This window comes from Carya illinoinensis, chromosome 9 (genome assembly GCF_018687715.1).
Source record: "Carya illinoinensis cultivar Pawnee chromosome 9, C.illinoinensisPawnee_v1, whole genome shotgun sequence".
In the NCBI taxonomy this organism is placed as follows: Eukaryota; Viridiplantae; Streptophyta; class Magnoliopsida; order Fagales; family Juglandaceae; genus Carya; species Carya illinoinensis.
This window is the reverse complement of record NC_056760.1, coordinates 912459-980748: the sequence shown is the minus strand read 5'-3', so window position 1 is coordinate 980748 and position 68290 is coordinate 912459. Positions and strand designations below refer to the sequence as shown.

The 68290-nt window shown below is 35.6% G+C and overlaps 9 protein-coding genes, 2 long non-coding RNA genes and 1 other non-coding gene across 26 annotated transcripts in view; 7 read left to right on the top strand and 5 right to left on the bottom strand.

Moving 5' to 3' along the window:
• LOC122277272 overlaps nucleotides 1-277 on the top strand; it is a 2085-nt gene extending 1808 nt beyond the window's left edge. For 2 of the 3 annotated variants that reach the window (XR_006228962.1, XR_006228961.1), the window contains 2 exons: nucleotides 1-18; nucleotides 147-240. The exon at nucleotides 1-18 is cut by the window's left edge and continues 175 nt beyond it. This is a non-coding gene — a long non-coding RNA (uncharacterized LOC122277272). Of the gene's footprint in view, nucleotides 19-146 lie in introns of all 3 variants that reach the window. The other variant, XR_006228963.1, reaches the window with a different exon arrangement.
• Nucleotides 98-10550, bottom strand: LOC122277271 (transcriptional activator DEMETER-like). 4 transcript variants are annotated; one of them, XM_043087211.1, is made up of 19 exons: nucleotides 10055-10550; nucleotides 7551-9230; nucleotides 7036-7434; nucleotides 6066-6156; nucleotides 4719-5973; nucleotides 4545-4624; nucleotides 4241-4325; nucleotides 4030-4121; nucleotides 3848-3916; nucleotides 3682-3718; nucleotides 3494-3576; nucleotides 2632-3063; nucleotides 2243-2279; nucleotides 2095-2152; nucleotides 1787-1926; nucleotides 1583-1648; nucleotides 1364-1478; nucleotides 1243-1281; nucleotides 98-568 (listed from the first exon to the last, which is right to left on the bottom strand). In XM_043087211.1, exons 1-19 carry the CDS (start codon nucleotides 10548-10550, stop codon nucleotides 426-428), a joined length of 5397 nt encoding a protein of 1798 aa, XP_042943145.1. In that variant the 3' UTR covers nucleotides 98-425. The 4 variants fall into 4 exon arrangements, with proteins under 4 accessions (XP_042943145.1, XP_042943147.1, XP_042943146.1 ...); XM_043087213.1 differs by having other exon boundaries at nucleotides 7551-9065; XM_043087212.1 differs by lacking the exon at nucleotides 1583-1648.
• LOC122277273 lies at nucleotides 2996-10701 on the top strand. 5 transcript variants are annotated; one of them, XR_006228966.1, is made up of 5 exons: nucleotides 2996-3134; nucleotides 3632-3912; nucleotides 4014-4153; nucleotides 4558-9305; nucleotides 10003-10701. It is a non-coding gene; the product is annotated as an uncharacterized LOC122277273 (long non-coding RNA). The 5 variants fall into 5 exon arrangements; XR_006228967.1 differs by having other exon boundaries at nucleotides 3063-3219; XR_006228965.1 differs by having other exon boundaries at nucleotides 3063-3912; nucleotides 10003-10243; nucleotides 10333-10701.
• Nucleotides 10702-24351: 13650 nt separating this feature from the next.
• LOC122277310 (delta(14)-sterol reductase) lies at nucleotides 24352-30977 on the bottom strand. 2 transcript variants are annotated; one of them, XM_043087266.1, is made up of 13 exons: nucleotides 30670-30977; nucleotides 30476-30593; nucleotides 30280-30350; nucleotides 29643-29699; nucleotides 28886-28977; nucleotides 28073-28120; nucleotides 27578-27698; nucleotides 27431-27477; nucleotides 26577-26658; nucleotides 25253-25329; nucleotides 25036-25155; nucleotides 24840-24914; nucleotides 24352-24727 (listed from the first exon to the last, which is right to left on the bottom strand). In XM_043087266.1, exons 1-13 carry the CDS (start codon nucleotides 30715-30717, stop codon nucleotides 24574-24576), a joined length of 1110 nt encoding a protein of 369 aa, XP_042943200.1. In that variant the 5' UTR covers nucleotides 30718-30977; the 3' UTR covers nucleotides 24352-24573. The 2 variants fall into 2 exon arrangements, with proteins under 2 accessions (XP_042943200.1, XP_042943201.1); XM_043087267.1 differs by lacking the exon at nucleotides 30670-30977 and having other exon boundaries at nucleotides 30280-30300.
• A 474-nt stretch (nucleotides 30978-31451) lies between these two features.
• On the top strand, nucleotides 31452-36473 carry LOC122276601 (histone deacetylase HDT1-like). 3 transcript variants are annotated; one of them, XM_043086445.1, is made up of 10 exons: nucleotides 31452-31591; nucleotides 32508-32578; nucleotides 32683-32897; nucleotides 33033-33046; nucleotides 33132-33200; nucleotides 33286-33446; nucleotides 35484-35603; nucleotides 35676-35769; nucleotides 35949-36060; nucleotides 36130-36473. In XM_043086445.1, exons 1-10 carry the CDS (start codon nucleotides 31570-31572, stop codon nucleotides 36194-36196), a joined length of 945 nt encoding a protein of 314 aa, XP_042942379.1. In that variant the 5' UTR covers nucleotides 31452-31569; the 3' UTR covers nucleotides 36197-36473. The 3 variants fall into 3 exon arrangements, with proteins under 3 accessions (XP_042942379.1, XP_042942380.1, XP_042942381.1); XM_043086446.1 differs by having other exon boundaries at nucleotides 31453-31591; nucleotides 36133-36473; XM_043086447.1 differs by having other exon boundaries at nucleotides 31454-31591; nucleotides 35511-35603.
• Nucleotides 36474-38807: 2334 nt separating this feature from the next.
• LOC122277339 (splicing factor U2af small subunit B-like) lies at nucleotides 38808-41603 on the bottom strand. 3 transcript variants are annotated; one of them, XM_043087301.1, is made up of 6 exons: nucleotides 41163-41603; nucleotides 40972-41053; nucleotides 40448-40574; nucleotides 39870-40338; nucleotides 39730-39740; nucleotides 38808-39002 (listed from the first exon to the last, which is right to left on the bottom strand). In XM_043087301.1, the coding sequence occupies exons 1-4, from the start codon at nucleotides 41490-41492 to the stop codon at nucleotides 39900-39902; spliced, it is 978 nt and encodes a 325-aa protein (XP_042943235.1). In that variant the 5' UTR covers nucleotides 41493-41603; the 3' UTR covers nucleotides 38808-39002; nucleotides 39730-39740; nucleotides 39870-39899. The 3 variants fall into 3 exon arrangements, with proteins under 3 accessions (XP_042943235.1, XP_042943234.1, XP_042943233.1); XM_043087300.1 differs by lacking the exon at nucleotides 39730-39740 and having other exon boundaries at nucleotides 38808-39074; nucleotides 41163-41602; XM_043087299.1 differs by lacking the exon at nucleotides 39730-39740 and having other exon boundaries at nucleotides 41163-41602.
• A 65-nt stretch (nucleotides 41604-41668) lies between these two features.
• Nucleotides 41669-41751, top strand: TRNAL-UAA. The gene has a single exon. It is a non-coding gene; the product is annotated as a tRNA-Leu (tRNA).
• An 8928-nt stretch (nucleotides 41752-50679) lies between these two features.
• Nucleotides 50680-53199, top strand: LOC122275879. The gene is made up of 3 exons (XM_043085186.1): nucleotides 50680-51056; nucleotides 51615-51703; nucleotides 52289-53199. The coding sequence occupies exons 1-3, from the start codon at nucleotides 50680-50682 to the stop codon at nucleotides 53197-53199; spliced, it is 1377 nt and encodes a 458-aa protein (XP_042941120.1).
• A 2420-nt stretch (nucleotides 53200-55619) lies between these two features.
• Nucleotides 55620-57048, top strand: LOC122275878 (replication protein A 70 kDa DNA-binding subunit B-like). The gene is made up of 6 exons (XM_043085185.1): nucleotides 55620-55722; nucleotides 55803-55881; nucleotides 55990-56122; nucleotides 56441-56598; nucleotides 56701-56821; nucleotides 56896-57048. The coding sequence occupies exons 1-6, from the start codon at nucleotides 55620-55622 to the stop codon at nucleotides 57046-57048; spliced, it is 747 nt and encodes a 248-aa protein (XP_042941119.1).
• A 385-nt stretch (nucleotides 57049-57433) lies between these two features.
• On the top strand, nucleotides 57434-58334 carry LOC122276237 (peroxiredoxin-2E-2, chloroplastic). The gene has a single exon (XM_043085809.1). The coding sequence runs from the start codon at nucleotides 57504-57506 to the stop codon at nucleotides 58188-58190; it is 687 nt and encodes a 228-aa protein (XP_042941743.1). The 5' UTR covers nucleotides 57434-57503; the 3' UTR covers nucleotides 58191-58334.
• A 227-nt stretch (nucleotides 58335-58561) lies between these two features.
• On the bottom strand, nucleotides 58562-61591 carry LOC122276236 (pentatricopeptide repeat-containing protein At5g12100, mitochondrial). The gene has a single exon (XM_043085808.1). It carries the CDS (start codon nucleotides 61526-61528, stop codon nucleotides 59060-59062), a length of 2469 nt encoding a protein of 822 aa, XP_042941742.1. The 5' UTR covers nucleotides 61529-61591; the 3' UTR covers nucleotides 58562-59059.
• A 1203-nt stretch (nucleotides 61592-62794) lies between these two features.
• Nucleotides 62795-68053, bottom strand: LOC122277421 (glucomannan 4-beta-mannosyltransferase 9). Its single transcript, XM_043087390.1, has 9 exons — nucleotides 67158-68053; nucleotides 66918-67016; nucleotides 66537-66789; nucleotides 65165-65275; nucleotides 64777-64913; nucleotides 64279-64392; nucleotides 63980-64179; nucleotides 63457-63651; nucleotides 62795-63327 (listed from the first exon to the last, which is right to left on the bottom strand). The coding sequence occupies exons 1-9, from the start codon at nucleotides 67485-67487 to the stop codon at nucleotides 63165-63167; spliced, it is 1602 nt and encodes a 533-aa protein (XP_042943324.1). The 5' UTR covers nucleotides 67488-68053; the 3' UTR covers nucleotides 62795-63164.
• Nucleotides 68054-68290: the final 237 nt, after the last annotated feature.

The window sequence follows — 68290 nt, the reverse complement described above, 5'->3', positions numbered from 1 at the left end:
TCTAGCATTTCTTTCCGGGTACGAGTCAGATATACACGCATTTATGTATATATATAGTCGTTCTACTGTCATGTTCTTCTCCTATGCCCTTGCACCCTTTTCCAACTTGCATTAGTAGTCCTACTCACATTCAGTGTGTTTTGCAGGAGAAAAAAAGTTCCTGTTTAGTACACAATATGACACGTTTCGGTCACGTTTGCTGATTCTAGAAGAATGGCTCAAGATTGAGCAAGACATTAGGTAATTACAAGCTCGTTAATCACTAATTGATACGTGGCCCACCTCATCATGAGATCATACAAACTTTTCTGGATATTCACTGTTTTCCATAAACCAAGTCAAAATTGTTCGATCCTGAGCCACTAAATTCTCTCGTGTTGCTTTCTAGAGGTGCTCGATTTCTGGAACTGATATCAGTCATGCATCTACTTATCATCTGTCTTACCTTTTGTCTTATCATCTGTCTTACCTTTTGTCGTGGTCAACTTGCTAGCCGGAAGGTGCAACCTGGCCATTAGAGGACGGGGTGCCCGTGTTTTTTGGTCAAATCCTCTCACACAAACATATCCTGCAACCATTTTCAGCAACTTTTGAGCAAACTGTGTAGTGCTTTGCTGGGGAGAAGTTATCATGTCAACATAATAAGACGAACTTGTCCCTTGGAACTAAGTTCAATTGGAACCTTAGGCAGTGGGAAACACTAAATGCCATCATAGGCTGAGACTCCGGTGTGTGATGTGATGGTGCTTGTTATCGAGCTTACGCTTTACTCATTAGGAGAGCATAGTTCTATATTAGATGTCTAGCATTTTCTAAAGCTGGGAGGATGAGAATGGCTATGTACCTACATCTTTTCCGTTTGACAGAATGACTGGAGTTCCTTTTATCCTTCGCTAAATTCTGAAGTGCTTGAGATCTTACCTTAGACATACGTACACACATACTTATTGGGGGTGGGGATGTCCAGCGAACCTATGCTTTTTGAATTGTACTAGTGCAGGCTCTTTGATATATAGTCATCGATCAGATGCACACTTTTGTATTATGTACAAGTAAGTTTACCATCATATTCATTCTCATATATTTGCTCAATCTGGTGTGAGTACCATCCGAGCCAAAGATTTCAGTTCTATTGGTAGCATGTAGAGAGGATATGAAGGCCTTGGGTTTTTCTCTTTAAAAGGTTCTGACTTATTTACAATAATTAAAGCTTATTAAATGAGGTTGAATTAAATTGCATACCTCTCCAAAAGCAGTGTTGAATACCTTCTGTTGACAAACCTGGTAGACGAGGAACAAATCTCGAGTTCCATTAGTTGATCAATCATATTTAATTAAAACCCATCTCTTTTGTAATCTTTACCTTTAAATATGGTTGGTATGGAGGTTCCAAAGTACACAGTTCTCCTTCGCAGGTTCCATATCCAATCTCTAGGAACATCAATTGGGTTAAGGCTTGAACTATGGTCCGCAAATACCTGCATAAAAATAGTATTAAACAATGGTACCACCTGAAATGGATATACATTCCCCTTAAAAATGCAGAGAGGAAGAGCATGATCCAAGTTGGGACGCATTTGACCTCATTAACTTGAAAGTAGGTGCCATTGAGTGGAAAGCTCCCCCTCATTGCTGTTCGACATGGTATCTGTTCATGATTTGTTTTAATTATCAGTTAGCTTATGATTTTCTTTGTTTCTACCACTTTTATAATTCATATTATAATTGCACTTTTATAGAATCTACAGATGTATTTGGGTTTTCATAGTAATAGTCATATTCTCACCAAAAGTGTCCCTCGGACTGTCTGGGAATTTGCTTCCCGTATACTGTTGCATGAGAAGCATTCTTTGTCGTCACACAATCTGCCATATTCTTGGGAGCTGCACCTTTTTTCAGGTGCTTGGATGGAATTTGCTGTCTCACCTGAGGTAAATTCCATGCATTTGGTGGAAATGGTGAGAAAGTGGGGCAAACATGCATACAGGTTATTGCCTATTGGCTATGCTTATCCTACCATATAGTGTAGATGTCGCATAGCCTTAAGGCATGGAAAAAAGTTTATTATGGCAGGTCTACTTGTTGTCTGCCTACCTGGTGTCCATATAGCAAGAAGGTATGAGCACGGGTCATCGGGTTCTCGTTTATCTAACTGTAATAGAAGCGAAAGCAATTAATCAGAAAATAACTCGCACATACAATGTGAATACTATTCATTTTAATAGATGTTGGAATAACTAACCCCTTCCAGAAGAGGGTGTGAATCTGGAAGTTCGTAGCTGCATCAGGGAGAAAACCATTCAGTATCAATTGCAAGGGTTTCAAAACACTCCATACCATTAGATAGACAAGCTTAGACATTCTCAGGCATTGGCTCCACTTATCTTAGGTATTTTCATGTAATATTTGTATAAAGGAGGAAACATTGGTACCTACAATTTACAAGGTAACCGATCACAGAACTTCGTTTGTATTTTTCATGAATATGTTTTTTTGGTAGGGTAAGCAATTATCTTTCCTCTCGCTTGCTTATACCATTTGCCATCCATTCCAATATTCTTATATAAAATCTTTAATGAATGAGTTTGAAAGATCTCTTGGTTAGTTTGAGATGAGGGAGTGCCAACTTACACTTGGTGCTCTGTTCGCAATCGACTCACATTCTTAAGTTTGGGCATTGGAATTGATGCTGCTTCTGGAGTTAGAGCAACTAATGCATTGGACATGTTAATTTCTTGTAGTTCCATGCTATTTTGCATATAATTCTGCAAGTTCTGAGTGAACTCTTCAATGTTCAGTTTGATTGTAGGAATTCCATTGGGATCCTCGTAGAAAGAGTCCTCAATGTCGTTTTCTGCTTGTGTGCATTCTGGCTCTGGTGTTGCTGGCTCTTCAATAATAGGTTCACAATTAGTGACTCCAGATTTTCCTTCTGATTGGTTGGTCGCTTGAGGTAAAGGTAGAGCCAGCTGATCAATGATCACATCAGGGTTTTCAGCTGGTCTGTATACAGCTGCCGTCACTATACTTTTCTCCTCTGGCCCTGGCAGGGCAAGCCTTGCACTGCATCCAACATGTTTAATAATTGATCAAGACTTGCTGAGTGTGCAGGTCATGTGATGGGGATGATATAGGTAAGCAGAATCGGATTTCTGGTGTTCTCTAGTGCATACACTTCAAAAGACTGCCAAGAGAGATGATGATTACCTGTACGATGGGGTACATTGTCTATTATATATACCTAATCCCTGAACTCATTCTTGTACCAACCACCTTTCATTTCTCTTTTGATATCTACAATTATTTGTAGCTCTTGAATGATTGTTTGGGCATCAATTTTTTTTTATTCTTATGAGATTTTGTTAGGCTGAGCATGTGAAGAGGGTTCTAGACTGTGGTGGATACATGAAGGTGGATTCACTCTTTATTGTAACTATAAATGTAAATAGTATCAAAGTATGGATGCAAGATAAAGGAACCAATTAAAGCAGACCTTGCAAATGCACTTGCAAAGTGTCTACACTCTCCCCTCATTGGGCATGAATTGCAATTTGGTTTGCTTTTTGTACAGAAGACCTGCATGATTTCAAAGCATATTGTCCAGTTCACCCTTATCCTTATCTTTTGATAGGTCATCGAAGGGAGCAAATTTACTTCAAGTATAAAATTCATACAACAGACCTTTCCAAATGTAATCATCTGGTAATGAAGCTCATACCTGTTTGCAGAAATTGTAAAGAATCAGTCAATCAGTGGTAACTTTAATCAATATATGAAATTGTTACTGTCCCAGCTAGAAATACAAAGACATGCATTTGAAAAGTACTGAAGTGGAAGAAATCTTTACAATGTTCTTTGGTCGAGCTTGCATAATCGGGGCCAGAGATATTTTTGAATGGATTCTAACACCGGGTACCTATACAATAAATTGAACTTTTCTTTTACTGATAAAAAAATAAATAAATTAATTGAGCTTTTCTCTAAGTGGATATGTTTTTATCACTATTATGTAGGCTGAATTTTACTCACAGTTCTAGGAGATGCAACTGAAGTGACTCAGGCAGTGGCTGAAGCGGCACCCATCCAAGTCTTACAGCAATACGTCCGACATTTGTGTCCACCTGTAAAAGTTAAGGATATTGAGATCCATCCTGTGAGTTCTGGAGATCCACTCTGTTTTTCTCCTCTTTTTTGCTAGTTGGAAATCTATACCGTCATTTTGCTTTCATTTTGAACTTACTGGGAAAGCAAGATGGTGAAGTGTCAAAAGCCGCACACACTCCACACTTTTCAACCCCAATCCCCTTATGCTTAGTAGATATTCTCTGCATGAATGAGTGAATATTGACTTCTATATATTGCGTATTTATTTTTCCCAAAAAAAAAATAAAAAGGCTGGAGGAGTAGTAAATTATTCGTATTCAGTACATAGCATATGGCAGCAACGCAAGAACACCATACTGATAATAGTATTTGCTTGCGTTGTTCAGTAGGATTAGTGTTTTTCCTGTTAATGAATTGAAGTGGATTATTTGTGGGCTTACTTTACTTGGTCAGGTGGAACATCTCTCAACCATTCAAGATCAATGCTCCCATGTTCCCTAACCAGACGGTTAAGGAAATCCTGCACAAATTTCTCAATCAAAGTGATTTGATCTGAATTCTTATCTGTTGTGAGTACATTGACGCGTAAAAACACTATTTCGTGGAACTCTTACCTGGATACGCCCTGCAAGCACATTGTTCATCCCTCGTTCTTTGATGGCGTCGGCAATCTCATGAACGCCTGCAGATCTTAAAGCTTCCCAGTCCACTGAGTCCATTGTATTTGCTGTTCTCTCTCTTTTCTTTCCATTCGCTTCCACCTGTTTTCTAAGACTGTCCCAGTTAAACTCGTCTTTTTTCTCCTTTCGCACTTTTTTACTCTTTGCTTTTACAGTAGCAGCTTCCATCTCACCCATCTCATTACTGAATAGATTACCACAAGCATTCAGATCCGAAACAGATGTCTTCTGTGTACCATCCAAGGTTTCTTCAGAAAGATTTGGCAAGTCTTGCTGTATTTCAGTGTTTTGCCCCTGAGCTAGTGGTCCAACAATTTTAGGGTCCCCAAGAGCCAGGCTTTGAGATGAAATGATCACATTTTCATCTCGTTCAACATTGTTGCATGATTCACTCGGAGATCTTGGGGCCTTTTCAACATTCATGACCAGCTCAGTTTGAAAAGCAGCTTGAGTTGAAGATTCTATTGTTTGTGCACTGTTTGCTTTGATACTGTTTTCATCTTTATTATTGGAAACACCAGAAAATTGTGTTTCTTCTCTGAAGATCTCAGAGTACTGAACTTCCAGTATTCTTGAGGTGGGGGTTGGATGAAAATGATAACTACTGGAAGGGTCCATGGATGCTCCTAAGAAGCTTTGAGGATCATTTAATTTGACCGCACTTTGTCTATGGTTTTCATGATTCATGCCTTTGAATTGGTATTCATACTTCGAGTTCTCATCGGATGTTGCATTTCTACTTCCATTTATTTCATTTAGCATTGTAGATCCAGCCATCAGTCCAAGATCCGCAATAGTGGCAGAGCCATCTGAACTGTTGGGCTCAGACCTATTTAACATATGGTCTGCTTCCGAGTTGCTCTCTAGGCATGATCCAATTTTTTCAGCAGTTTGAACAAGTGAAGAGTTTTCAGATGAAAAGACAGAATTTTGAGACGAAACTGGATCCCCTATACTGCCTCCAGGAGAGTCATTGCTGTTGACAACTTCTTTTTCTTCACAACTTTCAGGGTCATAGAGCATCATGGAACTCTGGTCACAAACTGTTTTCCATTGTATGCTGTCTTCTGTATCCAGTAAGCACACTTCTGGTTCGCTGACTATGAAGCTCACCCCCTCTTCGTAGCATGCTTCATGGTTGCTCTTTGACTTGAGTGGGAAGCGTGCAGCGAGTGACATGAATGCAGAACTGCAAGAGATTGAAGCAATTGGGTAAATGGATTTGTGATTTGTGCTTTCTCTAATTACCATTTACTTATTTATATTGGGACAATAGTTTACCTAGAAAGATGGTCAGAGACATTCTGAGTAAGAAAAACTCCAATAACCGAGTCCACAACTGAGCCTTTCCATTGTGAGAAACGTCTATCTCCTGTAGTTACATTTGTAACTTAATGTTATGTTCATGCAATAAAATAACAATCTGGCAAAGTTATATAAAGTTGAGACTTTCAATGGGTAAAAAGAGAGGAAAGCTTTATATGAGGAGATTGTTATCAAAGTTTCTTAGGCATTGCAACAATCATTTTTTTGGTAAGTACTTGAGACCATTATTCTTGAGTAGGTTCCCTTGGATTTTCTTATGGGTGAAGCAGTGTTTCAGTTTTTAGGGATATAGTTCGTGTCAGTATTGTTATATCTTTCAAAGTGTAATGAAAAGTATATGGAGGGCCATTCCTTTTCATTGAGGCTTCTATGCACTAAAGATTAATTTGTATAACATCTAGGTTTGGAACAAAAATTAGTTGTCCTAAATTTAATATCATCATCTGTTTCTTCCCTTGTTCACAGTTACTATGTTATATTGGCTGAAGAAAAACTCATCACATATATTGAAGTTGATTTAATACCTAAATAAAAAAAGAAGAAGTTGATTTATCAAGATTTGAGACTAAAGATGCTCTACTTCTTTTTTCTGTTGATTGTTTTCCTCTCAAAAAAGCTTAGACGCTGATTTTTGGGGGGGTTCAGTTTACAGTTAACTGCTTTGTAGTAAATCAAAGGTTTTGGGGCACTCTTGAATTCTTAGAAAAGGACATTTGTTTAGGAAAAAGGATTCTGGTTGTGGTGTTGCACAACTGTTGCATGAGGTGTGGTGGGTGGACCGGCTGCTTAAGGACCGTGTCATAGTAGGACGATTCTAAAAGATGATAATTATCATGCAACAGAACTAAGAACATGCAACTTGTACATTCTTAAATAGAGATAAGTCCTTAGAAATAATTTGTGATTAATGTTGGAATATTGGTACCTTGTACAAGATGCATGCGAGCTATAAAAGAGTCTGCACGTCCACGGAATACTCTCCTTTCTTCTTCCCACCATTTTGCCTTTCCTTCATCCGTACCATCAATCCCTTCACTGTTTATGTTCCTCATCAAAAGCGTCCACACTCTAGTAGTCTCTTCATCAAGGTCAACTTTAGGCCGTGGACGCCGTTTCTTTATAGGATCAAACCAACCTTCATAGGGTACAACTGTACCATCTCTTTTGTAGAGGACGAGTGCACTGTGATCTTGGTATTGCATATTGACTACATTATTCTGTTGTACAAGTTTTCTGCTTTCCCCGTTGATGCTCAGATTTTTAAATTGCTCGACCCTTGCATCAATAGAAATATTCTGCTTCCATGTTACTTCTTGAGAAGCACCTGCATCAAGTGGCCTGTATAAATTAGATAGAATTGCTTGGCAGACTTTGTGGGTTCCTTAATAAAGTATAAGTTATTGTGTAATCCGAAGTGAAATGAATTTATAGTTGAAGTACCTAATGGATCTGAAGAGGATGGGTGGCAATTATACAAGACAAGCTTGTTGTCCAGTTGCATTTCATTCATACTGGAAGTTGCTGAAATAACCAGAGAGTTTCTCTTCTTGCTTCGCTTCCTTCTTGCCGGTGTTGCACTCATCTTTTCAACCAGGTCGTCAATGAATGTATGAGGTTTGTGTGGATTCTCAACTGTTTGCCCATCACCATCCCCTAGAGGTTGTTTGGTCAGGTGAGTTATGCACTCAGGAACTTTGGTAAGGGCAGTCAGGTTGCGAACCCGAGTAGGGCGGCCTCTAGATCTTTTTCGTGTTGACCTCTCTGTCTGAATGAAAGCCAGGAAACGCTGAAAACTTTGCTGATTACCTATTCCTTCTTCAACATTGGGGGAAACTGTACCCACCTCAAACTGAGGACAAGATGCCCAAGTGTTGCCTTTTGTTGAGCAATGATATACTTCAGCTTCACTTTGGAGACAGGTTGCCGGCCTCACAACATCTTTAGTGGCAGTCACACAAGACGATGAACAAGATATAGCAGAATTCTGACCCTTTTCAGTTCTTTTTTTCTTGTAAATATTTGGAAAATGCATCCAATTCATGATCTGGTATGCGTCTAAAGTGTTAAAGTGAGCCCCGACTAGATTTGGCACGCTGGCATCATCAAAGTCGGCAGCATGAGAATAGCTTCTCTTGGATTGCCTAGCTTGTTCTTCCTTGGACAAAATCACAATGTTTTCCCGTCCATCATGAGCAAGCAGTTGATATTCCCTTTCTTTATCGCTATCCTTTTGGGAATTGGCATTCAACTCTGCCTGCAGGGGACTAGACTGTGTGGGAAGTGAAGTGCTTGGGGCTTGCCTTTCAGGCAGCGATATATATTCTTTCAGCATTTGATCCATGGAACAAGTGAGGTCATAGGCAATTCCAGCTTCTGTGCGTTCTACCATCACTTCAATCCCTTCACTGATCTGTACAGGTGATCTTAATTGAACTCCTTCATTGCAATAGTCTTTGGCCTGTATCTCTGAATCTAAATTACTAGAACATTTGAATGTTGAGCTTTCATCTCGTGATTGTTCAATGTCAAATTTCAAAGCCCTTCTGCATGACTTTCTGGCAGGCTCAAGTGTCTTCAGATGAGTAGATTCTCCAGTTACTTCTGCTGGAGTTGTAGAGTGTTCAGTGAGTCCTTTTCTTCGTACATACTTTCTCTTGCCTGTCGTTGGTTTTGGGGTCACTGGCTTTGGAGTTCTTTTTGGTTTTCCTTCTGTGATCACCTTGGGCCGGTGCTTTTTTCGCCTTGGTTTCTCCTGTGGGATTTTATTTGGGTCAATACCATGGCTGCCTCCCTTGTCAGGATTGTGATCCTCCTTAAATGGAGTGGAAATGGCAGCAACTGATGAATCTGTGACAGGCTTTAAGAGTTCTTTATTGTGTTGGAACTCATTGGTGCCAACACTTGCTGTGACAATTTCAGTCTTCAGCTTCTCTCTTTCCTCATTTTTTGTTCCATCTGCACATAAATTTTGTTCTTTGGAAATCAGTTTGTTCTGTACTCTCATGTCCTTCTCCGGTGTTATGGGTGCAAACTTGGAAATCTTATTACACGAATTTGCCTTAGACATTGTCTCTGGTGGCAAATTGAGATCATAGTACTGCCTATGAGTATGAACTTCATCTGTAGTGTGGCATAGGTTCATATTCACATGGTTAATCGGGAAAAAAGAAGCAAATAGTAACTTGCATTGTTAAGGTATGCACAATATGGTCTCTTGTATAACTTCTTGTTTTACTTGGGGCAATGCCTATTCATATTAATACTATCGTTTACCTATCAAAAAAAAAAAAAGGTATGCACAATATGGTCCTCCCCACTAATGAAATTGTGTGACAGATATGGTGATCAACATATATTTCTCCTTAATTTGTCTACCAAGTAATTGAAACTTAGGCGCGGTTTGAATGATGAGATGAGATAAAAGTTGAAAGTTGAAAAATATTGTTAGAATATTTTTTAATATTATTATTATTTTGAGATTCGAAAAAGTTAAATTATTTATTATATTTTGTGTTAATTTAGAAAAATTATAATAATGAGATGAGATGAACACTTTCAATATCCAAACAGGGCCTTAGTCTTCCATGAAGTCTGCAGGCAATGACTCATTTGGGGGATGCACATAATGTGCACTTCGGGGGGATAAACTAGTTTTTATTATTATTTTGAAGTGCCTATTTTAGATCAAACTCTGTCATCAGTTTTTGCCTTTTTGCAGGATTTCACAACTGGTTGGGTAAATTCTTAATGATGTTTCATATCAATTTTCCATTTGGCAGTCGTTTGTCTCAAATGTTCCCAACTATTCTAGTTCTCTAATATATTTATTTTCTGTAGTGTGGAACCTATGATTGACATCTCTCCTGTTGATTGTGTGTGAAATGGTTGCCAGAGGCTTGAAAGTACAGATCCAATACTAAAAGCAAAATTAGCTACACACTTACAGTGAGGCTCTTTCGGCATGCAATTGAAATTACTCCACGGGTAATCTTCACCGTTACATTCATTCTGACAACTTGTAGCACGCATCAAAGAGCTGGTTGCCACATCATCGTTTTGCAGGTGTGCCACAGTACCGGAGGCCGCCTTAGCGGCATCTGCGAGGGCCAAGAGATGACCAAAAGGACCGAAAGGTACGTAATTCCATCTGCCCATGTGGGACTCTTCTTCGCATGTTTCTTCGTTCCAATTGTTAATACTAGCCCTGTTGAATTCACTGCAGTTGGGTGAATTGCAACATGCAACTAACCTACCCGTTTGAGAGCCTTCTGTAAAACTAGAAAATGTCTCTGATCCCAGCCAAGTTGCTCTCTCAATCTGGTTTCCTTGTCCATCTGTGTAGATCGGTGTGGGTCTCGGTAGATGTGGCTTAACTGGGGTTGTTGGAATCCAAGAACCCTGAACTTGTAATCCATCTTCATCCGGTTTTCTCGCATCCATTCCTTGTCTTCAGAAGTACAAAGCTTGAAACTTTAGCTCTTGTTTTTCTATCCTTCGTCTTCTACCCTTTATAAGCAACAACTTTCCCAGGGAAAAGCCTTCCCATCACTGCTAAATTCTGTGGTGATTTGAAACTAATTCTTGAGCCCCATTGCGTGGGATTTTCCTGCCGGAGATAAGAGAGAGGACTGTGAGATTAAAAGTCAAAATTATGAAACTGCATACATAAAAGGGCAGGCAGAGAATAACAGATAACAGTGTTCGAGCTAAAACGGCTCATGATGAGTGAAAACCCAGGTTCCGGAGTCCTATGAAATCGCATCTAAGCACCTATTCAGATCTCTCGGACGGTAAAATCAGTGAGAACTTGGGCTTATTGGTAAAATCAGAAAAACGAAAAAATAGCAAGAGAGTTCATCCTCCTAAAACTTTCTCAGAAGCCAATCTCCATGGCATTAGCATGAATTAAAACGAATAATTTTCAGGCCTCAGAGTTACCGGAGAAATGAGTCGATACCGGAGATCCGTTGTAGTCGCTTGGAGACAAGAAGTCTTGAGACTAGGAAATGAAAGCAGACCCAAAGAGCCAGAGGAATTTATATTTTTAGAACTCGTCAAACGGATAACATTCTCTTCCCGGTAAAATTACGAAATATACACGTGCGAATGCGAATATAAAATTAAAACGTGCGAACTTAAATTTAAATAAAATTTATTTTATAAATATAATACACGTATGAATGTAAATATAAAAATAAAATAAAAATAATAATTATAATAAATATTAATATAATTTTTAATAAAATTATAAACAAATATATATTATAAAAACTTAATTTTAAATATAATTTATTTGAACTTTATTAACATATAATAATATTATATTTAGCTTTACCTACATAAATTTTAACTTATATTCATATCCGCTATCGGAAAATCTATTGTGGGGGCAAATTAGTATTACTATGTCGACCCAGTAGGAATAGCGTGTGATGCAATAGGCAGGACCTAAACACGTGAGCCAACCGAAATTCAAAGAGGCTAAAATTTTTTTGTAATTAATTATGAATATATTTGTTGATTTTTTTCAAAGTTTTCAAAGCCTTTGGATGCCCCCACATATGATTAAAATATGAATAATATGGAACAGGTCTTGAACACGTGTTTCGTTGAAATTCATTCCGTACTCGTGTCGTGCATATATTATGTAAAAGATATGAATTTATATGATTAGAGATACACGTCATATTTATCTTGCAATTATCCTCGTACGGGACTATAGTATGCTGATTCTTGTAACTTGGTGGGAATATTTTCCTTATTCTTTATTGAGAAATATTTTGATAAAAATATCTTTATAATTTGAAGTAGTTTAATGTGAAATTTTAGATTGTAAAATTATTTTTATTATAAAATAAATTTAATATATTACATAAATATTTTGTAAATTTATTTTTGTAAAATCTTTTTATGCTTATAATACTTATCTTCTTAATTTATACAAATAATTTTACATACAATTTTTATTAAAAAAAATTAAATTCTGTTATATCAATAAAAAAATGTGTTATTTATATTTACTTATACTAAATATGTATTTTCTTGCATATTTTCCTCTAATAATTTTATATGTTAAGTTATTGAATTCAACGTTTCTATACTAATTATAATTTGTCAATAGAGAAATGGTACTTATAATTTTTACACTACATGTCAATATGTAATTTGTTGTTTTTATCTTTTTATTTAAACATGCATAATTTATCATTTTTATTATTTTATTTAAACACACATATTTATGCATCAATATGTGTATTTAAATAAAATAATAAAAATGATAAATTACATATTAATATGTGGTGTAAAAGATAAGTAGAATTTTTTTTTTTTTTTTGATAATACAGTATAATGTTGGCAATGGATTCTTAATTACTATATATTTCACTTAAATGTTTACGTTGTTTATCTTATCTTATAGTTTGAAATTTTAGAGTGAGTGATATTAAATTTAGATTCAACTCTAAATAGATTCAAAATTTATGTAATTATCATAACATGCTTTACATCAGCCTTAATTTCTTTTTAAATAAGAAGTTGAGACGTCGTAATGTCTATGACCACTTTTTTCCCCCAACAACATTCTTGTTTAGAAGACATTAGTTTCTAGGAATTGTGATCTCTAATTTGACCTTAGACGGAAAAATACAAACGATTGGCATCAATTGCCTGCACCATTTGCCCCATTTCTTTCGACCTTCAAATAGAGAGGTTTTACGTTTTAAGTCAGAAAGCGACAAATAACTCTCATTTGTTAACCTTCTTCGCTTATTTTTAATAAAATATCATTCATCAGTTTTTTTATATTAGAAGGAGCAGTCTCACACAAAGTACTTTAAATAGTATATATTTATACGAAATTTTTATAGATAAACTGCAATTAAATTTCTGACAACCGTCCAATGCATGGCGCGCAATCCATATATCCATCCGTCGTAACGCCCCCCGTTAGCGCACACCTCCATTTCGTCCTTTACTCGTTCGCTGACCGTACTGCTTTGTCGGTCACAAGTCATCTCCGCTCCAGACTCCCGGGCCCTAAGCGAATCTTTTCTGTTCTTATTATTTGTTTTCTTTTGGCGTCCTCTGATTCTCTGGCTGGTTCGGTAGAAATGAAATTCTCACCTTTTATCTCGTATAATTAATATATTATTTTAAAATTTTTTATATAAAATATAATTATTTAATTAATTTTTAAAAATTTTAAAACAAAATTAATATTAAAAAAATTATATCATAGTAATATTTTATTCAATTTTTAATAAAATATCTTATTTCATTTCATTTATATTCCGTAATCAAATGAAGTTCTAAAACATCAACTTAGCTTATTCTCTTTAGATCTCTAAATTTTAAAAAATCCAATTTTGACAAAATAAGCATTCAATCTGATTTTCTATTTTAAAATATAGGTTTAAAGATGTGAATAATAACTTCTTATATTGGAAGAGTTACAATTCATTCCCTAAATCAATTATATATATATATATATTATGAGAGATAGTTAGAAAAGTAGAAATAATAATAGATAAAAAATAAAAAAATTATTTTAATAAAATAGAGAAATGATAGAAAATGAAATATAGAAGATTTAAAAAAAATAAAATTTAAGAAAAAATATAAAAAAGGTAATTTATACTTAAAACTTAAGAAAAATTATAAGACATTAGATGTGAATGCTCTTACTTAACTTAACTTGACAGATAAGGTAACCCGCGGTTCGTTCGTGACACTTAGTTCACGCACTGACGCTAGGAATAAGACATGGCAAATGGCAATTCACACCTTTTGTTGTGATTATCCAATTGGCCTTTTTGTCCACAATGTCTGACGTGCCAGCCTTGGAGTCTGCATGATACTTCCGCCTCTTCGTTTGCTACTTTTTTCTTTTTTTTTTTGAATCTGTATAATAGTTGTATGCCATGAATTTTTGTAGAACATTAAGGAGGTAAGGTAACTCAAGATGCCGTGCGTTTGGTGCTGACTGGTGAGAGAGAGAGAGAGAGAGAGAGAGAGAGAGAGAGAGAGAGAGAGAGGGTAAAAAAGAAAGAAAAAAAGATTGTCTTTTTCGAGTGAGATGCGCTTGAACCAGCGATGAAAAAGAGTGCAGTACGCAGATCTTATCTTCAATCTTTATCTTCTACCTGCTGAACTATTTCCCACTCGCACTGAGGACATTGGTCTTGCATGTGATCAGCCAATTCACTTTATTTATTTATTTACGTTTAAGGTTTGAAATTCGACTCAGTTATTACCGTTACGACGGTTATAACGGTCAAATACATTCATTAATTGATTGTCTGCTGATAGAAAATAAAAAGGATAATGATAACCTTACAATCGATGCGTCTATTTATAATTTTTTATAATTATTTTTAATATTTAAATTTGTCAAATCAAAATAAAAGTCAAACTGAAATTTTAAAAAATATATTATTTTAATCTATAATTATAAATAAATTGTTTACAACTTGTCCCTCTAGTATTTTTCAAAATAAAATAATAAAAAAGAAGAGGGAGAAGGGAGAATTTGAATCAGAAAACTTGACGGGAAACTCTTTACTTTTCCAATTATAATTGAATACAAGGTGTTATTAGGAAAATTATATTGAGATGAAATAAGATAAATATATTTAAAAATTAAATCTCTTAATTTCATAATTATAACCAATCCAGTTGATTTGATAACCATGTGATTAAATTAAGATCAAATCAAATTATTGATTTGATATTGTCTTTAGTATCCTCCCTCAAACTTGAGATAGATAATTTTAAAATTTAAAATTTGAATATAATTTTTATATTTTTTAATTATTGTCAATGAAATAATAAAAGTGCTGTTGGTGATAAAGCGATTGACAATTGAATATCAAATATAGAGTTATGACCAATGATAAGTTGATAATGGGCCAAATTCAGCAAATGACAAAAAATAAGCCAAAATATTGAGCAGACAATAGGTTACATATGGTTTTACTTAACTATAGGGTTAAAATTAAAAGGCCAGAAAAAAGCATGAGGCTTCAAATATTGCCCACAAAAGACGAAACCCAATTAAAAAAAAGGCTCACATCGCTACAAATACATCAACTTAGAATGAAACGTTGTTGAAGGGCTATGAAAATCTTGTAAGGTAAAACTAGTGGAAGAACTTAAAAAATAATCCTCAAGATCGAACTTCACGTTAGCAAATGCCTCTAACACCATGTGTTAACGTTATGTTTCATATGTCTTTGGGCCAGACGCTTGTAACTTAGATTTTCAATTTTCTACTTGTACATTTAGAGAAAATACAGAGAGTTGGGAGCTTTGGTGGAGGTTAAGGAGTCTTCAATGCTTAAGTTAGTATCACCTTAGCAGTTTGTGTGAGAGAGTAAGGGAATCAGAGAGAGTTCTTTATACTTGGAGATCAGCTTTTATACTAGGTCTCAGGGGGACCGCCTATACTTTGTGTCAGAGGTATATGTTCCCTCAACTATTCAGAACCCTTTAATGTGGCGTGGTTCTTGAGGTGGTGTAATTAATACAACGTGGATTTTTGTCCCTTTTATCCTGCAATTAGGGGTGAAAACCGATCAATTTTGCGTGGTTTTTGAGAAAAACCGAAACCCAACCGATATTCACTAAACATGGATAGAACCAGCCAGTAAAGGGGGAGGAAATTGGCAGCGTCATTTTTGGTGTGATCCCAGTTTTTTTTTTTTTTTTTTTTAATAAAGAGCCGGTAGCCACCCACATAGCGGCCCCGTCCCAAATTTATTAATTAGCCCTCACTTATGGTGGAGGAATACCGTGGTAACATCATAACACTTGGGGGCTTACAAGATCAACGCTAAGAACAAAGACCCAAAACCAAGTGTCCAAACAAACCAAAACAAAAGAACAAAACAACCAAAAACGAGACCAACTCTAACATGCCTAAAACAACCAACCCACTAAACGTAACAACCAGAGACCAAAACAGCCAGGCTCAAAACCAAAGCACCTGCAAAACGAACAAACAACATACAAAATTCAAAGCAACCAAAAGAGAAACGTACCAGGACTACGATAAGCGCAAGTAGGTAAGACCAATTTTGTCCATACGAAGCAGACCACGGAGTTGATCAGGTAAGGAGTCATGAGCATACCAATCCATATTAAAACCCCCAGCTCCCCTTTTGGCAAGAAAATCAGCGACCACATTACCTTCTCGAAAAACATGGTGCATGCGAAACTCCATACCTCCCAAAAGACCCCACAATTCCTCCCAAAAATCTTCTAGGTACCAAATATTACACTCACCCTTCGTACACCAGCGAACCAACAATTGGGAATCAACCTCAATCTCAACTCGACGAAAACTCAACTGATGACACCTCCTAACTCCTTCCAACAAACTTCTCAACTCAGCAAAATTATTAGAACCCTGACCCAAGAAAACCGAGTAAGCAGAGTGCAACCTACCAAGACTATCACGAATAACCCCCCCAGCGCCAGCCGGCCCTGGATTACCTAAACTACTACCATCCGAGTTGAGTTTCATCCAATCTTGGGGAGGCCGTTTCCACCTGATCACACGAATATGCCTGGGCCTAGGATATACAACTGGGATCTCCAACCTTTTCAGAATAGCCTCATCTTGAAAAGAAATCCTAGCGACTTTCATAAATAACGACATAATCCTTCGAATCCATAGCTTGATAACATGCCAAACAGACTGAACTGACTCCACTTTATCTTCCATCCGAGCTTTGCAACGTCTATCCCAAAGCCTCCAAGAAACAATAGAAGGAAGAATGCCAAAGATAGACCTTAACTGAGAGGACTTACCAGCACGCCGAAACCAGAAATTAATTTGCTCCTTCCAAGTATTGAAAACACCCATATGAACACCTAGATGGGTCGCTGCCAACCTCCAAATACATCTGGCAAAATCGCCTGTACAGAGAACTTGATTTAAATCCTCCATATGTCCCCTAGCACAACAATTACATTTAGAAACAACAGGAATGCCAATATTCTTAATCTTCTCATCCACACTCAAACAATTATGGTACGCCTTCCACATCATAATAGAAATTTTCTTGGGTATATGAGTATGCCAAATCCAATTTGCCCAAGGTAACGAAGGAGCTCTCACACGGATGCAATCCCAAGCACTTCTAGTGTTAAACTCCCCATTATTATCCCTCATCCAAATAAGGATATCCTGACCATCCTTCCTAGTCGCCAAAAACTGAAACAGATCTTCGGCTTTTTGTGAACCCACTAGTCTTTCCAAAAGAGAGGTATCCCAACCATTATCAAGCTGACACTCTTTGACTCGAAGCAGAGGTATCTCAAGAACTGGAAAATGATCACCAATAGGACCCCCATCCGCCCAATTATCATACCAAAAAGAAACATTACCTTCTCTCACCAGCCACTTAGAATTATTTAAAACCTCCGGAATGCAATGCACAATGGCTTTCCAAAACCTAGTTCCTTTAGTAGGGTTCAAGAGGGATAAGTGACTACCTTTCACATACTTCCCTCTGAAAAATTCTGCCCATAAAGAATGCCCCTGAATTAAATGCCCCTGATAAGTGATCCCAGTTGGTCGTTGGTGTCCCTTCGGTGTCTCGAATGGTGCGAAACTTAGAAATAGATGATAGGATATGCAAATTGTGGTGGTAAGTGTGTGTGTGTGTGTGTGTGAGAGAGAGTGAGAGAGAGTGAGAGAGAGAGAGAGAGAGAGAGAGAGAGAGAGAGAGAGAGAGAAGAAGAAGAAGAAGAAGAAGAAGAAGAAGAAGAGGAGGGGGGATTCAATTTAAATTGAAACGTCGTTGTTTCACTTAAGGGAAATGATGTTGTTTTATCTAATATATATATAAGTTATATATTTGGTCAGTTCAACGGTCTAATCCAGCCTTAAATTGGGACCCAATTGGAAAATGTCGATTTTGACTTAATTCTATTGTCGACCGATCAGTTCTACACAGGTTTTGGCCAATTTCGTGCTCCAACGGCAGGTCTGAGGTAGTTACGGTTGGTTCTCACAGTTTTTGTATAGCCATACCTGAAGGTGCATGTCGTCAGGCTCCTCTTCACTTGTTGTCAAAAGATTAATAGCTCCTCACGTTTCTCGCCCAGCCGATTGCATAGATTCTTTGAGGCTAGGTGTTGTAGGGGAGTGCTGGGATGACGTACTCCCTAGCATTTTGAGATTTCTTGCATGATTGTGGCTATGATTCAACCTTAATTTTGAGGTTGGGGGGCCGAAAAGTTGGGCTGGGTTCCCCTTATTTGAGCTTTTGGCCTAGTGGAAAAATCTTCTTACACTATGATAAAATATAAAATATAATAAAAATTGAGATAGTGAGAAGATAAAGAGGAAGAAAATCTTTGAGGGCTACTTTTTCAATATTCTCAATTGTTATCGAATATAAGACATAGGTCTTATTTATAATAAAATTATATTGAAATAAAATAAGGTAAATATCTTAATCATTATCAACTCAAAGTGATTTCATGATTATGAAAATCAAATCAAATTCTTAATTTGATATTATTTCCAACACCCTCCTTCAAATTCAATGTGATGAACTTTGAAATCTTAAACTTGAAATTTGAATGTAACCTTCATATATATTGATTGATCATCAATGTGATAAAAATAGTGATAATGATGAAGTGACTGATAATTGAAACATCAAACTTGGAGTTGTAGCTAACAACATTTGTGACCTCTAATTACAATTATGCAATTCACCAAATGGACTATTGTAAAAGAGTTTTGCTACTCATAAGCCTCATACACCACATACCTCATTTTATTTTTTATTTTTTTGGATTTATTCTTTTTAAACTAATTAAATTTTTTTACTCATTATCCATATACCAAACATTTAGTAAAAGAAAAAAATTAAAAAAAATATGTAGTGTGTGGTGTGTGGGCTTATGTTTAGAATTTTTCTAAAACTATATATCTGCCGTGAGAATCTTCCCAAATGTTTGGAGTACCGACCATAATCTGCACCATTCATGGATGAAAACTTCAATCCATCGCAAGAATTGTGTGGACAATATTTGTGTTAGTATTCACGATTTTTAGAACATCTAGCTGTGTTTTGACATAAATGACTTCAAAAGTTGTTCAGAAAGAGATTCAAATCTGATTTATTTTTCAATCCTTACCTTCTTCTTGGCATGCAGCTGCATTAGTGCTGCATTAAATATGCATCTAAAAGATGGATTAGGTTGTAGAAGACTAGCTCAAGAATTACAACATCAAAATCAGGCTTGATTTATTAGGAACAGTGTGTATTAGCAGAAAAACAAGATTAGCATGATATTTGTAATGTAAGGCATTAACCTTACCTTTTTAAGGCAGAAGGGAGGAGAGAAAAATATTAAAAACAAATGATAATTCATAAGTGTTACATAAAATATTTTATAAAAAGAAATTTATAAATTGATATGAATTCATGTGATATGTTATATATATATTATATAATAAAAATAAATTTTTAATTTGATATAATATTATATCAAGCCACAATTTATATGGTAATAAAAATTTCATAAAAAAACAAAGGATAAAAATTTGTATAGCTAGGTAAGTGGCTGATACAGGTTGACGGGCTGATACAGGTTGACGGGCATCACGAAAGGGCTGGATGGTGATTTGCTATATATATATATATATATATAATGAGAGAGGTTTTTGATTTTTTCAAAACAAATATGAAAAAAAAAAAAAACAAAAAACAAAAAACAAAAGCAAGAAATGCGTGAAGATGTCAATGATGGAATCATTTTTGCTTTTACATCATGGGAATAAGAAAGGTCAAGACCATTATTATGAAAGCTTGACAATTACACTTACCTACCTCCGAATAATCACATTGCTCTCTCTCTCTCTGTCTCTCTCCCCTGCGAGGCAGCGAGGGTGATACATATCACCAAGAAAACATAAATTATAAATTATACGTAATAATTGGAATTGGGTTCGATGCATTTTCTAAGAAAAAAAGAGAGATCAGAAAAGACCTATCCGTTTAAAGGTATCAGAAAATAAGAAAGAGTGAGAGACTTGGGAGAAAGAAGAGGAAGTGAAGAGAAATTGTTCGGCATACGAAAACAAGATGGCAATGACACTGAAGGGAGAAAAAACAGAGGAAATTTTGGCGACAAAAAACAGCCTACTTGGAACTTGTATCCGCTAGATGAAACAGGAAAACAACAAAACCCAAAATGTCTGGTAACTGGTTAATATGTATATGGAAAAATCTTCCAACTGGTCACACTGAAAACAGCGCCAATGATTTTTCCTCACATATCCCACCCACGGGACTAACAATGAAACCGCGACACACAATCACAAGATCCATGCAAGGGATAAAAAGCAATCTGGATGACTCCCTTTGGCCAAGATCCCTCACCCCTCTTCTCTCTCGTATTTAAAAACCAACAAACCGTTTCAAGGCGTCTCTGAATGCAAAAAATGCAATGCTAGAGAAAGGAAGAAAGAAGAAAAACGCCAGAGGTGAGAGAGACAGAGAAGGTGGTGATAGTTTCTTGATGCAGTGCGATTTTATGGTGCCAAAATCTTTGGTTTTCTATCGTTCTTATTTTAATAAATATTTTGGAGCTTGTGCTTGATCTTTTTGCGAGAGAAATGAACTTCAAAGAGCCCTGAAGTGTGAAATCTGTCATGCTTTTTTGGGCTTTAAATTTTTGCTCGTAAGGTTTTATTTTTAATTTTTTTTAAATTAAAAGAAAGATAGATAATATACGGAAAGTCGGTAATGAAGATGGGTTTGGGATTGTTGGGAGATTCGCGTACTAATGGGTTTTCTTTAATTCTCCAAGTGAATGAATGTGATTCATAAGGACTGGTTTAAATAGTGAGTTGAGTTGAGTTGAAATGAAAGTAAAAAGTTAAATAAAATATTATTAGAATATTATTTTTTAATATTATTATTTTAAGATTTGAAAAAATTATATTATTTATTATTTTTGAGTTAAAATTTAAAAAAATTATAATAATTACATAAAATAAGTTGAGATAAATTTAATAACGAAATGCAGCCTTAGTATTTTAGTTCAAGGATTTTTTTACAGGCATTTCTAATCTTTTTATTTTTTATTGATTAGGTTGGAAGAAAAAGAGAAAATTCTCTCTTTGAATAGGGCAGTAAAAGCTAGGAAGATTAGAATGACGTTGGCCAGCGCCGTGAAAAGTTTCTTCATCATCTTTTTTTGCTGTTGTTACTGCTATGTGCGTTCAGGATATTTATAGCATCCTCACCGGCTTATATATCTAAAAGTTATCCCACTTTTTAACTATTAAAAGAAAAATTCAGTCGCATCAGATTATCTATAACTAAAGTTTTTAACTTTTACCTACAGTAAATGGAAAGTAAAAAGCAAATTTAATATTTATTGTATACTAAGTAAATGTTTATTTTATTATCTCTCTCCCATTTGGATATTTTCAGAACAAAACAACTGATGGTAGTTTTATTTCCCTCGATTTCTTTTTTTCATTTTCATTTGTCTTCTTCCTTTGGCATTCCGCCTCCTATTATCACTTCTCATCTACCCAACATCATTCCGCCTTGTGAAAGTGGAGAAGGAGGTTGGTTTGCACTAGGGAAGCCACCACACCACCCGCGTCCCTTCATCTCCCTGTCTCTGCTTCATTTCCCCATCATCCTGGCAGTCAGGGGAATGAGGATTGATGGGTATCGATCGAAACTACCTAAGACCAACTTCTCCAGCTTGCAAGTACCAAAGTATACAGCGGAAGATGCTGTTGAGTCAACGATAGCGATAGACACACCGTTGTAGAAGTTGATGATCCCTTTAGTCTGGAAGGTCTTGACGATGGTGTCAAAGGTGTTGGTGTAGATTTGGGATGTGCCTTTACTCTGGAGCTTGGTTTTGATAGTGTCAAGTGGGTGGAGACAGACGTAGGTGAAAGCTCCAGCAATGCCACCACTAGCAGCACCAATAAGGGCGCGCTCGAGGATGGAGAGGCTCTTGAAAAGGGTCTGTGGGGTTTGGGTGAGATGGATTTTAAGGAAGTGGATGTGAATGACAGGAAGGTAGTGGAATTGGCGTGATTGAGAGGTGATTTGGGTGGTTTTCGTTGGGAGAGTGATTTTGGTTTTGAGATGGGGTTTATGGGGATTGTGAGAGCGGTGGTGCGGTGGGTGGAGAGGGAAGCGAAATTAGGTGGTGGGTGGGACTTGGAGGTTTGGGAGGGAAGGCCGAGAGAGGTCAAGAATCAGGTGTCCATGGGAAAGCTATTTGCTTGGCCCTCTAGTCTCCTGCTTTTCGCTTTTCAATGTAATGGAAAATAGAGGCGGATAAATGTCAATCAGAAACGGTACATTCTGATCTGGAAGATAGAAGGAAACGGCACCATTCTTATTTATATTATTTTATTATTATATAATAAAAAATAACTATTCTAATATGAAGACTAGTATAAATGGAATAACTAACATCTAAATTCATCTTATATTTATAAAAAATATCATTTACATATACATAATCTAATAATAAAGTTCTTATAGAAGCCAGATGGAAACATAATTGTTTTTCCATGATTTTAAATTTTTTATCTGATGTGATGAGTCTTGTGATATGAAGTATAGGATTGCTGATATGGTCTATTTTTATTGGGGGTTGTTAAAACTCCAGGAGCGGATTGACAGTTCCTCTTCGGAACTGTATATATAATATATATATATATATATAGATATAATTGGATATTCATAACAGTAAGATCAACAACATGATTACCGTTCCCTCGCCTTTTCACCACAAACATTCGCGTAGAATAATTAAAAGAAAGTACTCAAAGTTGATATTAATTTGCTGTAAATCAAAAGCCACAAAATAAATGAAGATGTATCCTAACATATCACTCGAAAATTTTGGGGAAATTTCAAAGGAATTTAGTTGTTTGGTTTTGATTTGTGCCGGTTGAGATGCATTACTTACTTACCCCAAGAGATATAATATCTCATCGGTGTCATGAATGGTGTTTAGGATCAGATCTCCTTCATGGATAAAACCACTTGCCACCAGAGACGTACGAGACGAGTGTGGGAAATTGACACCTGTTCCTCGAGCCATAGTGGGTGACAGCTCGTCCCGGTAATTTTTTCTGTTTCTGGTGGGACTCGTGGAAGGAGCCTAACCACGTGTCCTGTTAAAAACTCAAACAGGTTTTAAATGTCATCAAATTTTGGGTCTCATTGTCTTAACCTATATATACATATGCCGCTTCGTACTGCAAATACATTTCAGATGGATCATCCATGCACTTATTACTATTTTTAATGCATCAATAACTATCATCCCCACTTGCTCTTTATAATGGGATCACTCAATTGTATAGCTCTCAATGCCTGCAATTATTTTTCTTCTTTTTTGCATCTTTCCCATCATGGCCTCTCTCTCTCTCTCTCTCTCTCTCTCTCTCTCTCTCTCTACACCTATATGGAGAGAGCATGCTTCTTTTACTGCACAATGCAGAGACTAGAACATGGATAACATTTAGAAAAGGGACAAAAGGATGACAAAAGGGTCATCCCCACCGCTTCCTTTTACTCATGTTGTCTCTTTATTTGACTAATACGCAAAACAATGCAATTGAAAAAGCTTCCTCAACTACCAAGTAACAAAACCCAATAAATAATGTTGAGTGTGGCTCGCATTCCAATCAACTCTGAATCTTTTCTTTCTTTACTATTTTCATATGAACATGGCAATTAACGTAGCTAAGATTTGATAATGACAAATACCCTTTATCATATGTAAGCGTGGTCAAGCATGGCTGACCCTAGGATGCATTGATTCCAGAGTCAACCGCTAGCTCATCTACCGTCAATCTAGTACTCGAGGGATAAGCACAGTGTAGTGGGTCCTGTCAGATTCTTAGAGAGACCCATGAGTTTTAAATCGGCGACTCGGAACTGACAGTAGTAGGAACCTTCTTTGTTTATTTTTATAAAATTCTCATCTCAGGTTAATTATTATAATTTTTTTAAATTTTTATATAAAATAAAATAAATAATTCAACTTTTTAAAATCTTAATATAATTTTTTCAAATTTTAATTTAAAATAATAATAATATATTTTAATAATATTTTATTCAACTTATCTCATTTATAAAAACAAACTAAGCCTAATTCAATCAGTTTGGAACCCCACAATGGTAGCGCACCCAAGAAGCCGCTCGGTTTTGTCCGATAAAGATAGAGATGAGGACGAAGCAGGTTGTGAGAATATGTTCCCACCTGGATGCTATGATTGATAGTAAATTACAGGCTTATTAATCATAAACCCAAGAATAATTCATTTAGTTAGCTACTAGTACGCAAAAAACCCAAGAAGAAATTCATTTAGCTCGCTACAAGTACACAAAACTTCTTCAACAAGAGATGCATGAACATTAATTGAAACAGGTTCCTTGGTGACTGGGTGCTAATAGAAGTAAGGCAATATTCTCCATGGAACAAGTCTACAGTACTCTGCCCAGACTTCTTTGTACTTCAAGGCACAGCGAGCTTCATCCCTCCTTTCTCTCCAAATTAGCAGAATAAGCAGATAAACGGGATAAAAGTATGGAATTGGGGAGCTGCAGAATGAGAAAACTCTCAAAATGAAAACCGTTTATAAAGGAGAACATGGTGTAAAGTAATCACGAAGTACCGTTTACTTATAAAAAAAAAAAAGTAATCACGAAGTACCTTATCCCACACGGTAAACTGAAGGACAGAGCAAGCAACAGATCCCCAAGGTAATTACAGTGCCGTGCAACTCCCCTTATTAAACAAAATAATTGCAAAGTAGGAAAACTTTAAGAGATGAAGCATTTATGAATAATCTCCATAACGCCATTAAGAAGATGTGGATTTCTTCAATGTGATCATACAGCAGTCTTACCAGAAACCGGAAGCAAGCAACTTTCCCCCAATGACTTTTGGAGGCTTGCCCCATATAAGTGCTTTGGGATTCTTCTTAAATACATGTTTTTGCTTGTTAGCTCCTCTAAATACGAGATACCTACTCGGTTATAAGGAATGAAGTTTTAGTGATTGTTCTAGAAAAGATTTCAAGTTAAAGTTTCCAAGTCACCAGTGTAACGTCGAAAGAAAGCTACCCCATCAGAAAAACAAAGCAATTGGCTATTACAGCTGCTGTTGTAAGCTCGGGCTTGTTGCTCAAAAGCCACCAGCCCTGTAACAGAACAAAAGATGACTGATACTTATTAACTAATTTTTTTTTATAACTAATAAGAAACTTTTATTGACAAGTAAATAGGCATAGTCCAAGTACACATGAAATATATAAGAGAAAACACCTAAATACAAGCTATGAACTAGAGTGGACTAAAAGAAAATCATGAAGATTATCTCCATTCAATACAAGAGCTTTAGCCCAGAAACACAAAGTACTAAAGAAAAACTCCCTACGTGCTCCTATCAAACATTCTTTTATCTTCAAAGTACCGTCTATTCCTTTCCAACCATAAGCACCACATCAAACATGAAGGAATCATCTTCCAAATGGCAACAATGCGACGACTCCCCTTAAAATCTTGCCAACATGCTAAAAGGTCCACCACTTGCTTAGACATCACCCAAGCAATACCCGTCCTACCAAAAATCTTATCCCACAAAGTTTTAGCCACCTCACAATGCAGAAACAGATGGTCAACAGATTTGCCATTTTTCTTACACATGAAGCACCAATCCACAACAAATAATCCACACATTCTCAAATTATCTGTGGTCAATATTTTTCCAAGAGATGCCAACCAACAGAAAAATGCAACCTTACTAGGCACCTTAGATCTCCAAATGCTCTTCCAAGGGAATTTATTGACACAATGACAACTTAACGCCTTACAAAAGGAATTAACCGAAAATCTGGAATTACCATTGTGAATCCACAGCAAGCTGTCCTCCCTTCTTGTAAAAGGAACTTATTAACTAATCATGTTTGAACGATCTCTACGACTACAACTGCATCTGATGAAATCGAGAATTTGCTATAAAGTGGCTTGGGTGCTTTCAGTGTGCATAGAAGTAACAAAGGTCCATGCTTGTAAGAGACTTGAAATTTACCATTGGTACTCATGCAAAGAGATGAAGAAAGACGCTTTAAAGAGAATGAAAAGACATGAGTTATCATAAGCATATCAGAAGCACCAATAATTATCAGGAAAAAAAATTCAAATTATAAAAAAAGAACCTGTTTAACCAAGCATCAAACCCAGTCAATCGAGTACAGTGTTACTGGCTTTCAATTTTGTCATTTTGGTATATTAGGCAAACTGTAGGACTGTTCACCCTTTTCTAGGAACTTCGTAGTAAAAGCCACATTCTTGATAACATACATCTAGGCTGAAATTTAGATAATTCGGGGCTGGAGAAGATAAACAGTCTTTCATATTATCAAAGCTTTAGTTTAGAGTCACATGCCTGAATGCTAAAAGTGAAAGGGATCCACACTAGATCTCCAAATACCAACATGAAGCCCAACCTTTCAGCAATTATGTCCCATCTATAGAAGACAATTACATACAAGAGGGTTAGATATGTGAAGTAAATGATTAGTAAATACCGAATCGATATATTCATAAATTTTAATAGAAACAAAGGCAATAGAAAAAATATGCAACTAAAGGTGCATAACAAAAGATGACCATAGTTAGGGATAATACAAGAATGGTAAAGTGAATTATAGGCTTCAAATGATGCGTTTTATCCAGTTTAGGGGATAAAAGGAGAAAATGCTTGACTAGACCAGGAAATTTCCAGATACTGATTAAATCTCAAATGAACCACTGAGGTTGAATGGATTTGAGGCAGGCCTGAACTTGGCAAGAGCTTCATAACTTGGGCTAAGACCAGACTTCAGAAAAATCAAGGGACCTAAACTTTTGGCTGAACGCAGCTAAAGCATCACACAGCTCAGCATGGCAGTGCTTCTAGTGAACCTTGTGGAAAATATTAATCAGTTTATTAATGCATGCTCCATGTAATCAATTCCCGTGGTTTTTTCCTATACAAATTGTTCGTGAAGTTCTGTACCGAAAAAGCCAATATTGGCTGTAGTCATTGCCTACTCAAACCATGGCTTGCCAATAGAATAACAAAGTACTAGAAACACAGTCAAGTTTGGCAATTCCTGATTTCAATTTATCATTTGAGCAAATGAAGACAAATTGTATTGAGAAGAAGATGCATCCGGAGAAGCATAAAGCCAAAATTTGACACAGGCGAGGTCTACATTATGCAATGATTCTGCTGCAGAGACATGGTACTGCACTTACGTGGAGGTCATGTATTCCTCATAAACAAAGTAATCTAGGATGTATAACTGCAAAAAAGATGTAGACAGAAAATTCACTAATAAGACATGATATAGAAATAAAAAGAACTGACTATATCAAAAGTAGCTTTTAGCAACACCAGATTACCCCACAAAACAGCTGGTAGAGGATCATTGATCGGCTCACAGTGGAATCTTGAATGCTTCTCGCTAGAACTGATAGGTTGATAAGTAGCCAGCCCATCATTCCAGCTCTAACGAAGAAAAATCTACAGGAGAATCTCATCATGTAAAAAAAAAAGTGAAAAAGAAACTAGGTACATTATAAGATGTAGATTAGATTATTCAAATATATCTGTACTCCTACAGTGTTATGGTTGCCAGTGATGATAATACCAGATAAATTAGTCCATCCTACTCATGATGTTGACAACATAATTAAATTGAAATGCTTTTGTGAACCAATGGCAATCATGAACTAACATGGAAGCAATAAATGAAAAAAGGACCAATCCTTGAGCACACAGGCAAGACAGAGAACCATTGTAGGTGGAGAATAGAAGTCATTACAAAAGTCAAAATAATATTCTCATTTGTTGATCATATAAGAATATGGCCAGAAAAAGGAGACTGAATCACATACTTGAGGTCAATGCCCATACACTGAGGATTGAGCTGAATTCCAAACCACCTATTCACCGACATAAAAAATAGCAGTATCAAGATTATTGCTCAAAACATGTTCTACAAGGGATGCAGCAAACATAGACACGTATCGTAACCCTTCTTTTTTGGGTAAGTACACTTAACCCTTCATTATAAAATAAAATTGGAAGGATATAAACAGGGGTAAAGTTCTCAATTGTTGCTTCTTTTTCTTTTCTTTTTTTAATTTGATTATGTGTCTCAATAGTTGGTGAGACGTTGCTATCAGGACAAAAACAAATGGTCAGTTATTCATTAAGCCATCCAAGAAGCTGGTGGAAGATCACTTGTGAATTCATTATTTTAAAAAATTGGAAAATGGTATACTCTATCTCATATATGGGGGAAAAAAAAAATTGTAAACAGGCCTTACCCATCAGTCTCATATATATAGTATATTCTTTTTTAATTCAATAGTATGATTTAGCTTGGGCCAAAACAACCCAAGAGTTATGACATGGTTTACCCACTACAGCTAGGGATAGGATAAGAATGTACACTTCTAGGTTTAGCATGCCTCCATAAAGTTAATTGTTCCCATCTTTTTGTAACATATAGTCTTTGTTAACTGAGGAAAAAGCAGATACTTTTCACTGCGAGTAAGAGAAAGCTAAAAAGATGGGCCGGAAATATTCATGTGCATTAGTAGCCCAGAATCTATATCCTACTAAAATAGAACTTCTCCAACCCATTTTAAAATTTCTATGAAATGCATATAACTTGGAATAAGATAAAGTGGCCACAAAAGTACCAGTCATGTATTAAGCTCCCTGTGAGATGAGGTTTCAGGGAAGAAACCTGATTGCTTGACTTGCAGCCAGCAGCATAGAGTACCAAGGTCACCTAACATTAAAAAAACAAGAACAGAGAGAAAATATATAAAATGATCGGAAATAGAGAAAAATATGTAGCATATGGTATCTTTTTTTTGAACCACAACTTGCAGCCGTAAGTTAATCTTTGAAAATGACAAATTGTGTATAAATTGGACTAAGAAATTTGCTCTTAATTTGTATCCATAATATAGAGGAAAATCATGTTAAAAGATGAAAAGGTAAAGGAATTAAAAGGCTAGAGGAAGAGTAAAGCGTTGCTGGTACTTTTTAATCACTGTAATCAAATTATCATCATGAAAAGCAATGAAAATGGAGGGATGATCTTGCATTGGTCAGATAAGAAAATACAACCTCCAAATCTTTTAATAGGTTTCTGAAAAAAAAAAAAAAAAGAGTTTTCAAATTACTGTATAGGAACTTTGTCAGAAATTAATGGGGTGCTGGTAACAGGTAACCCTCAATGAATGGCTACTAACATACTCATGATTATTCCCTATTCTTTTGATATTATGCCAAAAGGGATTTCCCATATTGGCATCTTTTGATTTTGAATCACAAGTATATCTTTGACTTCATGAAGTGACCATTATGCAAGTTAATAGTCCGTGTAGATGTAATGGTCCTTTCATTACAACATTAACCACCGAAAAAAAAATCTCAACTGTAACTTACAAGAAAACTGAAGGCTAAAATTGTTGATAGCAGCTCAAGCCCTCTGTCTGATATCACCTGCAAGCATTGTTATCATGTCCACATGTGCAGTATGTCAGAACTTGCAGTAATCTAATCCACATTTATGATTACCGGCATTCGGGGGAAACAAAAGAAAAAAACTGCAGAAACATTCAAAACTACCCAGTAGGATGCATCGGTAGGATTTTCTTGCACAAAATTGGTCTAAGTAAATCTAAGCAACCAATATATCCCTAAAAGTTATGGCAGAAAAAAAAGATATATGCCTGCTTGACATCTTTGCTGTTACTTGGAAGCGGGATATGTATTCTTTGATTTTTCAGAAGTGTTTTGGGCGTCTATGAATTTCCAAATAAGTACCAAACCATATCAATTTAAAGCAGTTTTTTTTTTTTTTCAGCATTATTTTAATTTGCTTTAGATCACTACAGTAACTTCTGATATAATGCCACATATTTAGAATTTCATCCAATAATGGGAAGCTTGGAAATTCAACTAGCATATTCCTAATCCTATTCAAATGCCTAGAGTCCTGAGACGGATGTGAATAGTTGAAGCAATCCTTAAGTGAAAAAGAAAAAAATAAATTAACTAATCGAAAGCAGTGACCACATACAGTGGGCGATATGTAATTCATCTTTGCGCCGATCCCGAGAAGCCCAACCAGCACAACAAGCGATAACAAACCTTTATCAGGGAAAGAAAAAGAGAGCGAAAAATAAAGCACAAACAATCGTGTTGAACCTAAAATATTCGAACAAAATAAAATTGTGATCAAACTGAACTAAACGCATTCGTATATAAGCACAGACCGTTGCAGCGATAGTGAAGACGGGTACCGTCCTGTAAGATCACACCGGAAACAACTTTTCCGGGTAGTATGGATCCAACAATGGCCAAGTAGGTAAAAAACGTGGCTAAGATCCCAACCTGATGCCACAAATATATAAGAAAAATGTTAGATAATCAATGGGTCAGAACTCGATTTGAAGAAACGGGTACTTACTGAGGCCCACGAGGGAATTAGAGCGTGGAGAAGAAATGCCAGATCCATGTCCTGTGTTTGTTGATTTTCTTCAGAGAGAATAGAGAGAATAGCAATGCTACGCACTACTTTACCTACTCAATGCTGTGCGATAAGAGACAGTGAGCTTTGACTCTTGGTAGACCTCGAATAGCTGATTGGTTTTGCGAGTTCGTTTATGGTAAGCTGCGAAGAGCAGCCTCCGACCTGACGCGATTAACGTCCTAAACTTCTCCGCCCGACCGGAGGAATTGAAAAATTTTATGAAATTTGTCGTAGCACATGTAGCATAAAGTTAATTTTACTTTTTATAAAATCAGTTTCTTTTTATTTTTTATTTTTTTAAATTCAAATTTAAAACACTTCTAAAAGAAAATTGTTAGAAAATATCCAATTTAGTCATTGGATAATTTATTCACGAGTGAAATAAAAAAACATCATGTGTTACACTATATGGATATTTCATTTCGGCCGAAATGAAAATGATCTCATTATAAGATTCAGGCTAATACATAGAATAGTTTCTGCGATATTTCTTTTTATTCATATAAATATATCGATTAATATTAAATATTTAATAAATAGAAGAAAATTCTAAAGTGGGATTTGTTGAGATGAGAAAAATTAATAGTTGATATTATTTTGACATTTAAAAAAATTAAATTATTTATTATATTTTATATAAAAATATAAAAATTAATAATTTCCAGCACAATGTTACCGTGGTTCGCAAAACATAGAATCAAAGCTCGAGTTGACAGACACTCGTCACTCATATATAACCGCACTCGTGGAATTTGAAATAATTCCGTATCCTTTCTCTAGAGCCTTCTAGACAGCATAGCAAATCCTCTTCTGAGCTGCTCCCTCTCGCTTCCATCAATGTCGCTGATGGAGTTTTGGGGTACTCTATCTCTCGTTTTGATTTTCTTGTTGTGAATTAGGGTTTTAGGATTCTCATACATTGCTGCTTATCGTTTTTTTTTCGAGTCATATGATGTTATGCCTTGCGATCTTGGGCTTTCTTTTGCCATTGGTCCCTTTGGTTGCCGAGATTACTGGGAAATGGTACGGGAACTCAGGGTTCTAGTGTTTACCAATTCATCGTTAATTTGGTGCTTGAGAAAAGAAACTTATGCTCTCGAATGAGATTGTAGGTAGTGTTTGCTCTTCTTTCGTTTTACCAGACTTTCTCGGAACCAAACAGAGGGTTAGGGTTTATATCTTTTGTCAATGGCTTTGATTTCTTAGAAGTTGTAGAGCCTCTTTGTTCGGTGTTGACTATTTTGGACCTGTAAAGCAAATTTCTCCTGTTTACTTAGCTGGAAATTAAGCGAACTCATTCCAATGGCGGCGCTATACTTTTCTGCCTGATTTTCTGGGGCCTACGTTCTGTTTTTCACCCTATTACGTTGTTCTATGTAAACATAGTTCGTGTAAGAAAGAAAAAAGAAACAGAAGAAGATGCTTCAACTGTAAGTTTGGGGACGAGCGTATATCATTTTGATTGCCATCTCTCTTTTCTTCGAACCAGGTAACTATTTTTCTTAGAACATGTATATTAGGAATATATGGCCGAAAGCAGTTTTTAAGTCCTTCGTGTATACTTGGGCACTTTGTATTCGAGGATCTGTGTTTGGTTGTCTATTTTTTCTCTATAAGTGCCTGTATGTGCGACCGTGTAGGTGATGTCGAGTGAGTTGCAATCTGATGTTATCCTGCAAAACTATATTAGAGTCGCTTTGGCATCCTTTGCTCTTCATAACCCTATATTTCCATTTTTTTGCTTCTATAATGTTTGTACCTAAACAAATGTACAGGTGCTGAGGTCAAAAGTGGAGAGTCCCTTGAGGTGGATCCTGGTCAGGGTGTGGTGTTGCATCTTTCACAGGTTATAACAGAATCTATGATCTTTGATTTTTCAATATCCTTTTTTTTTTTTTTCCCCATGAATGATGTTTGTGACATGGTATCTAAAGTATTGCCGCACTGCAGGCTTCTATTGGAGAGGTTAAGAAGGACAAAGCAAATGAAAGAATCTGCTTGTTTGTGAAAGTTGATGATCAAAAGCTTACTCTTGGAACCGTGTCTTCTGAGAAATTACCTCAGATATCTTTTGATCTGGTGTTTGAAAAGAAATTCCAGTTATCCCATAACTGGAAAAAGGGAAGTGTCTACTTCACCGGATATAGAGCTTATGTAACCAAAGAATATCCTGTTACATTCTTTTCTCTTTGAACGTGACCTTCAGTCTATTTATTCTCAAAAACTTTAGCTGGTTTAGCCCCATTGTTTATCTCCCTACAACCTGTAATCTCCTTGACTGCTGTATGTATTGTCATTACTGATGAGTCTTCAGGTGAGTCGCTGCTCTGGTGCTTTATTGTCATTTTAAATTTAACTTCATCGCATGCTCTTTGTTTATATATGCATGCTACTTTCAGAATCTGATACTTATTTTGATACGGAAGCTAATTCGGAGGAGGATTTTCGAGTGGATCCCCATCATATTGGTAGGTCATCTGTTTTTTATGTTTTTTTATTTTTATTTTTATCAGATTCATGCACATATAATTAATTTTGATCCTTGTTATGTAGGAAAATCTGAGTTAGAAGTTAAACAAGCTGCAAAGCCTAATGTTACCACAGCTAAGCAGGTGAGGATTGTGGAACCAAATAAAGTTGAAGATGCTGATGAAGATGTGGATGAGGACACATCTTCAGATGAGGAATCATCTGATGAGTCTGATGATGAGGAGGTAAGTGAAGCGAAGATAATCTTGTCTAATAAATATAAATACTTGTTTCTCCTTGCTAAATGGCCAATGACTTGGGGAAAGGCAAGTGGTCAAATTATTTAGCTTCTATATTCTTGAGACTTCGTTTAGGGTTGGTTTGGATATTCAGATAAAACACAAACCATCTCATTTGACTTGTACGACTTGTTTTATCTGTGTATTCAAACGGTTAAAACCATGTTTTTAACTCATCTTGCTTTATCTCTACACTTTACATATTTACCCAGACAATTCGAAACCCCCTTCTGACACCCATCTCATCTCCTTCACGCCTACCCTTCCCCTTCTGACACCCACACAATTAATGCCATTATATTGCATATATGCCTTATCTTACCTTGATAGATTCCTTTTCATATATAAAATTGGGATTTAAATATTTATAACTATTATTCAATAATTATTAAATGATTTTCAATTATTGGTGGGGCCCACTCTTTTATCAAACCCCAAAAAGTAAAAAATATTTCATTTCATCTCATTATCCAAACACACTTTTTTACAAACCATCTCATTTCATCTTAACTCAAAAATCTTATTACTATTCAAAAGATTTCATCTCATCTATTCTGAACTGCATAATCAAATGAGGCCCTTAGTATTGTAGACAGTGGTTCTTGAGTCATTCATTGAAGTTTCATTGCTGAGTAGTCGGCTGAAGATAGTTATGCTCTAAGTTAATGATAGACATATCAAACCTTCAACCTGACATAATATATCAATTATCACTATCAATAATAGAGGTTTCCATTTTTTCATAACTGTAAAAAATGTTGAGATCTTAACCCCTGATGATGGCAAAGAAACTACTATTCTATTTTTTTGATAAGTAAGAAACTACTATTCTTAACTACAATGTCATGACAAAAGTTTGTTTTCCCATTTTATCACTTGTATTGTAACAAGATACTATATTTCACATTAAATCTTGTCAACCAATAGGTTTTTTTAAGCATAGGTACTTAATAAAATAATTTTTGGTTAATCATAGGTTATGGAAAATGATAGTATGACTACCAAATATGCTTACCAAATGTGTCCACTAATCTATTTTTATTTTATTTATTTTTTAATAGTTAAGGAAGTGACTCTTAGTGAATTTATATATTTTTTTATTTTTTAATAGTTAAGGAAGTGACTCTTAGTGAATTTATATATTTTTTTATTTTTTTCTTAATAGTTAAGGATGTTAAAAAAAATGATAGAGAAAAATAAAAAAACTCATTGGTACTAGTGTGCACATTTTGTGGGCATATTTGGTAGTCACCCTAGCATTGTCCTATTGTCATTTAGATGGGCACGATTTATGGATGTTGAAAGTCTTTTTTACTAAGTTAATTTCTAATAAAAACATGCCATTTTCCCTTGTCCTTGTGTCTCAACTTTTTTCATCTAAGTAATCTTATGCCTGCGGAATAAAAATTATTCTGTGTAAAAGCATTGTTGATTTGGTGCGATGCATACTTAAATATTTTGGTTTGCACAAAATCCAACATCTACAGAACAACGTGGACAAAAAGCACACAAAAGTATTAGTAGTTGTGAAAGTTCTTCAACTTCTGATCATTCACATGCCAATCATTCTAGTTTTTTGCATGGAGTGTATTTTCTACGATGATGGAATCAATAATCAGATAACATATATGGACTGCATTGATATTGCCCCTTCATGAAATTTTTGTTTAGGGTCATCTGTTAGATCATATTTCCCAAACATAATTGTTGACTGATATAAAATATATATATATATTGTTGATACTTATAAAATATTTATATACTGTTGACTGAGAAATAGAGCTTCTAAACAATGGACAGGAACACTTTCATACATGATATAAATTGTTTCTTTATATAGTTTTTATCTTCTATGCATTGTAGTTCTCATGCAACTCTCAGCTAGGTCACGATTAGTGAAGATTCAGTGCTCTCTAAATGTTGTTAGTAATTTTTTTCCTAACTTTTCTATTGCATGCTTTGCATGGTGGTTTGTGGACAAAGCACTTGATTGATAGTTTTGGTTCTCAGGCTAAGGCAAGTAGTGAGGAAGAAAGCAGTGAAGATGATGATGGCAGTGATGATGACAGTAGCGAAGACGAGGATAAAGAGATTCCAAAGGAGGTAAAGACACTCTTAACAAATACTCTTATTTTAACTGTCATTGTCATCGATCAATGTGTATTTGTTGTGCAGTTGAAGGCCAAAGCAAACACGAAGAGATCCATGGAACCTGCCAAAAAAACCCCTGCTGATAAGAAGGCAAAATTCAGTAGTCCTGAGAAGACTGGTGAGTTTCTATTTTGCATGACCAATTAGTAAGGATGCAACAGATCAGGTCTGTCTTGAGGGGTTCGTTGATTATCGTGAATGTTTACCACTAGTTATCGAATGCAAGCAAGATTTATATTGGTATAATAGTCCTGATAACCTGATGGATTTGTTTGTGGTCCGAGTTCGTTGTTGCAGATATCAAGAAATTTAGTGGCCGTGTAGCAACTCCTCACCCTTCAAAGCAGACCGTTACAAAACAGCAGACTCCAAAATCAGGAAGAGCATACCCTTGCAAATCGTGTAACAGGTGATTTTCTGTCCTTCCACTTTGACAGCGCTCTTATTTGATGGATTGTAATGATTTGAATATCTGTAGCAGGTCGTTCAGCTCAGAAACTGGTTTGCAGTCTCATACAAAGGCAAAACACAGTGCTGCACAGTAATATACTTTTTGGTGACCTTAATCTTTGGGATGTCCTAGAAAAACGTAGTGTTAGTTTTGGTAAAATGTAAAAGGAGGGAGTAGTTCGGTATGTTGTGTCGATCTTTTTGGGCATTTTTATTGGCATTCCTTGATGCAAACTTTGATGGAGTTCTTTTCCGATCTAAATTCAGAATTGATTGTCGTAATTGTCAATCTTTTGGTGATGGTTCGCACGATTGTCCGACTGTTATTATAGCGTCGGCAATTTATTTCTGAAGCCGATCTTATGTTTGCCTCGCCTTGTGGCCGTCGACTTGTTTGGAAGGTTTTTATTTTTCTATTTTCCAATGGCAATGTTGATTAATTGTGTTTGGAGTAAGAAAAAAAATTGTGTAGTTTTTTTTTATTTTTTTATTTTTCCTTCTGTTTAGGAGTTTTTATGTAAAATTTTGTGTTATTATTCTTTTATTTTTTTTTGTTATTCATGTAAATGGTAGATTCTAGGAGGTGAATTCGGGAGGTTTAAATTTTCAACGAGTAGTATTAGAGTCACTAAGTGCTTTTTTGTAACGTGGAGTTTTGGTGTGGTAGAATGGATATATATTATTTAAGGAGATTTGGCCTAGGAAATTGAATTTTAAACGTGTCTATCGTGACTTTACAATCTTTCATATAAATATTTATTTAGTGAGGTATTATTTATTTATATGATAAATTCATCAAAATAATATTAAGAAGTGAGATTTCAAATTCTATTAGATTTGAGGTGATGAAATTTAATGGGATAATCAATTTTAGCTTGTGGTAAGTATAAGTCAAAGATATTTTGATTTAGTTAGGATTATACAAGGTATTGAAAGGTAGACCAATACTTGAAGTCAGTATTAGTATTAGTGTGATTGGTGAAAAGAGCAGGTTTAAAATGAGCGATAAAGATTTGAAAGATCTGGATTTAAGAACAACAAGTGTGATATGTCTGTGTTTAGTTAAAAATATTCTTATAAATGTATATGGAATATCTATGGTAAATGAATTTTGGGAAAAATTTGAAGAGTTGTATCATACGAAAAGCGTCTCAAATTGTGTACCTGAAGGAGCAGTTTCATATAATATGGATGAGTAAGGTACAATTATTTCAAATCATTAAAACGTTTTCAATGGCATTATTGTTAAGATAAAATTTATTATAGTTTAAATTGATGATGAAGATCAAGTTTTGAGACTTATTTGGTCTCTTTTACATTCCTATAAGTATAAGAAGTCTATTTTGATACATGGGAAGGATAAAATAATTTTTTTAGAAGTTATCAGTAAAATTTTTTCTGTAGATAAAATACTAAGTAATGGAAGTAATGTTCCACTTAAGAATTTAGTAATAGTAGCAGCTAAAAATGAGAAGAATAATTTTATGAAGAAAAAAGTAGTCTATTAGGGTGTGGATAATTTGAGCACATTAAGAAAAATTGTCCAAGAGTTAGAGCAGGTTTAACAAATAGCTCAAGTCAGTAAATAAAGATACTAGAAATGATGCTAACGTTGTCTCTCTCTATGGAAGACTTTGATCTTTAAAAAGAGACATATACGTCTTCATGGCATGCCGTTAATTTTTAAAAGTTGTCATGATAGATGTGTTAATATTAGCGGATCCGTAAGTTTGCACACATACATTGGTTTGACATTGATGCAGGGTATGGTGGAAATTCATGTCAATAGCTGATGAACTTTTAAGAAAATCAAATGTAGTGGTTACACCATAATTTTCAATAAAGTTTTCGACATAGGTCGAAATGAAATATTTGGAATTAGTTTATTCTGAGTGTGTATGCTTTTATGATGAAGCATAATAGTAGAAGTTATGAAAATCTTTATTGAGGTAGAGTTTGACTATGGGACTAATTAAAGTTGTAAGGTAGATATTGTTGACTTTTGCTCCTTTACTTAAATCTCATATGAGTGGGAAGTGAAGAATGAGCAAATACCCAAGCCTATATAAGGAGGCTTGAGCTCTTTGATTTAAGTACACTAGTAAATTAAGGAGCTCTAGCCTTCTTATATAGGCTTGGATATTTGTTCCTCGTTCTCTTCCCACCTATGTGGGACTTAAGTACTTGTCAATTTTTGGTCTTTTATTTTTAAGTCCCACATGAATGTGAAGTGAAGGAAGAGCAAATACTTGGCCGATATAAGAGGCTTGAGATCCTTAATTTAATTAAATTTAAAAGTTATTAAATAAATTTTTAACCAGTGTATTTAAATTAAAGAGCCCAAGCCTCCTTATATAAACTTGGATATTTGCTCTTTTTTCACTTTCCACCCATGTGCGACTTAACTAGAAGAGCAAAAATAAACAATCTTTTTTAACAGATTACTGGGCAAACAAATGGCACTCATTTTAACGGTCCGTCCTTTCAATTCTCAGGCATCATACTTTGGTACAATTTTCGCCAGGCTTTGAAGAGCTTGGTCGTTGGATGTTATATTGTGGATATCAGATTTTTCTCTCCTCAATTCCGTCATACTAATTTCAAACCATCTACCAATTGATTGCTCTCTAGTATAGCCAGCCATCTCGATCTAATAATGGACTATAGATAAGTTGAAGAAAACCGAATTGAAAGAGCGCAACGGTATAATCCCAAAACTAATAAACCAGATGCTATCAAATCAAATTTAAACCACTGCTGTTTCTAAGAGTCCTGTATAACGTGATCTGTTTTCTGAGATACAAGTGACAAATATGCTAGCTACGCAGCTCCAAGAGATTCAGCAAGTTTTCCAACAACATACACATTAGGTCCTGCAAGCATCCGCAGACAACAGCCAACCTGTATACAAATATCATGGTAAGCTGCCTGAGAAAATTGAGACACGATCCTGGGAAGCAGGAACACCTGAACCTGCAAAAACTTGTACAGCAGGTAAGATCACTTCACATGAAAATTGGGCAGGGTGTTCAGTATGCCAAATTCCTATTTGTTTTTCGAAAGGGATGTAGATGTAGATGTAGGGGGTTTAAAAGCATCTAATCTTAATAATCACATAATTTGCACATTAGAGTACAAAAACCTTAACTACATATGATTTGAACAGCCAAAAACTTATATTCTGAAGACGTGAAAATCCTGAGTGCAGTGGCTTACCATCAGTTAAAAATTAGTGCTTTGAATGCACTTTCCACTTTGCTGCAGAAGCTATTTCATTTTATATCAGTTCGCTCATTTTCACTATTTATGTATATAACTAAATATAGGTGGGAATCTTATAATTTCTCAAGGAAAAAAAGAATCAGAAACCTGACGGGAACTAAACTTTGTGATCGTATAAACATGCGCAAAAGTGATATCAACAGAATAAGAATGGAAGGAAACATAGCTAGAAAGAAAATGAATGCAATTACCTGATTAAGATTGGAAGTGAAATTTAAACCGTAATCAATGCTTAGCAGCACCAAGATTTTAATTCTATATTTGTTTTACTTATTCAATTCTGTTCACTTAAAGAAAAACATTTAAAAGAAATATAATTTTACTTTCAATAACACAGAGAGAGAACCTGTACTCCACCTGCACAGTGGAAATGGGCAGTAAGCTATATTTTCTTAAGGGGCCATCTTATTGACAACAGAAACGTACTTTTATATTTCTATGAAACAAAAATGCTTATATATCTAAATAAAGAACACTGAGACAAACCAGAAAGGTCCAATTGCACTAGTTATTGTATCAACCATGCTGCTGCTGCTCAAGGTCATTAAACTGATCACTTTTCTGGGCAAAGCCATTTCTGTCATTGTGTATGTTGCCCCCGTTGTCTCTAAGGCCGGATTCCTCGTGCTCCCTCTCCCTATTCCATTGTTCAATTTTGGCCCTCCGTTCAGCACTACTTTCCCTGACTGGACTCCTATTCCTCCTTCCCCCAGGGCTTCTACTCTGCTCCCATCTTCGTCCAGGACTGCGGCTTCTAGGCCTCTGGTCCCTACCGTGGTAGCGGTAATCCCTATCATCATGTCTTCTACCATAACCACGACCACCACCTCTACCAAAACCACGACCACCACGTGAATGCTCCTCATAACCACGGTACCTAACAGGACTGCGACTCCTGCTTCTACTGTGGCTATGCCTTCTTCTGTTTCTCCCAAACAATTTCCTCCTCAATTCCCTATAATCCACATAAACAAAGCAAATGCAAGCAGATCAACAATCAATAGGTTTATAGGTTCATAGCCAGATACTTCCAAGTAAAAATGATTAAACCAAAAACAACTCACTTGCCAATCTTTTTCAAATGCATGAAGTTGCAATAGCCACCTCGATTGCATACATTTTCCTCATATTGTCTACATGTAGCTTCACGGAAATCTGTGACTGGTGAGAAGTCAACAATGATGGGGCGCCCTGATACATTTGATGTTCATAGAGTTGAGAAAACAACATTTTTTTATATAGGTTAAAAAAAAATTTTATTAAAATTGAGAAAACAATGTTACCGTGATGAAATTAATTAACATTAATATTTCTCCTTTTTTTTATAAGTAACATTAATATTTCTCCTTGTAACACTAATACCATTATGATGATGCAGAAACAAAGGAACCGATATTTCTCCTTGTAACACTAATACCGGTATGATGATGCAGAAACAATGTTACCGTAATGATACAGATAAAATTCAAATCCACTCTTTTTATTATTATAAATTATAATTCTTGAACAAACAATGATATTTAATTCCACCAAACAGAAGAGGAATGAAAAAAAAAAAGAAGGAAAAGCTTAGGGCATTAAAAATAACCTGAGTAAAACCTTCCAGTCAGATTGCGAAGCGCGTTGGAGGCGTCTTCTTCCTCTCTAAACTGAACGTACACATTACCCACCTGCTCAAAACACACGATTTAAAAAGCAAATATATATATATATATATATATTTCTAGGGAAAAAAAAAAAAAAAAAAAAACCGAGACAGAAAGAGGGATGTCTGAATACCATGTGATCAGCCAAATTGTCGCAGATGTTCAAGCTCTCGAGGAGACCGTACTTGGAGAGCTCGTCGAAGAGGTCCTGATAGAAGTCCTCGAAGTGCTCCTGAACGTGGGCGGGATCAAGGTTGGGGTTGGGCTGGGCCTGTGGGGCAGGGGCGGTAAGCATGTCGGGGCGCTGATACATGTTGGAGAGGCAGAGGGTGGGGCTGATGTTGGGCTTTGTGTGGAGCCTGGAGCACCTGTCGCCGTGCCTGCAAGCCCCAATCTTGAAGTAGAACGGGCAGTTCACCCTATCCTTCTCTGTCCCGAATATCGACGCCAAGTGTTCCGCCATCCTCCACCGATCAGATCGATTATTTTCCTATAAAAGAACCCTATCAAACAAAAATTATGCATGTATCAAGCCTGTACTCTGGTTTTCTTGCTTTTGTCCTCTCATCGCTCTAGGTTGTCATAATGCCCACTATCTTACAATCAAATATATAATTAATAAACTTCTCCTCGCGTCTCGCAGGTTTGCCCGAGAGGTTAAGGGGGCAGACTTAAGATCTGCTGCACATAAGTGCGCGTGGGTTCGAACCCCACAGCCTGCAAAGAAAAGTAAAATTATAATATATTATTTTTACTCTCTCCCCTATTTTAACAAGCCTAAGTTGCTTATAAAAAACAGCCTATGTGATATGACACATTTACTTTTCACATTTCGTCAATCATTTATATAAAATAAATTATATGGTATATGGGTTAAAAAAATAACAAGTTGCAGTGAGGGTAGATATTGAAGTAGTGCCAACATTGCCAGAAACAATGGACACCCTCACCCTTCAGGTTCTAGGAGTAGGAGATTCGAGTGAACGAGAAAGTTGAGTCTAACATTACTCAATATATATATATATATATATATATCCTATATTAATAAGTGTTAATAGCTTAACTACAGTATTTTCGTCTAATATTTTTATTTTCATTTTTGACCTTAACTTTATTTCAAAATTACGGGCAGTTTGCTTTTATTTCTATTTTTCCGACAGATGTTTTAGTCTTTTTACATTTATGATCTTTTACTTCTTCTTCAGCTCCCACTCATTTCTCACAAACCCCCATCTCTCTCTCTCTTCGTTCATTTCTCTTCACAGAATCTCCATCAACTTTTATTTTTGGTCCCACAACATATATAATCAATCACCCATAACAAACCTCTAATCAATTTTGCTATCCTTGTGTTGTTGCATGCATGGACGTTTGTGCTGGTATAGTATTGCATGCTTATCAACTTTTATTTCTGGTCCCACAACATACATAATCAATCACCCATAATAAACCTCTAATAAATTTTTAATTAGATCATGTAATTATTTAACTTCTATTTTTGCCCTTAACTTTATTCCAAAATTACGGGCAGTTTGCTTTTATTTTTGTTTTACCGACAGATGTTTTAGTCTTTTTACATTTATGATCTTTTACTTCTTCAGCTCCCACCCATTTCTCACAAACCCCTCTCTCTCTCTCTCTTCGTTCATTCCTCTTCACAGAATCTCCATCAACTTTTATTTCTGGTCCCACAACATACATAATCAGTCACCCACAACAAACCTCTAATCAATTTTGCTATCCTTGTGCTGTTGCATGCATGGACATTTGTGCTGGTATAGTATTGCATGCTGATAGACATGATTTTCTTCCATCTATCAATTTTTAATTAGATCATGTAATTATTTAACTTCAATAATTTCAAGTCCTTACAATTTTTTTAATTTCTCCTCCAAGGCAATTGATCTCGATCCCTCTCTCTCTGTCTCATACGTGGAGTGATAATCTTTCATATGTGTCCACTAATCAATTTTTCTGTAGACTTCTCTCTCATTTTCTTTCTTTAACTTAGAAGTTTAAGTACAATTTTTATTTTTTATTTTTTTATTTTTTGCAATCTTTTATCAATCATAATTAATGTTTTTATATTTTTTTTGTTAAGACTAAATACCAATACGGTAATTCAATGATTGATTAATAATGAACGGGTAGTGTAATGTATTAAATATGATGTTATATCGTGTTGATGGTGTTGCGAGTAGAGTAGTTAATTTAGGGATCTAACGGGTCGAAGACATACTTAGTCAAGCATCCAAATAAGTCGTAATTCACCAAAAAACAAAACCGAAAACCGCTTTAAGGACGCCTGATTTTCATTTGGTGGGAGAGAATCCACTTCTTAGCACAAATACATTGCATGTGGGTTTTCCTTGTGTGTATTGTCACGTACACAAACCGCCCACATTCCTCTCACGAAATAAAACTGTTCTCCATTGACCCACCCCGACTTCTATCATTTCGCTCCTCACCTTCTCTTTCCTCTCACTTATTTTCTCTACTTTGTTTTGCCCTATCTCATAGAATTTGCATGTGGGTTTCCGTTTTTGTTGATAAAGCTCTGTACGAAGAGATTTTGGCCGTTGTCTTCTTTGGTTTTCTCTTTTTTGTTCTGTTTGGAGGGTTTTCTGATGGAAAACAGTGCGGATTCGACCTCCCGGGATTTTTTTAGCTGTACCCATGTCTAACATCTTCGGTTTTAGTGGTAAACTCTCGATTGCCTTAGAAAAACATAAATGATATACTTTAAGTGTTCTTCTAAATAACATACTTAGTAAAGAATTCATCAAAATTAAGTCGTTAACCTCTCTCTCTCTCTCTCTCTCTCTCTCAACAAAAACGGTGACCCTCTGTTTTAGACCAGACAACTCTAATTCGTAAGATTTTTACAGGTCTTCTGTAGCTGTCAGGCGCCGCAGCTATGATACTACATCGCTCTTCTGTATCTGTCAGGCGCTGCAACTATGATGCTACATCTCTTGTCTCTTGTAGAGAGATGCTTCACGAAAGATGTTATGAAGCAATAGAGTGATACTTTGTCATAATTTTCTCTATAAAAGAATTATTCAGCTCATCTTCTTTCGCATCTCATTTTCTTCACTTTTCTAAATTTAGTCTGCATTCTTACAATGTAATCTCTTTCTGCTTTCTCACTTTGCAATAGCTCAGCAATCTTCTCATTACCAATATATGAGGTATTCTGTACCTCGTTCACCAGTTATTTCTGCTTCTTCCGTAGGTGCTATAATGCAATCCAATAATGATCTGACTAATAAGTCAGATAATGAAATTATCTACGAGCTTGTGAGTTTCGGTACCCGATACTCATCAACCCTTGTCGCATATTCTCAGTGACTACAATCTAGGACTGGTGGGGTTGACAAACTCCACGATAATATTTTTATCCTTCAGCGGCTTTTTATGGAGTCTAACATGAAGATAGAAGCACTAAAACGAGAGAACAAAGATTTAAAATTTTTGTTTAACTCTTCTTTTCGAGTGACTATTCCTTTTGATAGGAAAGACATGTAGATTTTTGAAGAGCAATAGCGTTTAAAGATTGAGGCAAAGAGCCTCAAATTTCTGTAATTTTGCTTTGTGATAATAAAATAATACTTCACAAATATTCATATTTGTATTTCTATCTTCTGTTAGATCTTCTATGTGTTCCATTTTATTTCTCCTTTAATAATGCACAATTTCTTACAAAACTGTAATATGAATCTGAAATACTAATTGTATTTAAGATATGGTATTTTAGATCTAATAATTTCATTCATCTTCTCCATGAATGTTCTCTAAATCCCAACTGAAACTTCTCATTTTACAAATTTTGTTAGTTATAGTTCACTTGTAAAATCTTTGCTTGTTATTTGCAACAATCATGACAGTGCTGCTGCTCTCCTTCTAAACAGGTTGATTCGCATGAATAACCTCAGTTGCTTCAGTATACTGAATGAGATGTACTTATTTCTTCTGTTCTTTATTTTAGAGCATTTCACCCCTCTCTTATCTGTTGTTGAGCGGTGCATAGCGATGTTGCTGATTGCTGAACGTGTTTATTTCAAGATCTGTTTTCTAACAGTAATAATGTTTTCTCCGGCTTTCAAGGAATAAGATATCTTAATTAAATTATCTAAAAAATAAAATAAAACATCTGTCATCTTTTTACGAATTATGATTTCATGCATTACAATATTAATTCATGGATGGAGTCACTCTTATGTCATGCTTTCATAAACAAAAAATTGAAGGGGGGCCAAGGGGGAGGCGGGGGTGGGGATGATTACGAGTGATGTAGTAATAGTAGTGGAATCAAGGAGATGATATGTAGTATATTGAACGATGGATTTATATTTAAAAATTTAATTGGTTAACGTGTCCCAAATACAACAAGTTGCAGTTTTTTTTTTTCACTTAGTATGTGAAGTGACTTTTTGTTTTTGAAAACGCTGCAACCTGACCTCCTTTCATTCAAAACATAAAAGACGAAAAATAGGAAAAACTTCGTGAATCCATTTAATAAATGACAGATCATTTCAATTAGGGTTGCCCACTTGGGATACCCATACCCTGTTTTCATTTGGTTTTATATATTGTTTGCTTTTGTTTTAGACATGAGTGCAAGATTTGGTGATGACTTTGGAAGATATCACATAGACCTCGAGCACAGACATATCAATAATGCATTAGTTGTTTGATTGATTGATTAATTTATTTATTTAATTAGTTGCTTTCATTAGTTCATATGTGTGATTTAATTATTCAAGGTGCATGTTGTCCTCAATCATCCAGACGTCTTATCACCCTATAAAACCACTGTTGTAGGGTGATAATTAATTAATTAATGGTGGTGGGGATGATTAGCCACTTTCGCCCGAGAGTATGATGATTTCATCAGTTTCAGACAGGAAGGTTTCCAGTTCAGTGATTTCTGACGTTTGTTCCTTCAGCTCTTTAACACGTTCAACCACTTTTGCCAGTAGTGAAGCTTTGTTTGTCTGAGAAGATACAGAAAAAGTAAAGATGATCAGAAGGGATAAAGTTGGGGGGGATCAGAAAATCGTATTTTGAAAAGCTGGGGCAACTTTCCCAATTAAAGTGATGAGTAGCCATAGAAGCTAGAAAGGCCTTCACCCCTTATCTCTTTTCAGATTCTGTATATGCAGTTTGAACATTCTAATTCTTCTCTTGTAGCAGAACATCCTAATTAATTAATCTCCCTAGAAATAGAAACAACAAGAGTCTTTTCTTTCAAAAAATGCTTCCGCCCGCCACACAGACCAAAACGAAAATAAAATCAAAGTATTAGTTGATGAAAAAAATTAAGTCTGATAAGCCGGCCATGAGAGTACTCTTTGCCAATTAAGAAACTTTTACTCCTAATCATCTCGATAATCTTTTGTCAAAATCACCAACAACTTCACCATTACATCATCATCATCATCATCGATGTTATAGGAGTAAACAGTGGTTGTGAGAGCTTAAGCCAAACTATTAATTAAATCAACTACCTAACTTTCCCGACAGCCTCACCTATTTTGTAATCAAATCTAACTGCTCTCTCACTAAAAGTCTCTACACTCTTTAACTGCTAAATGAGAGTTTTAATCTATCTTTATGAAAATTATAAGACAGCAAGCACCACTTGGATGATCAACTTGATCCTAACTTCGAGTCCCTCACGTCTATGATTCCTGCGGTAGCTTTCGCTTAACAACAAAATTAAGTGGTACCCATCTCTTAAATTTTCGTAAAGGGCTCGACCAAGAACAATAATTTTGCTTTATTTAGAGAAAATAAATATTTTTAAAAGCCACTCTCTCGCTCTCTAAAATATTTCACAGATCTGTTCTCTAACAGTAATAATGTTTTTTCCGTTTGGGTTAACTATTGATTAGTGGACACATATGAAAGATTATCACTCCACGTATGAGACAGAGAGAGAGGGATCGAGATCAATTGCCTTGGAGGAGAAATTAAAAAAATTGTAAGGACTTGAAATTATTGAAGTTAAATAATTATATGATCTAATTAAAAATTGATAGATGGAAGAAAATCATGTCTATCAGCATGCAATACTAGTAAAAACGTCCATGCATGCAACAGCACAAGGATAGCAAATAAATATTTTATAGCCAATAATTATCGAGCCAATTGCATGCATGTCACATCAGCATTCCCTTCGTTATAATATAAAACAAATATCTCCAAGATTCGTACCATGTGGTTTTGGGTTAACTATTGATTACTGGACACATATGAAATACAAAAATTCTAAGTGCAGTCATTTTTGTGCACTCTTTTGTGCCCTCCAGTGATATAATTGGTTGGATATTTAAAAAAAATTTAATCCAGCGAATTATATCAGTGGAGTGCGGAGGGAATACGCAAAAGTAACTGTATGTAGCATTACTGTATGAAATATTATCACTCCACGTATGAGACAGAGAGAGGGATTGAGATCAATTGCCTTTGAGGAGAAATTAAAAAAAATTGTAAGGACTTGAAATTATTGAAGTTAAATAATTACATGATCTAATTAAAAGTTGATTAGAGGTTTGTTGTGGGTGATTGATTATGTATGTTGTGGGACCAAAAATAAAAGTTGATGGAGATTCTGTGAAGAGGAATGAACGAAGAGAGAGAGAGAGAGAGAAGGGTTTCTCAAAGCTGCCGACACAAAAACCTTTTAAAATATAAATTAACATATACAAAAACCTTTTCTATACATCTATATAATATAAATTAACTTGGTTGTTGACATTAGACATCGACTTTTTGAAATAAATTATTGAACTAAGTTTTAATATATCAATTTCCAGACTCCATCACTCCAAATAATTTAGTTTTTATAAAAAAAATAAATAATTTAATAAACAAATTAATTGTGTGTCAATATATTTAACTGGTAATTAATTCTCATATTTGTATGACTAAATTAAATTGTTATTATTAAAAGAATATAACCTTAAGATCGCATTAGATTTAAAGAATGATTTTGGATAACATATCTATTAGAATTTTGGATGATAATTTAACAGAAAGACATTTATAAAAAGAGTAATGACATTCTTGACTCATGACATTCTTTTCAACACTTATCTGCACAAGTAAAATTAAATCTATGTCATAGATTTAAATAAAAAAGGCTTTATATAAAACTTCTTTAACTCAATCAATTATAACAATATTAATAATAAAAATACTGCATGTGTATTGCCATCTTCCACTAAATTTTGCCTTCTGTAATGAAAACAATGGTGTCAAGTAATTGGGTAGACATCATACAAATATGACTAAAGGTATACAGTAATAAATTATAAGTCATCATGAATCCGCAAAAACATTTGGTTGCAGCAGTAGTTTTGCAGGGTGATAGGACGTCTGGATGATTGAGGACAATAGGCACCTTAAAACGGTCTTTATGCCTCATTTGTGTTCACTTCTAACTTGGTCTCATATAGCTGATTCGGTTTTTGTTTCAGAAGGTACGTATTTCCTTAGTTTTATTTCTTTCTTCATGGTAAGGAAAATCTGCCTACACATAATTTGCCTGTGTATATATATATGTATAATACAATTAAAACTTACAATGCCTTTTGTGTCTAAACATGAATTGTCCTCATCAAGAGATCTAAATATATAAAAGACTCTCTATTGTTCATTTCAAGACCTGTAAGTGCCTTTATATATATATATATTATATATCTCTTTTTGCTGGTCTCTACTTATAATTTTTTTGTGGATCCTTGCTTTGAATGATAAATTAATTTTGAGAAATATTTTATTCAAGAATTTTGATATGTGATATCGATCTATACTTTTTATTTATAAGTTCCATTTTTATGGTATTTTTTCATTCCATGTGTTATTTTCTTATCTTCATTTCCTTGTTGATTTAAAGTATAAATAATTTGGTTGTATGTATTTTTCAACATATGAATCAACGAAATTGTTTATAGCATTTAAAATGCATCATGGAGATATGGATTTCGCATTAAGCAATTATTATGTATTCATTTAGTTTTGGTTGTGTGGAATAGTATCCAACTTTTAGAAGAATCATTTGCTTCGTTAACATAATGAGAAATGGTAAGATTGTGTTAATAAGTTATGTAACATTTGTTTTGAAATAGTAATATTAATTTTATAAAAGTTAAGTTTGGAGAATATTTTTTGAAGATTAAAGAAAACAACGAGCGGAGAATATCCCGTATAAAGATTTACCAGAAGAGAAAAAGGAAGAACTCCGTAGAAAATAGAGAGAAAGATATGCTAAAAAAAAGGCATCTAGCAGCAATTCCCTCCAATTAAAAGATTCATAATATGAAAAATCTTATTAAAATTTTAATAAATAAGTGTTAACAAATTAAATTATATTAACGTTATTAACAGATTAATTTTTGATATGTTAATATAGTCTTATTTAATAAATGATAATATATTATCAGAGTGGTTGTATGATGTTTTATAATATATTCATTTACAGCAAAGTTGTTGTCTGTGTCGTTGTCTTTGTGCTCCTCGATTTGCTGGGTCGTGATCTCCTCATTTTCCACTGATCTTTCATTTGTCCTCTATCTCCAGGTATGTTTTGTTATTATCCATATAAATAAATGTTCCTCTATTTATTTTGTATTATTTTATGAATTCATTTGTGTATGTTATTTTACAAATCAATAAGATTGTTATTTAATATTTGGTTTGATATGAATGTTAATCATATGCTATTATTTATATATAATATTTCTTTATGCTTTAGAGATACGTAATTGCAAGCTTGTTTTTTTTTTTTCTTTCCTTGGATATTCGTTTCTCTGTTTTGTATGTCTGCGTGTTTGACAAGTTGTTATTTATGTCTTCTTAGTCTGTCAAATTCCTACAAAATTTGTGATTCGTTCTGAGGATGCTAACTGGTAAGCTGATCTTATTACATAGAACATTAAAATTTCATAAATTGTATCTTCACTAATTTGTATCTAAAATTCTTTAAAAATAAATTTTGAAGAATCTGGAAACGGTGCTGGAAAAAAAAATTGGTACGTTGCTCAATCAGAGGAGAAGAAAGAAGAACTACGTCAAAAAAAGCGGCAGAGGTATGCTGAACTGAAAGAATGCAGAAGTAAAAAAAAAAACAAACAGAAACAAAATTTCAACGTAATGTATCTTATAATTCAAACGATGATGAAATTATTTGTACAAGAGAAATCGGATCTTCGTCAAATATTAACAATTCTGGTAACATTATACATAGGACCGCATTTACTCTATCTAGAATAGAAACTTGCAACTCTGACAGTGTTCAGAAAATTTCATCAGTTGGTACTTCTTTCAGACGAATATTACAAACTGACATTTTGGAGGCAAACCACTTACCTTTTGTGCTTTCATGCCAATATTGTGGAGCAAGAAAATTTTACCATGAACCAAACGGCTTTTGTTGCGCTGATGGGACAATAGCGTTGAGCCGTAATCAATTTTCAGATGAGCTTTATCAATTATTCACTTCTAATTCAGTCGAGTCTGAAAAGTTTTGTACATATGCACGCACGTACAATAATAAATTCGCTTTCACATCATTTGGAGTTATATTTGATAAAGAATTATGCAGACGAAACAGAAGAATCTACACATTTAGAGTTCAAGGACAGATGTATCATTATATTGAGGATTTAGTTCCTGAAGATGGGCATCCTTCATATTTACAACTATATTTCTTCGATACGGAGCACGAGTTAGAAAATTGTATTCATGACGCAGAAAGATTAGATCCTTCTATCATTGCTAGATTAATGGATATACTTGAGGTTAATCCATACTGTCGCTTCTTTAGAACCCTCAGCAACATTTCAAGTCTTGAAAATCATACAATTCGTATAAGATCAGATATTGATTTAGACCAACGTGTTTACAATGCTCCGTCGGTATCGCAAGTAGCAGCTATATGGACAAAAACTGACAACTGTACAGAACAAAAAGGTCGAGACATTATTGTTTTTAACGAAGCAGGAGGCAGTCATATTGTTCAGTATTATCTTGGATGTTATGATCCACTATAATACCCATTATTGTTTCCTTTCGATGACTTGAGTTGGCATCAGGGAATCAAAAAAGTAGAAAGAGGAATGATATCGTTAAATGCCCAGGCATTAGAATCACACTTTATTGAACATTCAAATAGCGTGGAAGAATTTCTTTGAAAAGAAGGCCAAGGTAATAAAAACTTTATGTAAATTTAATTATGTATTTTAGTTTCATCTAAATTTTCTAAACTATATTTTATCATATTTTCAGTTTTGAAGAATAAGAAGAAAGTACCAACGGTTTCATGTCGTGAATATTATTGTTTCAAATTACAAATAAGAGATATGTACATGTCGATTTTGTTACTATCTGGTCGTTTGCTACAACAATTTGTTGTCGATATGTATATTAAAATTGAAACGTCAAGATTAGATTATTTTCGCTCGAAACAACATGAGATTAAATCAGATGTGTATCAAGGTATTGTAGATAGTCTTTCAGTTGAAGAATCTTGCGCATCCAATATTGGAAAACGGATTATTCTACCTTCATCTTTTATTAGAGGTCCAAGAGATATGCAGAAGAGATATATGGAAGCAATGACATTAGTTCAACGTTTTGACAAGCCTGATATATTTCTAACCATGACATGTAATCCAAATTGGGAAGAAATCTTAGATCAACTAAATCTACATGAAGAAGTTTAGAATCGCCCTGATTTAATTGCAAGGATCTTTAGAGCAAAATTAGAAGAATTGAAGATTGATCTGTTTAAGCGAGAAATTTTTGGTAAGGTTGCAACATATGTTTATACCATCGAATATCAAAAAAGAGGTCTACCACATGTTCATTTCTTAATTATACTTCAGAAAGACTGGAGAATTTATGCACCTGAAACTTTTGACGAAATTGTTTTAGCAGAAATACCTAACAAAACGAAAAATTTACATTTATATAAAGTCGTCCTTAGACACATGATGCATGGTCCTTGCGGAATATTAAATCCAGCCAATATATGTATGGACAAAGACGGCATCTGTAAGAATCGATACCCCAAAGAATTTACAACTAACACAACTGTTGGAACTGATTGTTTTCCGTTATACAAACGTTCTAACAATGGAGTCATTGCTAGAATTAGAGGAAAAGATTTAGACAATCGGTGGGTTGTTCCATACAATCCGTATCTTGTTTCCAAATATAATTGTCATATTAACCTTGAAATTTGTTCTACAGTTAAAGCTGTTAAATATTTATACAAGTATATTTATAAAGGATATGATCGTGTTGCTTTCAATATCATTAGCAAAGAAAATAACCAACAAATTGACGAAATCGAACAATTTCAATCAGGAAAATGGATTACTCCGCCTGAAGCAATGTGGAGAATATACGATTTCACGCTTAACGAAATATATCCATCAGTTTATAGTTTGCACCTACACCTAGAAGATCAACATTTGGTGTCTTTTCATGCACACGAAGATCTAAACAATGTGTTAAACTCGTATACATCCAAAAAATCGATGTTGTCAGAATTCTTTTATAGAAACCAAATTGACGAGAATGCACGAAAATTGTTGTATAGAGAATTTCCTGAAAAATTTGTTTGGGATTCACAATGTAGAATTTGGACTCCGAGGAAAAAAAAAACTGTTATAGGCCGAATTGTTACAGCCAATCCATTTGAAGGTGAAAGATATTATCTACGGATGTTATTGAATCATATCAGAGGAGTAACGTCATTTGAGAAATTAAGAACAGTTAATGGTGTTGTACTACCAATGTATCGTGAAGCAGCTACTTCTCATGGTTTGTTAAACAAAGCTAGTAGCTTAGAAGATTGTTTAGAAGAAGCTTGTCTAAATCAGATACCAAGTAGTTTAAGACACCTTTTCTCAACAATTTTGGTGTATTGCAATCCTACGAACCCAAAAAAACTTTGGGAGCGATTTGAAAAAGAAATGTATACAGATTTTCTTATAAGAAACGTGTCGTCAACAGTTGTTAGGAAGATGGTTCTACAAGATATTGCTTCCACACTAGAATCTATGGGAAAAGATATAAATATGTATCGTTTTGTTCCTGTCGATATATTTTACGGTCAAGATGAATTTACAAATGAGAAATTGACGACGAACGAGTAGTCACAATTCCAACTGAAGATCTACTTGCATCACAAGTCCTAAATTTTGAACAAAAAAATGCATATGATTTGATATTGCATACATTAGTATCAAATGAAGCTGGTGCTTTTTTCGTTGATGGCCCTGCTGGTACCGATAAAACTTTTCTATACAGAGCATTTTTGGCAAAAATTAGATCGAAAAATATGATAGCACTTGCAACTGCGTCATCCAGTGTTGCTACCTCCATCTTACCTGGAGGACGAACAGCACATTCAAGATTTAAGATTCCATTAAATGCAGATAAAAGCAGCACATGTAATGTGAGTAAACAGGGAAATCTTGCTAAATTATTACGACTTGCAAAATTAATTATATGGGATGAAGCACCCATGTCTACAAAACATTCAATAAAAACATTAGATAAAATGTTGCAAGATATTAACGATACAGATCTCCCTTTTGGTGGGAAAGTTATTGTTTTTTGTGGAGACTTTCGACAAGTATTACCTGTGATTTGTAATAGCAAAAAAGAACAACAGATTGATTCAAGCTTAGCTTCTTCTTATTTATGGTCTATTTTTAAAAAAATAAAATTAACAAAAAATTTGAGAGCCAGATTAGATCCAGATTTCTCGCATTATTTAATTGAAGTTGGCAATGGTAACGCACCCATAACTATTGACGAAAATATCGAAATTCCCAAAGAAATGACCATTCCCTATACCAATGATCTTAACTCTCTAAATTCTTTATTAGATTCTGCTTTTGAAAATATTTCTAACTATCCAGACAATTTAATAGAAATGTCAAATTGAGCTGTATTAACTCCAAAAAATAGGTCAGTTGATGAAATAAATACTATTCTTATTAACAAATTTCCTGGCGATGTTGTACGATATTATAGCTTTGATGAAACAATTGATGTATCTGAACAAGGTATTATGGAAGATTTTTTAAATACATTGACACCGAACGAATTGCCACCACATGAATTGTTACTTAAAAGAAATTGTCCTATTAGGTTAGTTAGAAATATTAATCCTTCAGAAGGTCTTTGCAATGAAACACGATTAACTTGTTGCAATTTTAGTCGTAATTTGATCGATGCACAAATTTCATCTGGTCACCACAGTGATAAAAGAGTTTTTATACCTAGAATTGCATTTTTACCAGAAACAACTGAAAATAACGGCTTCCCATTTAAGAGGACACAATTTCCTGTTAGGTTAAGTTTTGCAATGACAGTAAATAAATCACAGGGATAAACGTTAAATTCTGTCGGAATATACTTACCAGAATCTGTCTTTTCTCATGGACAGTTATATGTTGCACTTTCAAGAGCTAAGACTGCTCATTCGGTCAAAATGCTCATAAGACCAATGACAAGTACTGTTTATGAAACAAGTTATACAAAAAATATTGTATATAGAAATTTTTTAAGATTAACAAATTCATTATAATATCATGCAAGTGTTCCAATTATTTTGATGTCTTTTGTAATATCATGTGAGTGTTCCAATTCTTTTATGTTATTATTATTCATATACTGTTTTTTTTTTTTCATTTTATAATTCTATAAATTTTTTTGTTATATATTCACATTTGTTTGTCATCTAATTTTTAATTACAGTGAACATGCGGACCGTGTTTACATCTGTTAGGAACATTACTCCAGCCACAAGAAATTGGAAGATCAAAATGATCGTTACAGAAAAGTCACCAAAACGTACGGCGCAAAATTCAGCAACAAAATACCAAAATTTGATACTTTTAGATTCTGAGGTATTAAAATATTACTCTTCATTACTTATCATTATTTTGTGTATGGTTCAAAATTAAACAATTAAATTTATTCATTGTCTTCTTACAGGGAAATCGCGTGCAGGCAGTGATCTTTGGAAAAGACATTGATCTACGTAATGATACACTGTATATCTACCAATCATACTATATTGCAAATGCTTTGGTAAGAACAATTGATCCAAGGCATCAAAGAGGACCATATCAGTTTCAATGGACAATAAACTCCAAGACCATTGTTGAAGAGATCGAAGAAGATGAGCTAGCACTTAGACCGCCAGAATATAACCTTGTTCCTTTGAATGAACTTGGCGTACACATAGACACAGATGCTGAAATAGGTAACTACTATATAAATGTCGATATTTTTATATAGTTCCCTCTCACTGCAAAGTAACAATTTCTTTTTTCCTAAACTAGATATTTTGGCACTTGCAATTCATATGAACCCGCCAAATGAAGTGAATACGAACCATGGAAAATCGTTGATCCAAGAGATATACTTGATTGATCCAAGGTATGAACGTATATTGTCTCACATTGGTAAAATTTTTATATTAATATATTATAATTGTTTTATTATGATGAATTTAACACCATTTATTATTTTTCATAGTCTAAAACTCCCGCGTTTAACAATGTGGAATCGCTTTGTTCATGACGAATGCCGCGAAATTTCTGACCTTATTCTGGTAAAGCCGATTATTTTAGGAACACGGATCAAAGTTTCTTCTTATAATAGTACTTCATGTTAATATTAACATTATTGTTAATTGTACATCTTATACTTGTATATTTATTCATTCATGTTTATAATATAGGTCTATCACTGTCATCAAGACCGACGAGTGTCTTTATTGTTGAACCCCTTCTTTCATCTTCTGTTGCATTACGTTCATGGTAAATAACTTATTTAAATACACTATAAATTTAATGTTGTTTTTTTCATTGTAAATGTTTCTTTGTTTCTATTAATGTTTAACTTTATTTACTAATTTAAATTTTCAGGGCAGCACAAAATGATAAATTGCTGGAAGAGATCATTGGAAATAGTTTTGGATCAGCTTCAAGTAGTTCCACCGATCCAATCATAAAAGTATTTGAAATCGCAGAAAAACTGATATCTGCTCCAGCAATGGCGGTATATTTTTCTTTTCTTTTTTTAAAGCCAAATTTCTTGTTTTAAAGAATACAATTCATTTTTTTACTCTTTGGAATCATTTAATTTTATTCTAAGTTTTTGGGACATGGAGATTGGAGGTTGGTTGGAATGAAATGGAGATGGAGGATGAGAATTTGTGAATTGTGTGCTGTGGATTCAGAACTGTGCATATGCTTCAATTTGAAATGTTGATTGTTTGTTGGATTTAATTTATGTAATAAGGGTGAATTTCGAATCCTTCTATACGGTATTGTTTAGATGTTGATTAGTGCACATAGTTATTTTGTCTTAATGCAGAGGTCCACATATTTGGTTAGAGGCAAATTTAGAATGATTGATTTTCACCAGTCATTCCACTACGTATCATGCGAGAATTGCAATAAGGCAACTGGCTATGACCTCGGTGAAAACTTCATATGTTATAGTTGCAAGAATGCAGCAATTGCACGGGCAAGGTAAACATTTTCCTCATATTTTGAAATTAAAAATTTTTACATGGTAGTTAGAACATTTTATTTGCTGATATCAACGAATGATAATTTATTTATTGCTGTCAGGTGTCGAGTTTACTTAGATGTGTATGATGATACCACATCGATACCCGTTGTTATTTTTGGATCTTTGGCCGAGAAAATTTTGGGATGCACAGCTGTTGATCTTATAGATCGTATAGACGAGGTAAAATCTATACATTTAAATACGTTTAAAAATTTTGATACATTATCTTTTTATATGTTTTTTCATTGTTACAGGAACATCTGCCTTATATTGAAAACATTGCAAACAACATTGAAAATAATGAATGGATCGTAGTCTTGGGCGCGCAGATTAATGAATCTGGGAGGTTACGCCGAAACAAACTTACTGTATTATCTGTTAATAACGTCACAAAAACAGCAGAATGAGTTTCCAGACTTTTCTTTTGAAACTTTTGACTATTGTAATATATAAGTACAGGGTATTCGTGTATAGTTATAGTTATGTTTATCATAGTGCTGTATTATAGCAATAAATATTTTGTAAACAATATATATAATGTTTATTATGAAGAAGAAGAAAATTGTTAAAATATAGATGAAATTCTGTCTATTTATAGCTAAATTGAAAAATTTTTAAATTGTTACATTTAAGAAAAATATCGACTGGACACACATACATCGCACGTGCTGCTTTACTAGTATATACATATATAGCTCGTATGCGTATCTCCCACTTCCCCTCCACCACTTTAGGAACCAAAAGCCCAAAAGGCCCAAAACAGAAAGTACCTACAAAGATCACACCCCAAATCTCAGGTGACAATGTGACATTCTCCCTCCCCGATCTTCAATCCAAACCCACACTCTCTCTCTCAAACACAATGGCTGCCACTCTCTCCGTCTCAAGGCTCCTCCTCTCATCCCCCAGAATCCTCGCCCTCTCCACCAAAACCTCTCTCTTCCACACCGCCACGACCCTCTCCTCCAAACCGTCTTTCACTTCACTCCCATTCAGATACCATCACCGCTCAAAACCCCTCAAATTCTCCACGGCCACCACCAAATCCACAATATCCGCCACCATCGCAGTCGGCGACAAGCTCCCGGAATCCACGCTCTCCTACCTCGACTCCGACGGTGAGATCCAGACCACAACCATTTCTGACCTCACCAAGAACAAGAAAGCCATCCTCTTCGCTGTTCCCGGCGCCTTCACCCCCACCTGCTCCCAGAAGCACCTCCCTGGATTCGTCGAGAAGTCCAAGGAGCTCAAGGCCAAAGGGGTAGACACCATCGCCTGTATCTCGGTCAACGACGCCTTCGTCATGAAGGCCTGGAAGGAGAACCTCAAGATCAACGACGAGGTGCTCCTGCTGTCTGATGGGAATGGGGATTTCACCAGGGCTATTGGGTGCGAGCTCGATTTGAGCGATAAGCCCGTGGGGTTGGGTGTGAGGTCCAGAAGGTATGCGCTCTTGGCCGAAGATGGGGTTGTCAAGGTCTTGAATTTGGAGGAGGGCGGTGCGTTTACATTCAGTGGAGCTGAGGATATGCTCAAAGCTCTATGAACTTGGTCAGCTTGTGACCTTTCCTTTGAATTTCTTCGGTTTTGGGATTTCCTTGTTCTTCGCTAGTTCGCTGGATGTACATCTCTTTTGCTGAATCATGGACTATTTTTTGTCAATAAAATTATGGAAATGAACTTTATTTTACGTATTGTGCGCTCGATGAACTTCGTTTTCCTTTTTCTCTTTTACCCCCCAAATAAAACTAGGATGCATTTAGCGGGCAGCACTTTACACCGTCATAGTTGTGACTGTAAGACACGCCGAACGTGAATCGCATAATATGCAATTTCTGTTTCAAACATTAGTATGGTACGTACAAAACTGTAATTTTTTGGAACATATCGGATGCTTTAAAGTTTAGACTCTTCATCTGCCAAAGATTGAAACCCTAGTTTACTTGTAGCGTCAAACCGAATAAGAATAATATGTCCTGACGATTCAAGAATATAAAACAAGACACGGAAACTCTGAGACTGTATAATCTGCTTTGTGGCTAATGACTGAATGGCACGTAATCCTCATGGGTGTTAATGATACAGCACTGCAGTTTTGTGAAATTGACCAGAAATCATATAATATATGAAGTGCTTCAAACTCCATACAAATAGAATACCTGTGGCCTTGTCTGGAGAGCAATATTTTCAAGCGTAGAAGCTTATTCACAATACATAGCACTTACCAAATCCTTACAACACTGGAATACGCCATCTTCTTTAGCAACTAACCTACTTCCTTTGTGAAGTCGGCCAAGCCCTTCTCGGCGTTTCAACGTCGACAAAGAAAGCAATAAGCCAGAAGAAATATGCGAATATAATCTCTCCCCGTCGATAGATTGTTGTGTTGAGAACTTAACCACACCGAACATCCCTCTACATTTTGGCAACAGCAGAAAGGTCTTCGTTACTGCTCCAATCTTCCGGTAGTTTAACCTTCATTTCGGAGCAGACAATCTGGGCCTCTTGCAACCTCCCCTCCTGGCGAAGGCCAGCAGTGAGCTCGATGCATGTACAGGTAGTAAGGAGGAAACCATTATTGGCCATTTCTCTGTACCAATCATATGCCCCACTGAAATCCTTCTGCTCGCAATGCCCCTTAACAAGTATGTTAAAAGTATCGGCTTTAGGGACCAATCCTTTAGCCTTCATATCATTAACCAGATCCTTCACCCCTGACAACTTTCCCTCTCTAAAATGTCCCAGAATCAAGCTATTATAGGTCATCTTGTCAGCATGAATACCCCGGTCTATCATCTCACGGTGAAAAGCAAAAGCCTTCTGAATATCACCCTGTTTTGCATAACACTGGATTATTGCATTATATACAAGTAGATCAGGAGCCAGACCCATCTGTAACATTTCGTCAAACAACCTCTCTAAAAGCACCTTATCTTCTTCACATGCACTAAGTAGAAGATGATATGTTTTTAAAGTAGGTTTAATGCCCAACTTCTTCATATTATCATACAAGCTGAGCCATTTCTGGGTGTTTTTTGTATTCAAATACCCTGAGATTAGGGAGTTGTATGTGATTACGTCCGGACTATAACCGCAACTTGTGATTTGGGGAACCAAATTCTCAGCTTCTATCACCCTTCCCTTTTTGCAAAGGCCATTAATGAGCGCATTGTAGGTTACAAGTGTTGCCCCTATTCCATTTTGCACCATCTCATCAAAAAACCTAAAAGCATCTTTCAGTTTCCCTGCTGTACAACTACCATCAATGAGCATATTATAAATTTTGGCGTTTGGTAAAACACCCCTTCCTACCATATCCCTGAGAATTATTTCAGCTTCGAGAAGCTTACCATCCTTGCATAGACAATTTATGAGAGAACCATAGCTAACAACATTTGGTTTCATCCCTTTATTTTCTATTTCTTCAAGAATCTGGAAACACCTATCGAACAAGCACTTCCGCCCATAGCCATCAATAAGGGTGTTATATGTCTGAACGTTTGGGGAAACACCCTTCTCTACCATCTTCTTTACCCACTCCTCCGCCTTATCCATCTCCCTCATTGCACAAAACTTGTCGATCAAAGTATTAAAAGTAATGCAGTTCATCTTCAACCCATGATTTTCCATATCTTCAAGCACCAAAATGGCTCTTTCCACATCACCCTTCCGACAATATCCATGCACAATTATGTTATACATTACCTCATCCGGAACAAGTCCATTATCCATTAGTTTCTTCAACACCTCCTCTGCCTTCTCCATCTTCCCTTCTTTGCACAATCCGTTCAACAAAATGCTAGAAGTATAGTTATTAAACTTCACCCCTTTGTCAATCGCTTCTTCATACAAAGTTAATGAAGCCTTACCATCGTCATGCATAGAATTCCCATAAAAAAGAATGCTATAGGTAAAGCCATCGGGCACAAATCCAAGGGACTCCATTTCTTCCAATACCCTCTTTGCATCATCCATTCTCCGTGCCCGACAAAGCCCACTGAGCAATGAATTGAATGTAACATGACTGGGCTCTACATTCTCCGCCTTCATCCTGTGTCTCAAACCAAAAGCAGCCTCCAATTCTCCCATCTTACAATATCCATCAATCAGCGTATTATACGTAATCAAACTCGGCACCAAATTCCTCTTCAGCATTTCATCAAACAACTTTTCCGCATCCCTCATTCTCCTCTCTTTACACAAACCACCAAGCACTACATTGTAAACAAACACGTTAGGACTAAACCTGCTCTTTTTCATACTATCAAGCAACTCAAAGGCCCTATTCAGATCCCCCAACTTCACCGCCGCAAGAACTGCCTTGCCATACGTGGACCTATTAGGTCGAATACCCGACCCTACTACCTCCGAAAACAAATCCAACGTCATCTGAAACTGTTTCGAAGCCACCGATGATTCAAGCAACAGATTTAAAGAAGCCAAGGAAGGAAACGTACCGTCTTTTTTCATTAATCTGTACAACTCTATGGCTTCGGTTGCCATTTTGGACTCTGAGCAAACTGCCAAGAGTATGTCCGAGAAAGAGGTTTTCATGGAGGGCGAAGAGAGAGCAAAGAGAGTAAAAAGATCGGAGGGCGAAGAGAAAGGAACTTTGGAGAGAATGAGGGACTTGATGACCTTCTCGGCAGTATCCGGACGGTTCTGTTGGAGAAGGATTCGGAGCTTTCGAACTTGTTCATGGCGCTGTTGGTCTTGAAGGGTGGTAGTAGTAGGGTTCTGAGTCTCTATCAGGGTGGTCTCGGTAGTATTTTCAGGGGCAGAGGCCGAGCAGACACACCGAGAGAGAGGGACAGAGATGGGGTATCTGAGTTTGATTTGGGTAGTGACGAGGAACTTGGGAAGAAGATGGACCCGCCTTGCCATTGGAGAGGCTTTCGAGTTTTGAGTTCGACACTGGTACTCGCGTGTTCCATTCGACCAAAACCCTTGAAAGCTAAGGCCTAAGGCTTAATAAATGGGCTTACGGGGCCTTTTGTGTTAAGCCCATGATATTTGTGTGGGCAAGTAAGGAAAAGCAGACCATGAAATTTCATGAAGCCCAATTTAGTCGGTGGTGGTTTCACTAAAATGAAATTGTTTGGATAGGAAGATAAAAATTAAAAATAAAATAAAATATTATTAAAAATTTATTTTTTTAATATTATTATTTTTTTGAATTTGAAAAATTTGAATTGTTTATTATATTTTATGTGGAATTTTAAAAAATTTTAATGATGAGATGAGATAAAATAGTTTTTCAATCCAAACTGAATAAAAAAAATATCATAATTTATGCTACTTTACAAGTTGGCCCGTAAAGACATCACTTAAAAAAAAATTATAAAGTAATTTAAATATAAATTATTAAATATAATGTGGTAAACTTTCACATCAGTAATACGTATGATGTTTTAATGAGCGAGCAGGGCTTGTAAACAGAATATTATAATAATAATAAGGTTAATGTCATTGATAGGTAAGGACCAAAATAATATCCAAGGCAATAAGTAATTTGCAGGTTTCCTTGAAGTCCATAGTAACACAATTATGGCGTTTAATAGGATGCGAGGAAAGTTAGGTGAGGGAGGTGTTCTTGTTAAATAAAGTTGCCAGCTACTACTTGATTGTACCATTTAAATTATATTCTAAGGGCCGCAATGCCCGGTAAGATGGGGCTGCTGCGATGTGGTTGAACTAATGAATTGAGAATTGTTAAGAGCCACCGCAGTTTACTGTTTATCTTAAGTATGAGTTTTTTAGTGATAAATCTGATTGATTCCAAAACATAAAATTGAATGGTTAATGATGATCTCCCATGGTATAGATTGTGTGAATCTATCATAACTTGGCACTTCCTTTGTACTTTTTCTCATTGAATCTCTGTTGGGTCTGAAAAATGAATTAGCTATGGTGCTTTCTGGAAAACTATCATTGGGTACGATCATTCATGCCTGCGTAGCCTTTCTTTCTTTCTTCCTTTGTTTTTGATCTTTTCTCCATACAATTCAATTATTCACTCTCCTGCATTGCGCTGCCAAATGGTCAGCTATGAGCTACCTCTGCATAACTAAAGCTTGTAGTACACAGAGAGAGAGAGAGAGAGAGAGAGAGAGAGAGAGAGAGAGAGAGAGAGTAAAGAAGTGTGAACAGTGAAGTAAATCCTGTTTCAACTGTTTATTCCCTCTTCAGAGAAATCCAACAAAAATAAAAGGGGAAGAAAGTTACAAAAGCTCAGAATTACACAAGCTCCTTTATCTGTATACATCGGCATAACAACAATTTGTTTTATAGTTACCTTAACTTGCTTTTAATATACACAAGAAAACTAACTCTTCCCACTCTGTGACTGAAAATATAATGCTCATCCTAAAAAAAATGACCATGCATCTTTGTTCTTTTCACAAGCCTTCATTGCACGATACTTGTCACTGTGATGGGACATGATATGTTGCTGAAGCAGAAATCACGGGAACAAAATAGCAGAAAGAACTTCACTATCATTTCTGGAGACTGGAGTTCCTCAAGAGTTGGGGACAAAGATGCCAACGTACCCAAACCCCATGATGAAAAAGGCGATTGCTTGGATGTAAAGGAATATGAAGAAGTGGTTTTTCCCGAAGAAAACATCGTAGCAGCCACAAAAGAATAGGTAAGCTCCAACTCCAAGCTCTAACAAATGGAGTCTGTCAAAGTTAAGCACAGAAATGAGAAATGTGGCTCAGATATCATCTTTTATAGATAGTAATGTCAATTTAAAATGAAGGGACGACCAAATTTCATAGCATGTCAATGGTAGAATCAAGAATGTATACCTTTCTCCAATCCTGAACCTAGGTTTTCTTGGTGCTTTCCCGCTTGCTTTTCCCTTGAGAGCATCTCCTAGTTTCTCCGTCACAATCCATTCATTTACTCGACCGGCCTCTAGTAAACCTATGATGGTAGCCTTTGTTCGGTGTAGGGACATGACATTCTCAAAAAGGATCCAGAAAACTAACAAGTGGAGTGACCTGCAAGAACATTATAGAACATGAACAAGTGCCCCAGAAAAAACAAGGCGAGAAGTAGATTATATTCGCCTAGAGTGCATGTGAGTGGGCGTGTTTGTAAGAAATTTCAGTGTCCAGGAGCAGGGGAACTTGCTTTCTTAGAGATCTTTTGCTTAACAAAATTGGATGAAGTTGTCACCCAAAAATAAATTAAAGAAATTCGTATGTTGAAAACAATTCAATTGGAATTGGTTCTTCAAAATTGCAAAAACCTCACGCCAGAAATGTATTTGAGCCCATCAGCAGATGTTTAAAAGACAAGATTATATAACTTCAAAAACCACCAGACCTTGGAGTTCCGACAGCATTGAGAAGGGTGATGATGGAAGGAATATAAACTGCTCCCCACTTCGGAACCACAACTTCAGGCACCACGACAGTTGCAGGTAGTATAATGCAGTAAAATACAAATGTGTTTATGTGGGCTATGATCTTCCGAACGAAAAAGAAGCTGTAAATCACATGGACCTTCTTCCATAAAGATACTTTCTGCATTTAGACGTGTGAAAATAAAGAAGTAAGCCACAAAATTATTTTTCTTTTTCCTTCTCAAACTGATCTTTTAATCGATAATAGAAGCGGGCTGACCTTGTTCCTTAGGATCTCCATTACCATTTTCCGGAAAAGATTAGCTGGACCACAAGACCACCGATGCTGTTGGAAACGATAGGCTTTGAAAGTGCTAGGTAATTCATTTTTCACCTATGTATGGTAGGATGAAGCGGATAAGAACATGTATAAAACAGGGGGTAAACACAAACATGAATAAACAGGATCGAGCATGCCTGGTTTACCAATTACCCTCCCATGGTTCTTTCTTTCTTTTTGGCTAGCTAGTAAATGCCTACTTCATTTGATATGTATGTGTATATATATTTATATAAAGTTACTTACAGCCTACAGATTCCTTGAATTACAAAAACTAATTTAAATAGGCTTTCCTGAATCCTACTTGCATGCATGGCTCTATTGCTAATCAGAGACAATGAGAGATTGGAATAGTTTATAATTACAATCACACACAGAAAGACATAGGTAATTCAAATACAAGCACGTGTATTAATGGATTAATGTATTTTTAAGTACCTTGACACTTCCAAGGTATACAAATTTCCACCCTTTGAGACTAGCTCTCACTGCCAGATCCATATCTTCCACCGTGGTCCGGTCCTTCCATCCTCCAGCCTCATTCAGTGCGGCTATTCTCCACACACCAGCCGTACCTGAATCATTTCATTCCCAATATCTTAAGTAACTTAATTCCATACAGCTAAAAAACACCCATATAATAAAGTAATATTCCTCGATCCACCTAAGATATAATCGAACACCCTTTTACTTTTAAAAAGTTTCAAACCCAACGAATAGAACTAACAATATTATATTAATGACAGGTTCTTGTGGTTGTTATTTTGCACAAAATTTAATCCGTGTCACAGGATGTACGTACTCCAACTATACATTAATTTCGTACCATTGAATCCGAAAAAAGCATAAGTGGAGGAGCCCACTTCTTGTTCTACAGTGAAATGGTAATCCAACGACATCTCTTGCATTCTTGTCATCAAGCACTCATCGGAGTTCACTGCAAAACAGCCCGGAAAAAGCACTGCCACATCACTAACTTAGTTGGCATAGGCTGTACAGTAACAATAATGATAAATCAGATAACATAAATTCAAACTGTCGGTGAGTAGAGCTTGGATAGAAAGTGACTAGGGGATGAGGTCCACCATTTAAGACTGCACATGCATCTGCCGCGGTAGGAGATGAAGAATTAAAGCAATAAGACAGATCTGACCCTTAACATATTCGGTGAGATTTTTTTTTTTTTTTTGACCTTTCTAAGCATGTTCTGCGGGTTCAAACATACCCTCGTGCGATTCGAAAACAATCAAACATTAATGGAGAAGATTTGGGTAAATCCGCCTAAATAATTATTTGGTACATCTAGGTCTCAAGAGCATAATATAAAGCTTCCTAAATCACGTGACATGTTTTTAAACATGATTTGATTTTAACAAGAACTCACTAATTGGTTTTCTTTTTCGGCCAGAACTGATGTTTAACCCAATTTCTTTGGGCCACCAAAAAAAATAAAAAATAAAAAAAGTGTTCATTGAAACTTGTTCATTGCTATGGGAGAGTACAGGCTACTCTCTTACCTGTGTCTCTCTGCCTGCTTTTCTGAGCATCGATGACATATACTATAGTACTCTCTAATAATCGTGGCCTCCGAAGTAGGAGAATAGGCCTAAAATAAACTACAAAACGCATTTAAGCCTGCTTTTACTATGATAGCTTCTACATCATTAACATATCATATTATAAATTTTATAAATTAAATCATACATATATATATCATTCACTAACTTACTTAAAAAAAAATTATTTAATAATCATTTCACAAACTTATTTGTCTACCTAGAAGGACGATATTTTAGAACAAAACAAAAAATAAAAATTTTATACATAATTATATTTTTTATATATTATTGATGTGATTGATTATGTATTAAAAAATTAATTTACTTAATTATATTAATAAAATATATAAAAAAAACTGTATATAATATTATTAAAAAAAAAAAAAAACACGTATCTCAATTCTCAACCAAGGTCCAAGGCATCCCTCTGAGGATGAGATTCTGAACCACGAGTTGGGACCCACCTACTTTCCTACCAATCTCCCAATTCCCACAGAAAATAGACCCACCGACAGCCTAACTTTTAGAATTTAACTAAAGTTCTAACAAAATTTTCAAAAAAATACATAAATCAGGAATCACAGATTATGTAAACAAAATTAAGGAAAATACAAGTTTCGGGCGATTAAGCGGAATTACCGAATTTCCATCGCGTCTGAACGAGAGCAAGTTCAGGGTTGTGGACGAGTAAAGGTATGGTGCGCCAAAGAAAGTCCGACTCAGGCTGGAAATCAGCGTCAAAGATGGCTACGTAATCGCAATGTTTCACGTAGCTGCGTTTCATGCCCTCTTTCAGAGCCCCTGCTTTGTATCCATTTCGGTTGTCTCTTATCTCGTACTTTATGTTTATGCCTTTGCTTGCCCATCTCTGGCATTCTAGCTCCACCAAGTCCTACAATTTTTTTTTTCATGCAAATTTTGAAGGACCCGGATCAGTAACTATATAATTGACGAGTTTGGCAAACTGGGTTTGTTTCTTTGATCGGAAAAGTTTGATAATTCTCATGGAAAATTAAACACCTTGATTGTTGGGTCTGTGGAATCATCGAGGACTTGAATGATGATACGATCAGAAGGCCAGGAAAGCCCACATGCAGCTCCAATTGATAGCTGGTATACCTGCATTGAAACGTACCAAGAAAACAAAGAGCAAAAGCTTTTAAAGCAAAACATATAGCTAAGATGTCATGTAAATATTGAAAAGAACAGATTAGTATGTCCTAATACAGCGTTTGGCTTCATAACGAGAAAGAAAAGGACCTCTCTTTCGTTGTACATTGGGATTTGCACCAGAACCATGGGATAAGCCGAGTTTCCCAGCTCAACGTCGTCTTTCATTGGCTCCCATTTATATCGCTTCTCGGGCTTTCGGCCTAACAGCTTGAGCAGAACAATGACAATGCCCATATAGACCCTTTCAATGAACAGCATCAAGGACATGATCAAGCACAGAAAGACTGCAACTCTTAACAGAGGGACAATTAATGGCGCTTTGATCTGAGCCCAGATAATTCCCAATTGCATGGAAATGTCATCTCTAGCTCCTTGAAAAGCATCGGGAAGAAGTGTTGTCGCCGAAAGCCGTTCCATTTAAGCCCTTTCCTTTGTTATTTCGTGTCAATAACAACGGAGCAAAGGCAGGGGAGAAGGTAGTGAGAAGCTAAGAAATAATAGTATCGGAATGTGGTATAGAGTTTGGGAAGGAAGCAGCCTGCTAGATCTGCATGGATTTAAAGAAGCCCCTTTGCGAAAAGAGCACGAATATTTGCTTTTTGTATCTGCGATTTTGCTTCTTAGTCAAGCAAAAGAATGGAGACAGAGCTGCAATGTCAGTGACTGTGAACACAACAAAGAAAAAACCTAGAACAGACCCAGTTTAGATCTCATTCTACCAAGCTCGTACACATATTACAGAAACAAACTCCAGAATCTAAAGGCCGTTAGGCAAATGTTGACTCTCTCTCGCAAAAAAGACAAATAGAGAAAAGAAATTCCGAAAAATGAAACCCTGTTTCTGCTTCCGTAAACAAATGATACAGAAGCAGAACCACCGACTTCAAATGTGGTAGCAAAGAGAGCAGAGAGAGTTTTATAACAATGTACCTCTGTGGTTTGTCATATTTCCTCTTCTTTTATAGTAAATTACTAAATGCTTTAGCTCTTCTTGAGGACCTCAACTGTTCCAACCACTAGTGTGCGGCTTATATAAAACTATCAACAACTAACGAGTCCAAAATAATCAACCGCCGGCGACGTCCACCATCCCGGTCATATTTTCCCGGCCATGTGGGGCCTGACTTCTTTTCTTTTTATTGGGGGAAACCGACGATTAACCTTTTTTTGTTAATTTCCTAGGAGTATTAAAATACATATTGCTACTTATATTTTATGCT

Coding starts and splice junctions, on each gene's coding strand:
- LOC122277310 (XM_043087266.1), bottom strand. CDS start 30,717: ATGGATCTGGCATTTCTTCTCCACGCTCTAATTCCCTCGTGGGCCTCA. Junction 29,700..30,279: donor TGAATTACATATCGCCCACT/GTATGTGGTCAC, acceptor CAATGCTTGCAG/GTGATATCAGACAGAGGGCT. Junction 28,978..29,642: donor TTTTAGCCTTCAGTTTTCTT/GTAAGTTACAGT, acceptor TTTTAATGTTAG/GTGACCTTGGTACTCTATGC.
- LOC122276236 (XM_043085808.1), bottom strand. CDS start 61,528: ATGGCAAGGCGGGTCCATCTTCTTCCCAAGTTCCTCGTCACTACCCAA.
- LOC122277271 (XM_043087211.1), bottom strand. CDS start 10,550: ATGGATGCGAGAAAACCGGATGAAGATGGATTACAAGTTCAGGGTTCT. Junction 4,122..4,240: donor TTCACCATCTTGCTTTCCCA/GTAAGTTCAAAA, acceptor TAACTTTTACAG/GTGGACACAAATGTCGGACG. Junction 1,927..2,094: donor TCTTGCTATATGGACACCAG/GTAGGCAGACAA, acceptor AATTTACCTCAG/GTGAGACAGCAAATTCCATC.
- LOC122275878 (XM_043085185.1), top strand. CDS start 55,620: ATGTGGAATCGCTTTGTTCATGACGAATGCCGCGAAATTTCTGACCTT. Junction 55,723..55,802: donor CAAAGTTTCTTCTTATAATA/GTACTTCATGTT, acceptor TTTATAATATAG/GTCTATCACTGTCATCAAGA. Junction 56,822..56,895: donor TTATAGATCGTATAGACGAG/GTAAAATCTATA, acceptor TCATTGTTACAG/GAACATCTGCCTTATATTGA.
- LOC122276237 (XM_043085809.1), top strand. CDS start 57,504: ATGGCTGCCACTCTCTCCGTCTCAAGGCTCCTCCTCTCATCCCCCAGA.
- LOC122275879 (XM_043085186.1), top strand. CDS start 50,680: ATGTATCATTATATTGAGGATTTAGTTCCTGAAGATGGGCATCCTTCA. Junction 51,057..51,614: donor GGAGGCAGTCATATTGTTCA/GTATTATCTTGG, acceptor ATCTTTTATTAG/AGGTCCAAGAGATATGCAGA. Junction 51,704..52,288: donor TATATTTCTAACCATGACAT/GTAATCCAAATT, acceptor TTTGTTCTACAG/TTAAAGCTGTTAAATATTTA.
- LOC122277339 (XM_043087301.1), bottom strand. CDS start 41,492: ATGGCGGAACACTTGGCGTCGATATTCGGGACAGAGAAGGATAGGGTG. Junction 41,054..41,162: donor ACAATTTGGCTGATCACATG/GTATTCAGACAT, acceptor TGTTTTGAGCAG/GTGGGTAATGTGTACGTTCA. Junction 40,339..40,447: donor CATTTGAAAAAGATTGGCAA/GTGAGTTGTTTT, acceptor TGTGGATTATAG/GGAATTGAGGAGGAAATTGT.
- LOC122277421 (XM_043087390.1), bottom strand. CDS start 67,487: ATGGAACGGCTTTCGGCGACAACACTTCTTCCCGATGCTTTTCAAGGA. Junction 66,790..66,917: donor CCACAGACCCAACAATCAAG/GTGTTTAATTTT, acceptor AAAAAATTGTAG/GACTTGGTGGAGCTAGAATG. Junction 64,914..65,164: donor TGCTTTTTTCGGATTCAATG/GTACGAAATTAA, acceptor GAAATGATTCAG/GTACGGCTGGTGTGTGGAGA.
- LOC122276601 (XM_043086445.1), top strand. CDS start 31,570: ATGTCGCTGATGGAGTTTTGGG. Junction 35,770..35,948: donor CAGTAGTCCTGAGAAGACTG/GTGAGTTTCTAT, acceptor TCGTTGTTGCAG/ATATCAAGAAATTTAGTGGC. Junction 36,061..36,129: donor CCTTGCAAATCGTGTAACAG/GTGATTTTCTGT, acceptor GAATATCTGTAG/CAGGTCGTTCAGCTCAGAAA.